The 58,294-nt window shown below is 36.7% G+C and overlaps 4 protein-coding genes across 4 annotated transcripts; 3 read left to right on the top strand and 1 right to left on the bottom strand.

The window, feature by feature from the left end:
• The first annotated feature begins 9,656 nt into the window (after window positions 1–9,656).
• On the top strand, window positions 9,657–11,584 carry LOC145820883 (uncharacterized). Its single transcript, XM_082917538.1, has 2 exons — window positions 9,657–9,668; window positions 11,033–11,584. Exons 1-2 carry the CDS (start codon window positions 9,657–9,659, stop codon window positions 11,582–11,584), a joined length of 564 nt encoding a protein of 187 aa, XP_082773664.1.
• A 1-nt stretch (window position 11,585) lies between these two features.
• LOC145820882 (uncharacterized) lies at window positions 11,586–23,151 on the top strand. The gene is made up of 4 exons (XM_082917534.1): window positions 11,586–11,961; window positions 12,605–12,921; window positions 13,075–13,224; window positions 22,942–23,151. The coding sequence occupies exons 1-4, from the start codon at window positions 11,586–11,588 to the stop codon at window positions 23,149–23,151; spliced, it is 1,053 nt and encodes a 350-aa protein (XP_082773660.1).
• Window positions 23,152–28,918: 5,767 nt separating this feature from the next.
• Window positions 28,919–29,796, top strand: LOC114320217 (uncharacterized). The gene is made up of 2 exons (XM_028267330.1): window positions 28,919–29,156; window positions 29,297–29,796. The coding sequence occupies exons 1-2, from the start codon at window positions 28,919–28,921 to the stop codon at window positions 29,794–29,796; spliced, it is 738 nt and encodes a 245-aa protein (XP_028123131.1).
• Window positions 29,797–37,504: 7,708 nt separating this feature from the next.
• LOC114320189 (chaperone protein dnaJ 20, chloroplastic-like) lies at window positions 37,505–38,246 on the bottom strand. Its single transcript, XM_028267307.2, has one exon. It carries the CDS (start codon window positions 38,218–38,220, stop codon window positions 37,732–37,734), a length of 489 nt encoding a protein of 162 aa, XP_028123108.1. The 5' UTR covers window positions 38,221–38,246; the 3' UTR covers window positions 37,505–37,731.
• Window positions 38,247–58,294: the final 20,048 nt, after the last annotated feature.

Raw genomic sequence — 58,294 nt, 5'->3', positions numbered from 1 at the left:
CTGACACAGCTCTATCTCAGTCCTATATGCCTGGACTTTCCATTATAGACATGGCTATAGGCCCGTGATAGAGTTGCTTCACTATCACAATGCAAAGATATTGGTGGCATAGGTTTTGGCCATATCTGAATCTTTAACAAGAGATTCCTTAGCCACTTTGCCTCTTTGCTACAAGAAGCCAATGCTACAAACTCTGACGCCATGGTTGAGCCTGTTATGCATGTTTGCTTCTTAGAATCCCAGGAGATAGCTCCTCCTCCAAGAGTAAAAATCCAACCACTCGTGGATGAGTGATCTTTACGGTCAGCTATCCAATTAGGATTCGTGAATCCTTCCAGCACTGCTGGATAGCCATTATAGACTATTCCATAATTTATTGTTTTCCTCAAGTACCTAAGTACTCGGTTAACAGCATGCCAATGCATATTACTAGGATTACTAATGTATCTACTAAGTTTTCCCACTGCAAAAGCAATATCAGGTCTAGTGCAAGTCATGGCATACATCAGGCTACCTATTACTCTTGAGTATTCTAGCTGATCAACAGCTCTTCCAGTATTAGGATAAAATTTCAAATTTGAATCAAAGGTATAGACATGGGTGTACAATTATATTGATTAAATTTCTGAAGAATTTTCTCAATATATTGCGACTGGGTTAGAATCAAATTATTGTCCTCTCATTTGATCTTAATACCCAAAATTACATCAGCCAAGCCTATGTCTTTCATACTAAAGCTAGACGACAAGAAACTTTTAGTACTTTCAATGACATCATTGTTAGTACCAAAAATAAGCATGTCATCTACATACAGACATATGATTACACCTCTATTTCCAGTAAACTTACTATACACACACTTATCAGATTCATGTATCCTAAAGCCATTTGACACTGTTACTTTGTCAAATTTCTCATGCCACTGTTTTGGAGCTTGTTTCAGTCCATATAGTTAGGGCTGTGCAAAATACCGCCCAATCTGCTAAAATCGCACCGATCCGCATCAATCCGCACAGCTCTAACCGCTAACCGCGGTTTAAACTTTAAAATTTATAATCCGCCAACCGAACCGCTCCGCTCCGCTATAGTTAATACATATATATTTTTTAACTTCTAATGAAATATCAATGTAAAAATGAGTGTGAGAGAGATTTAAGATATGAAATTTATTACAAATTAGTGGTTATATATATGAAACATATTATGTAAAATTACTTTGTGTTATATATCTAAAAAAATATTATACAAATTAGTGTTATATATTATGCAAATGTATGATAATTAGTTAAAATGTTATTCAATCAGCCAATCCGCCAAAAATCGCCCAAACCATAATTTGTCAATTCGCTAATCCGCTAACCCGCTATTCGATTTGTAATTTTACTCTCCAACCGCCTGAACCGCACCGCGTATTTAGATGTCCCCGAACGTCCTGGGAGGGAAATCCCCCCCCCCCCCGGTTTTGTTCATTGGGCTCACTACAGTTCAGGACTCAATGTCACGGTCCTGTATCTAATCTTGCAGAGTGCAATGCAAGACCGATGAATCATCAAAGAGTCCAAATCCGGCAAATCGTTTTTGAAAACAGATTTTTTTGAAAGAAGTGCCAAACATGGACTGCTTTGCCAGATACAGAGTCACCACCTAAATATTTTATTTTGAGAAATTTAGGAAACCCTGACTCGTTGCCTAAGGCCACGTGTCCGTCATCACCAAAGTTGCCTCGGCTCGGGAACTTGGGTACGATTGGGGAAGGTCACTTTGTGAGCACCCTCACTCGCCCGATCAAAGATCGGCCTCTACTAACCATGATATCTAGTTTTGAAAACGTTATGTGCTCTAATTCCGGTTATTAGCCTAGATTTACTATGTGATGCGCACAGCATACAAATATAGACCGGATCGCCTGAATTGGAACAACACATCTCATGTTTGTTTTGAAAATGGTTTGCTACTCGCAAGTAGGCTTAAAATGCAAATTTTGCCACCCTCGGGTGGGCTTAGAAAACAAGATGATTTGCCACTCTCAAGTGGGCTTAAAACTCACAATTGATGAATTGTTCCAATCTAAATAACCCAACCTTCACCCACAGGCATTCAGGCAGGTATACTATGTAAGCACGTAGCCTCATGGTAAGCATGCTATCATGGCAGTCACTCACACGCATGTAAGGATGCTAAAGCATAAACACTTATCGAGTACTCCAAGCCAAAACAGAAGCTATGTTAGAAATCCATGCATGATCCTAACTATATAGAAATGCCTAATGCAACACATGCAGGAATGCAATTACAATAGGCTCGGCTATTCTAAAGATGGCATGTGATGATGCTACAACTAACACGTATTCAATTTGGAATTGAAATACAAATGTAGTTAGTATGATGTGCCGAGCCCGGTGCATGCAAGACAGATGAATGACGTAAACATGCAAGCATAAGTATGCTAATTGAAACATGCCCTAATCTAACCATCATAAGCTGGTAAATAAAAGGGAGAAAGACGTGGGGTTGGAAGACATACATCACACGCAGGCACACGTATTACAATTGTGCCCTCACTCGGAGGGTCCGAATAAATAATACAGTCCGAATAATAATTACAGTCCGAATAAGTACAAAACCCTAATTAATTAACAATTTAACTAGGAAAGCAAGTAAATTAGCATGCAAATCCATGGACCGCCTCAGCTTTGTTCCGAATGATGAAAGATGCATGCTCGAGTTGCCTTGTGCGGAAATCTATTGTAATGCCCCGATTCGCCTCTGTTTGCAATTAATCCCGGAATGCTGTGCAAGGCTTTAGAAAGCTGCTGATTTCTGATTTGCTGTAACAGAGAGCAAGAAAGGGGCACAACAAAGTATTTTTACATATGTATGCATGACTACTCTTCAGGGAGTGTAGTCCTCAATCCTCGTGCCACCAATCACGCATCTCGATGCATGATGGCCGAGGAGTCGAATTGCACGACTCGATGTGAAATGAATGCACATATAAACACAACAAGACCTAAACTCCATCATGGGTAATCCGGAGTGTCGGCGACCGGGAATTGAGACACGTTCCGTCACTCGGAGTACGAAACGTCCCTTGTTTCCCATGCTTGGGCTAACTCATATCCCAAACACAATGCAAATGAGATGGCATACACAATATGACTAACACACAACCTAGCATACGCAATGCTATGAAATGGCATACACAATGCTCGATGTAACATGGCATACACAATGCTCTAACATGCAACTCAGCATACACAATGCTATGGACCGAAATGGCATACGCAATGCACGATGGACTTACACCAACATGAGTGGACCTCAGCCACACTCACATCAGTGGCCATTAGATGAAAATGAGACAACTGAAATGCGTGCACACATGCACAAATACCAAGGACCGAACCTAAGGCATCAAATGCCACTCTACCAAAGCACGGCAAGGTATGAAAGATGGCATATAAACATGCAATTTCCAACACTGAAATATGATGCGCAATGGTCCCGAATCATGGAAATATGGCACCCAATGCATGAAAGAGGCCCCGAAACTCAAAACTAGGCAAATGTATTGAACTATAATCATGCAAAGCAAGCATTATTTGATCACGAAGTATGAAAACAGAGCCAAGGCAGTCCCAAAATATGCACAATATTAGTTCAAAGCATGGCCAAAAAGTGCTAACATGAGGGGCTAAAACAACACACAAACTAGGCTAGTAAGCATGGTTTACATGGCATGTACATGAAGCATAAGAGAGGTCACCAAACCAGCTAAAAATAGGAACATGATATGCTAAAATATGCCCAAATAACCACTGAAATGCATCTAGTGCATGCAAAAATGATGAGCTCCTTTGGAGGGCCATGCAAGGGGTTACTCAACACATGCATCAAGGACACTTAGCATAGTAAAACCAGCTCTGGAACTCAATTATGACAGCCTTAAAACTCACCAAAAAGGGCCTGAAATGGCTCAAGGAAGTATGCAATGAAAGGTCCCCTTGAAAGGCCTTAAGGAGGATTGCTCCACACATGCATGATAGACATAAAATATGGCCAAAAGGGCTCCGAACAGAGCTAAGGCAGACCTCAAAACTCACATAATAGAGCCTGAAACAAGACTTCAAAGCATGCAAAATGGGGGTCCTTTGGAAGGTCAATAAAGCTAGTAAAGAGAATGAGGGGTGAGAAGGTCACCCCTCTATGATTTTGAAGTTCAAAGACACATCTAAACCACTGAAAATCCACTAGATTTCAGTGGCTAAAAGGCCAAACCAAGGCCAATGCAAATGCTCACATGCATAGCTCAAAACATGAGGAAATAAAGCATGAAAGGGGGTAGGTGATCCCCAACATGGAAATGACCTTAAGGAAACATGTTTATAAGCTCAAAATAAAACTCTTTTTAGTTCATGACAAATCTCGAAAATGCTCACAAATAGGACTAAGATATGATGCAAAATAAGCCTACAAAGAGGGATAGAGCATACAAGGAGGTAGATGGCCTCAAACAGAAAAGTATCCTTAATCAAACTTCAAGAGGAGTTCAAAATAAGACACTTTTCAGTTTATGAAAAAGTCCAGAAATGCTTACAAATAAGGCTATTCAATGGAGCAAAATAATGCAAGAAAAGGGGAAATAGAGACTCACCCTTGAAGAGCAGATTTCCAGCAACTTCTGGACCAAGATGGGAGTTCACCTCTGAAAATCAGCTCCAAGATGCTTGGATGGATGGTGGAGGTGTTGTACTAAGGGTTGGTGTGCAAATGGCCAAGACTATTAGGGTTTTTGGAGCTCAAGTGTAAAGATATAGGGAGAGAGAGAGGTGTATAAGCCTTCAAAATTGTTGAACCCCTGCAAATGAAGACAAGCCTCTCCTTTATAGAGGAGAGGCTCTAAAGCTTCTCTTAGAAGCTTCAAATATCCTCCATATGGAGGATGGTCCGAATGCCTCCCAGCTGGCACAATTGTGATGCATTTAGAGAGAGCAAAAAGCAAGAAGCAGGCCAACCAGTTCAAGTGGTCGGCCGGCCACTCCTCCTGGTCGGCCGACCAAGGGTCAAAAGGTTCAAGGAGAAATACTGGTCGGCCACCCCAGAAAGGTGGCCTCCCAGATGAGTGCAACACAGTTGTATGGTAGAAAACCAGAAAATGTGACCCAGGAGAGAGAAAAATCAGCTTTTTAGCAAGGTTCAAAAGGGTCAAGAAGAATTACTGGTCGGCCTACCCATATTGGTGGCCTCCCAGATGAGCACAACACAATGGTGGTATGAAAAACCAGAAATTGTGGCTCAAAAGTGAGAAAAATCAGCTTTTTGTCAGAAAAACCGGCTGGAGGAGAGAGAAAATGAGAAAGCTGGTTTCCAAGGAAAAAAGGTGGCCTCCCACCATACTACCACCTCCCTAGCAATGAAAATAGGGTCCCTACCAAAAATGGACCAAGACGGATGCAAAACAAAGGTTTGGGGGCCAAAACGTGCAGTCTAGGGCCCCGAAAACAGGCTGTTAGGCACCGGAAGTGGCGTATGACCACGAAGGTGGTCTACCGGGCCACAGTGTCCCTCTAAAGGGAGGAAACAAGGTGTGTGCCAAAAATCGGAGCAAACGGAGGTAGTTAAGCGGTCCCGAACCGAGGCACACGACCGACGGCTCCAAAAATCGAAAACTGGGCTCCAAACGGGAAAAATGGCCTACGACCACGAAACATAGCCTACGGCCACTGAGAGATTATCTACGAGACCTCTCCCTCCCTTCGACAAGAGAAAACAGAGAAAACAGGACCTGGTTCGCAAACCGAGGCAAAGCACAAAAGAGCCCCGAAGTCCGGGGGCAAGGCTCGCAACCGAGACTCCGCAACCTCAGAACGAGCACAATATGCAACATCACCGAGTGCTCAGTTAGTGACGTCTGAGTCTTAAGGTCAGTCAAAAATGGGGTGTCTACAGCATACACCCCTACATATAGTGACTTCACGAGTTTACACACTTTGTGTTCTTGACCCTGTACAATAAATCCTTCTGGTTGTTGCATGTAGATTTCCTCATCTAACTCTCCATTTAGGAAAGTGGTCTTAACATCCATTTGATGGATTTCAAGCTTATAGATTGAGGCTAAGGTAATCAACACTCGAATGGAGGCGATTCTAGCCACCGGAGCATATGTATCAAAATAATCGATACCTTCCTTTTGAGTAAGACCCTTAGCAACTAATCTTACTTTGAACTTGTCAATTGTGCCATCAACTTTCATTTTCCTTTTGAAAATCCATTTACAACCAATGGGTTTGGATCCAGTTGGCAAATCAGCAAGTATCTAGGTATTGTTACCCATGATAGAATCCATCTCATCGTTTATTGCTTCTTTCCAGAATGCAACATCTTGAGACTTCATAGCTTCCTCAAAGGTTAATGGATCTGAATCCATATTCAAAGAAATCATTGTTTGCTTATAATAAGCTTTTCTAGTTCCTTCTACAAGGTAAATAATGAAATCAGGGCCAAATGACTTCTCAGTCCTAGCCCTTTTACTCCTCCTTAGTTCAATAGGCTCATTAGGTTCATTAGGCTCATAGGTTCATGTCGTTCACTTTCCTCTGTAGACATCAAAAGAGTTGATTCATTTTCTTGATTAGAATCCAACCTTGGAATGGTTTTGAAACGATTCTCATAAAATACCGCATCACGTGATTCAATGATGGTATTTGTTTCCATTGAACCATTGGGCTCTACTACCAGAAACCTATATGCTTTGCTATGTATAGCATAGCCAAGGAATATGCATTCAATTCATTTTTCACCTAATTTCTTCTTTTTAGGTTCAGGCAATTTGACTATTGCTCTACAACCCCATGTTTTCAAGCAACCAAGATTAGGTTTTTTGTTTTTTCAAAGTTCATAAGGAGTAATATTTCTTCCCTTGAGAGGAATTCTGTTGAGTATGTGACAGGCAGTGAGTAAGGTTTCACCCCAAAAACCAGAACTTAAACTGGAGTAAGAAAGCATAGCATTAATAATTTCTGTTAATATCCTATTCTTTCTTTCAGCTACTCCATTTTGTTGTGGTGTGTAGGCTGCAGACTTCTCGTGAATAATACCAACATTTTCACAATATTCTGAAAAATGGTATTCACCGCCATTATCAGACCTAAGTCTCTTTATTTTGACATTACTTTGATTTTCTACTTCTGTCTTAAAAATCTTGAATTTATCAAGCACCTCATCTTTTGAATACAAAAGATAGATATGACAGTACTTAGAAAAAGCATCAATAATTGTTACAAAATATTTCTTACCATCTTTAGTGGGGGTACTATGCATGTCACATACATCACTATGCACAAGTTCAAGCAGAGACGTGGTTTTATCTATTTTAGGAAATGGAATGCGAGTAATTTTAGATTGTGCACAAAATTTGCATTTTCCAAACATATCAATATTATACTTAAGAATTAAATCTAAATTAACCATATCATGCATTTTCCTAGCATTAAAATGACCTAAACGAGCATGCCATAAAGAAAGAGAATCAACAATATAAGCAGAAATAGATGTATTATTGATAACGTTAAGTTTGAACATTCCTTGATACATGTAGCCATTTCCAACAAAAATCCCACTCTTAGACAAGACAAATTTGTCCGACTCAAATACTAACTTGAAACAATGCTTATTAAGTAGGCTTCCAGATACAAGGTTTTTCTTGACATCAGGTACATGAGAAACATCATTAAGACTTAGGACTTTTCCCGATGTAAACTCTAGATCCACCGTCCCTTTGCCTTTGATAGTACAGTTGAAGAGTTGCCCGTGATCACTCACTTGTTCATAAGTAGTGAAACGGCTCTTATCGTTGTAGACGTGCCTTGTTGCTCCTGAGTCAATCCACCAGTCACCAGCATCTTCGATCATGTTCACCTCGGATACAACAGCCACGAACTTGTTCTTGGTATTTGATGCTTCTGGCTTCTTCTTGTATGACCGACATTCATTTCTGAAGTGCCCTGGCTTGCCACAGTGCCAGCAAGCACCTTTCGGCTTCTTAGCGTTTTTCTCAGATTGGGGTTCATGCTTACGCTTCTTTTTGTTAAACCTCTTATCATCATCCACTATGTGGATCTTGGACGTCTGAGCCAATTGGTTATCTTTACTTTCAAGTAACCTTGACTCTTCTTTAACTCGGACGTGTTGAGCCAAGTCCTCTAAAGTAAGATCTTCCTTTTTGTGTTTTAGAGTTTTCTTAAAATCCTTCCAAGAAGATGGTAGTTTCTCTATTATAGATGAAACTACAATAGATTCATCTATGTTCATATTCTTTTGTCGAAATTGACTCAGAATGTGTTGGATCTCATGGAATTGTTCCATAATGGGCTTTGTATCAATCATTGTAAAATGCATAAAATTACTAACAAGAAATTTCTTATTGGTGGCATTCTCAGTGAGGTACTTTGACTGTAATAAGTCACTGAGTTGCTTTGCCATTTCCAGATGTTGATACACATCGAATAGAGAGACTGACAGTGCATTCAAAATGTGTCCTCGGCAAATGTAGTCGTCATTCTCCCATTTGATTCTGGCACGGGTTTGCTCCACGGTCTCGTTTTCTTGCTCCGTCAAATAGGGGGTAGTTAGCACGTAGATCACTTTGAGAGTGGTGAGCAAAAATGCATCTTCTTTTGCCAGCGTCAGAAATTTCCTCCATCAAAACGATCAAGCTTCATGAAATCTTGAGTCATTTTCTAAATAGACATCGGCATATCCAAATATTTTCTTTAGATTGTTGGAACAAAGGGTCTTGAATTCTGCAAGTGGTGGTCTTTGGGTCTTCAAAATTTGGCAATGACCTTGTCTATATAGAATAGAAAATTAGTGCTTCAAGTCGCGTTACTAGGTCGTTTTCCTAAAGACAATATTTGTACCCACCAAAATGTATGCAGGAGGTTACAACAAATTTGCCTCCAGGATACAATGAAGCCTGATTTAAAGATCTAGTCTATCGGCATCTGCACTGACGACAATAGATCAGAACACTCTTGATATAATCAAGAAACCAAGACACTAATAATCAAATCTGCAGAACTTGATTATCAGTAAGAAAAACAGAAATTTTCTTAAGAAACTCTTGATCGAAAATTCAAAATCAAGAGGGAGAGAGAGGGAGAATTGCAGGAATGCTTTTTAGGATTTTGGATGGAATGAAATGGCAGATTTCGTAGCCTATTTATAGGCCTTAATGGATCTAATCGAATGGTCATGTCCCTTGATCGCATCCGATCAGATCTGACCGTTGGATCGACGATCTATGGTGCAGATCATTCTGACACCGAATAGATGCCTTGACTAATCACACTTGATCACGATTGGGTGCCATCTTATCCGTACGATCGCGTGCATCTCCAATCAACAGCTATGATCAACTTGCTCTAGATCGGACACACAACTGTTTGATCGGTTGGTTGACTCATCGCCAACGGATGACACGTCACGGCCACGTGGAGTTGACTGTATTCCACATCACTCATGCCACGTCGGATCCAAGTCATCGCTCCAAATAGGAAAGCGCCGCGCCTTGCACCGATGCGTTCGTGCTAAGTGCAAAGTGCGCCATCAAACGCTACACAGTCCACTGCCTACGCCACGCGCACCTGCGTATGCAGATGGTGCTTGCGGTGTGGGTGCCTGCACACTAGTTTTCATCCCATAATTCCATATTCAAAAGAATATTCCATGTAGCACTTTATTAAGTGCTGCATGTTTTGCTCTCTTTCGAATGTGAGACAAAGTCCCCAAGCTTAATTAATGCCTTCCAAAGAAAAACAAGAAAGGTTTTGAAAATACCCAAAAATTAAACTATAAATTTAAAAAACCATTTTGAAAATTTCCCAACAACTATCACTCGTTTTTCACGTGCACCCCCATACTTGTGTTTATTTCAATTTAGTATGGGGGTACGCATGAAAAATGAGTGATAGTTTGGGGGGAAAAATGATATTTACTCAAATATATATAAGCCATTTCAAAAAATCACGTAACTTAATACAAATTTGCATAAGTTGACCCATAAAATGTGTCGTAAAAATATGTAACTTGAGTCACAAAAATGCATAAGTAATGGCATACCATATGCTTTGTACACTCAATAATTTTCCCTTAATTTTAGAGGTGCGAAGGCCAAATCTTATTTCTTTTGTTATTACGTACTCAATCTAACAAGACAAGATGACACATGAAAAAAACATATAAAAAGTTATAAAAATAAATACTTTTTGGGCATTATTTAACATCGTAATTTGTGTAAAAAAATTGAAATCAAGAAAAAGTGTGTTGTGATGTTCATTTTCATTTTTTATTTCATAAACACATTACCACTTTTTGGGAATTTTTTTTATTTTTTATTTTTGGACTTCTGTATTGAAATAGGTCAAAAATATTATATTCGGACAGTGGTACCAAGGCCGACCCTAGGCATAGGCCCATCAGGCCATGACTTAGGACCCCTCAAAGTAGACCAAAAAAATGAGCCCCCTTCTATTATAATTTAGTGTAATATATTAGGTATGTTTGAAGTCCAAAAAAATTAAAGAAGGTCCAAACTAACTTAAAATAAATTGACCTATTAAAAAATTAAAAGGCCCATTCAAAATTAAAAGGGCCCATTCTCTCTTCCTATCTAATTCCTAACCCTAACTGCTCTTAATCCAATTTTCCCAACAGTTTGACAGCAGCAAGCTGCCCAACAAAGCAACGGAGTAGCAACAAACAGTTTGACAGCAACAAGTAGCCCAACGAAGCAACGGAGCAGCAGCAGCACATCAAGCACATGTAGCCTCTTTTTTTTTTTCTTCTGTTCAATTAATTAAATATTTGTCTTGTCTTTTTCTCAATTGCTATTATAATATTGGTATTTACATCATCGAGAAGAATTTGTTTAAGTTTAATAGTTCACATCACATAATTTAAAAGTTTTGTGTTTTGTTAATTGGCGGTGGTGCTCTTGTTTTGAATTTTGATCTAAAAAGTGTTTTGATCTTAGCTCATCATAACTCTTAAAAGAAATTATCTGTCTGGATTCGCAAAAAGGAAAAAGAAACAAAGAGTCAAAAAATTAGTTGAGTGTCAAAGAGGAGCTATTGATAAGTTCTTTACGAGTGACAAAGAAGCAGAACAATCAGTTGAAGACTTGAATAATGAAGAATTTGAAACTTTGGTGAATAATGAGAATGCAAATTTGGTGGATAATGAGAATGAAAATTTGGTTGATGAAGAAGGAAATGGGAAATTTGGGAGTGTAGAAGCCAATCAAGATGATGAGATGAATGTGAAATGTGAGCATTCAAATATTGATGATCTGGGGACTTGGAAAATAATTGATCAGAATTTACAAGATTTTTTAGTCGAAAGAGGTCCTGTGAGAAGAAATTGTGAGTTCAACTTCCCTAAGGATGATTCTTCTAGGCATAGGCATTTCTCACCTGTTCATTACATTCGGCATTTACCAAATGGAGAAAAATTTGATAGGACATGGCTAATATACTTGAAACTTTTGGACAGAGTATTTTGCTTTTGTTGTAAGTTGTTTAAGTAAGATGGGAAAAAAAACTCAATTGGCTACCGAAGGATTTAAAGACTGGAGAAATATTGGTGAGAGACTTAAAGGCCATGAAAGTGGTAATGAGCACATTACTTGCATGAGAAAATGGATTGAGTTGGAGGAAAGATTAGGAAAGCATCAAACAATAGATAAAAGTATACAAGAACAAGTTAACAAAGAAAGAGAGCACTTGAGATGGGTTTTATTGATGATAATTGCAGTTGTGAAAACACTTGCCAAGAATAATTTGCCTTTTCGTGGAAGCCATAGGAAGATTTATGAAGAGAGCAATGGACTTTTTTTAAGCATAATTGAAATGATTGGCGAGTTTGATCCAACGAAGGAACAACACTTGCAGCGGATAGAAAATGGTAAGATTCATTACCATTACTTGAGTCACAAAATTCAAAACGAGGTGATACAAATGTTGGCTGGGGAAGTCAAAAGTGTAATTTTGTCGATAATCAAACTAGCAAAATACTTTTCAATCATACTTGATTGTACTCTGGATATAAGCCATTAAGAACAAATGTCTCTTGTTGTATGATGCGTGGATGTTTCAATAAGTCCAATTACGGTGAAATAGTTTTTTTTTTTTGAATTCTTGAATGTGGATGATACATCGGGGATGAGATTTTTTGATAAACTTCAAGAAACATTAGTTAACCTTCAACTTGATATTGGTGACTCTTTTGCAAGGATATGACAATGGCTTTAACATGAAAGGCAAAAACAAAGGTGTTCAAATAAGAGTACTTCAAGCAAATCCTAGAGCATTCTATATGCCATGTGGTTGTCATAATCAAAAACTCTTTTTGGTTGTCATTTATGTATTGTTTTCATCATCTGTTCAACGTTGGGCAATTTTAAAAGATAATCTAAAGGAAGGCCTCACGATTAAGTTGTCGTCGCAAATGCATTGGGAAAGTCACATTGAAAGTATCAAACCACTAAGAAACCATGCTTAAAAAATAAGAGATGCTTTAGTTGACTTGTACAACAATCTTACCACAGATTCGATTGCAAAAAGTGAAGCTAAATCCCTGATAACTCATGAACTTGAGACTTTTGAGTTCTTGTTTAGTATTGTAATTTGGTACAATTTGTTGTTTCATGTGAACTCTGTTAGCAAGCTTTTTCAAAGTGAAGATATGAATATAGTAGTTGTTGTAAAGCAGCTAGATGAGCTTGTTAAGTATGTTGCAATATATAGAGAAGTTGGTTTCATGAAGGCTATGGTTGAAGCTAAAGAAATGACAAATGAATTGGGAATTGAATCAACATTTGTTGAAAAGCGCATCATTTCTAGAAAGAAACAATTTGATGAGAATGTTAGCGAATAGGTGACCCAGTCGGCTGATGAATCATTTAGAGTTGGTTGTTTCTTCTATTTTGTTGATCAAGCCTTTTGTTCACTCAAAAATAGGTTTGAACAATTCAAAGTATATGGGACAAACTTTGGCTTTTTGTTTGACTTGAAAAAGTGCAGCGATGAATCATTGATGGTGGAGTGTGTGAACCTTGAAGAATTTTTGAAACATGGTGAGATTTCCGATATTGATAGAAGAGATTTATTGATGGAACTAAAAGTCTTGAAAGAGAGATTGCCAAAAGAAGTCAATAAACCAATTGAAGTACTCAATCATCTGTAGCTGATGGCAAATTATTTTCCAAATTCATGGGTTGCTTATAGGACACTTTTGACTATTTCGGTTACAGTTGTATCAAGGGAAAGAAGCTTTTCAAAGTTGAAAATGATAAAAAATTACTTTCGATCAACCATGTCACAAGAAAAATTGAATGGATTAATATTGTTATCCATTGAAAATGATTTTGAAAGAAAATTAGATTATGCAAGTATGATTGATTTATTTACTTTTAAAAATGCAAGAAGAGCGAGAATCAAGTGATACTTATTAGTTGTTATAAAGTAATGCTAAGAATTTTTTGTGATTTTGACACAAATCTTTTGTCCTTTACCTTCAATTCTTTTTTTTTTTTTTTTTTCATTCAATGAAAAAAAAAAAAAAGTGAAGCGTTACAGAAATTTATTAATTGATTATTGACTTTGGATCCTAGAAATCTTGGGGCCAGGCCTGGGTGGTACATCTGAGATTACACTCTTTGTAGGCTTTAACTAGAAAAGATGTGTACAGAAAAATATTAAAAAAGTTATTATGTAGTCTAAATTTAATTCATATATTATAATGCTTATATCTAAATAAATTTGAATCACATAATAATTTTCATAATATATTTGTATGTAAATGAATCATGTGTAACATTGTCTGGATTTAAATCGAACACTGTACGAAGTGAGTTCACGAGAACCATGAACCACACAAGAAAAAAAGAAATTTCCTAAGAATTCAATCATTATTTATCTGATTGTAAAATGTTGGAGAGACACAATGGGCCAAAGATTGTGAAATTTGTTATTTGTTGTCAACCACTAGCTTACATATTCACAAAGAATCTTATGCTCGGTTTATTGGAGTGAGCTAAAATAAAATAAAATGGTGGTTTGAATATTTATTTTTATGTGGAGAAGGATCCTCTCTAGTCTAGATTTTGGATTGGAGGGTGTTGTTTGGGCCTGTGGAGTCAACCACGAGTTTCATTTCGATGATCCGAACTGTTCATTTTGTTGGGCACTTTGTGTATTTTGTCCACAAAAAAAATTAGATTGATCCGATAACTATAATTTGTTCAATTTATTACGTTTGTCATTAAAAAAATGTATGATTTATTTTTTAAAAACACAATTGTTGTTTATTGTTTAGTAAAAAATTAAACAAGTTACAGTTATCAAATCGATCTAATTTTTTATGTGGATGAAATACATAGAGTGTCCAACAAAATGACCCGTCCAGATTATTGAAACGGGCCTTGTGGTGAACCCCAAGGGCCCAAATAGCGCCTTCCAGTCCAAAATTTGGCCTGGAGGGGATCCTTCCTTTTATATTTAGTTCATTAAAAAAAAATGAAAAATATTTTGAATCATTGTTTATTATGGTAAATTAATAATTATTTTATAAAAAACACTAAAAAATGACTATTCTATTTCAATTCACATTAATTTCAGTAAACCAAACACTCCTTTAGAGATTCATAAACATCTTTCGAGTTTTATCTTTTTCCCTACTTTGTCATGACTGAGTTGATCATATAGTGAGCTATTTTACACTATGCTTATCAAAACTTATTTATGTTTTTCATTCTATTTACTTTTAGGTTGTGTTCAAATTATGTATTTGAATAGAGAATTGAAAAAAAAAGAAGAAAATATTAATAAAATGTAGGTAACCTGACTCGCCTGGACAATAGAATGAGAGACAAGATTCTTTACATCTATCATCTCCTTTTGCGCAACTCTATAGGTCAAAGAATGTCACGTGAGAAATGCGATCTATCATCTGTTTTTGTGCGACCTCATTGATTTGATAGTCATGTCGACAAAGTAAGATGAAAATTTTAAATAATTTTCTAATAATATATTTATAAAGCTGATGATATAATGTTCCATTACTTTATCTCTCCTCATCATGTCTAAATATGTTGTTGGGAAATTCTTCAATCCTCTTGAAGCATTGTTAAGTTATGCTCCAAATTAATAATTATTGATTTAAATTATGAGACTCACTATCTAATCTGTAAATAAAAAGAAGCAATGTTCCAAGCGCATTGAATAATTTTTACTTTTCATTAGTCAATCATCAAATCGATCTACTGGGACTTAGATGAAGTGTCACTTTCCACCCAATTGTTGCAGAAAATTGCAATACATACTGAAAGTAGCCAAAAAAATAAAAATAAAAATAAAATGATAGTAACAAGTGCAAAAAAATAGAATTTACTTTGTGCAACAAAATGTTTGTTCAGGGAAGATGGTAGTATTATGTTTATATTCACTAATAACAATAAAGTTTACACTCATTATTAGAAACCACACTCCACCTTTCAACTCTCACATTAGGTGAAAATAATTTTCTTTATTTACAAGCCCCATCGAAAATTTGCATGGTTGATATTGAGTATGTAAAATACCACCAATATTTCATTACTAAGTAATGATTTTATTTCACATTAAAAGTTTGTATAAGTGATATTGAAAGTACAACTAACTTACTATTAAGTAATTTGAGTCAAATCTAAAATTAAAAAAGAAAAAAATTTGAGTGGGCATTTGGGGTTTTATTTTTTGTGACTTTTTAATTTGCTGATTTTTTAGTTAATGCATTTGGAAAGTTGTTAAAAAAAGTATTTTTTTGTGAGTGAAAAAGTTTACGACATTTGACTTTTTTAATTGATAATAAACAATTTAGTAATTTTTTTATTTTTTTAATAAAACTTTGAATTTCTTAATTGTGTCTCCCGACGGCCTTGAGTTTAGGTATTTAAGTCATGTTGGTAGATCTACTTTCTTCGATCTATTTGGGATTAAAATTTTTCTTGTTAATGTGCATCATGAAAGCACATGTACATGGAGCATAGAGGTAAAAGTAATTACTAAATTATTAAAAAATGGTTGAAATTACGAAAACTTATACTACCTCAAATTGGAATACAACTTCCAACAAGGGTAATAAATCCTTGTTCAATAACAGCAAAACTCTTTTTCTTTCTGCCAAAAGATAGATTTCATTGATAATTGAAATATCAAGACAATGCATACACATAATTCCAACTACAAATTTTAGATCTAGTCTATGGAACTTACACATAGGAGACCTTATAACTCATTTTTATCAATTGTTTTCTTCATTTTAATCAGACAACAATAAGTGAAAAACCAGAAATGCAAAATAGGACTACTTACAAGGATACGAAGTGCTAAAAAGTTTGATATGAAAAATGGTATTCGTTTCATTCAAGCAACCGATTCTAACCAATTGAAAGGATCTTCTGATCAATCCAGAGATCTTCTAGACTTGAAAGGATTCAAGGATGGTGGTGATGCAACGGTGGAACCTTGAATGATGATCTTCGGTTGTTGTTTCGTCCAATTCTCAATCTCCTTCACTAGCAACCCTTCGCTCTCCTCCAAATCACTTCTTTTGTTACCACCATTCTTTCCCTTCTTGGGTTTGTATCCCAAATTAAAACACATACTGATCTTGTTTGTAACAACTTTTTTCTTGTACCAACAATGCTCTTCTGTAACTATTAATTAACCAAATCTTCCACCCCTTTAGTGCTTTATAGCATTGCATTTCTTTAATTATTTAAGATTTGGCTCTTAACAAGAAATGGCGATGACTCCAAAGAATTTTGGACCACCCAAACTTGCACAAAAAATTAATTTTTACTAGGATACAAAGTGTGTGAGCATCATATCTCTCTCTCTCTCTCTCACACACACACACACAATATACAGGCCTGGTTTTGGGGGCAAGCCCACAAAAGCAGCTTCTTTGGGCTTCCAAAAAAAGGTTGAAAATAGGGTTTCAAAAAAATTTGTAATCTTATACTAGTTCATTAAAAAAAGACTCAATTTAATATTACAAGTTCAAAATACTATATGAATAAAAGACCCAATCTAAACTAAATGAATAAAAGTCCCAATCTAAAATTTAAATGGGGCAAATTATCCACAAGTTTTTTTTGAAAAGTGTGTGTTTTTATTAATCACAAAACTTTTTAGATAGACTCAAAAGTCCTGTGCCCATTTATCTTCTCCCCTTTTTCTACGCCTTGCTTCTTCTTTTTATCTCTCTTTCTCTAATATTCGGCGACGACCATGACCACACCTTTTTTCTTTTATTTCTCTTTCTAATTTACAATCACCTCGACCGACAATCACCATTATTGATTAAGATTCACCGACAACCACCAAGCACCAACTCATTGTCTCGCGCTCATCGATGATGAAGGAAATGAATTTCTGACAAACAAGTTGAGTAGATCTACGTCAGATCCGACTAGATTTAAACTAAAAATAGTTTACGAAGTATAAACCTCTATCTATATCTGTCTTTTTTCTTTGATCTCTCAGTTTTTTGTTTTTTTGTTTTGTTTTGTTTTGTTTTTTGTTTTTTGTTTTTTGTTTTGTTTTGTTTTTTTAATGTTTTTTGTACGACACATTTCTATTTTCCAATTTTAATGAAGAAAATTTTCAAATTCTGAAAAGTTTTTTTCGAATTTTAGTTACAGGCGGTGAAGATTGTAAAATTTTACAGTTTTAGTTTTTTTGGTATTGAAATGAACCATTCTTTAGAACTATAAAATTTTGCAATTTCATAACATATTTTTCAGTTTGATTAATAAGGATAAACGTTTAATAGAATCATGTTTCAAAACTGCAACATTCTATAATTTCAAAATTTATTTTTCAGTTTGATTAATATTGAAGATTATTAGCTTAAACCCTACAAAAATTGAAAATAATGTACTTTTTTTTTTTCCATTGTTGCTTTTTTTTTTTAAAGTATATTTTGCTATATTTTTTCGCTCTAATTTCTAATTTTTTTTGACAATATTCTGGATATTCCTGTGAGTCTCCTACAATATTCTTAATGTTCAGTTAACATTCTAGACATTCTGATAACTTCCGGTTACGTTTAGAACACTCCGACAATACTTTGACGAATTTCCAGTGGTGCCTTGGCAACTTTCCAATGATGTTCAACATTCCGACGAGTCTCCGGTGACCGTCTGACGGATGTCCGACGATGGTGAGACGTAGCAGCATCTTTAAATTAAAAAAAAAAGAGAGGATTTTTTGATAATAATTAAAAATATGTATGACAAATTGATGGAAGTGCTTTGTTTTGAGATTAGATGGGTTTTAAACTTTTTGTATGAGACCTATTGATAAGTTTTCCAATATAAATTCATTTTTAAAAAAGAAAAAGCCTACTTGAATTTTAAAGATTCAAAATTATGTTTAATACAAAACCCAAATTGAATTTAAAAGGCCCAAAAAGTTGTGACACCAATGTATATTCTAAAAATTTTAACACAGTAATAATGCGGGGGGCGGCGGTTGTTGCCGGCAAAGACTTAGCTCAAAGCCCTTTAATTTGAGGCCCAACCAATCTGCAATATCTCCTTGCATGGCAATCAATTTTTTTTTTTTTTGGGGGGGGGGGGGGGGGGGGGTGGTGGTGGGGGGACTTAGGTCAAAGCCCTAAAGCAAAGTAAGCCACAGTCGGTCACCCAAAGATTAATTGAAGGCCTAACTGAACATTATCTCAACTTTCATCCATCACAAACGGTGAAATTTTCATCTCTATTTTATTTATTTATTGATTTGATAGAACCATTCATCGAATTTACTTGAAATTAATAGAACTATTGTGGTTTTGAACATTATATGTATATTTATTACTTGTCTCATATCATATTTGTTATATAAAATAAGTTTCAAGTTTTTGCTTAATGAAATATGTGTTTGATGATGATCATAAATTGTTTTCCAATTATGCTTATATGATTTTTTATTTTATTTTATGTTTATTGATTTTTGGATTTCTTATGATTGAGGATCAAGTTAACTATTAGAATTATGATGATGATGATGATGCTAGTAATTTTTGGTAAATTATGTCAAACAAGTCAATCATGATTCCTAGAAAGTAAATTATTGTAAAATTTATTATATATTTAAGCAAAGGGTTGATTACACTTTTACCCCTTAAACTATACACATTTTGTCTATTTGGTCCATTAACAATTGATTGTGTTTCTGTAGCTCCTAAACTTTAAGAAAGTATGTCTGTCAAGTCCAATTTGTGTCTGCTGTCAAAATCATTAACGGAATAGTATTAGTGGAGGGCAAAAGGGACATTTTACAGACAAATAAAACTGGAGGGAATGTTCTCGCCAGTCCTCTAATATATACCTACATATATATACAAGAACAACCACGTCTATGGGGAAAAAAAAAAAAACAGAGCATAAAGATCACAAAGAAGAGAAAAAGGAAGGAGAGGAGAAAGAGGAAGAACAATGTACCGGATGGATGCAACGTATTGCTCTTGTGGCAGAGCTGCTGTAATGAAGACATCTTGGACAAACTTGAACCCAGGAAGACAATTCTTATGTTGTGAAGGATATGGGGTCAATGGGGGAGGATGTGGATTTTTCTAGTGGTTTGATGTATCTATGTGTGGCCGGTCAAAGCAAGTTATACCAGGACTCCTACGAAGGATTACTAAGATGGAGGAGAAAATATTAGAGATGAAAAGGAAAGAGAAAATACTCTGGGCTTGTTTGGTTGTGTCTTGGCTTATCACCTTGGTATTGTTCTTGTAGAATAAGATATTGATGGCTGACAAGTTGTGTATCATGCAATGAGGGTTATGTGAGTGGAATGAAAATGGTTGGTTATTTCCTATGTAATATATTTTTTATGTAAGTTGTTGGATATGTAATGAATGGAAGGTTTTGTATGGAAAAATTGTGTGTCCAAATATTCTATAATGGTTGATTGTGTTTACCAACAACAAAAAAAAAAAAAATCAGCCTCCCTCCCCCCATTTAAAGAAAAACATCATCATCATTTCCATTCATAAAATTTTTAAGTTCATTTTCATTACAAACACAAAAAACAATGCTACATTACTAAATAGTTGACATGAAGTTCATTGCAAACACCAAAAACAATCCCACATTATTACTGTGTTCACCCTCTCTTCTTGGATGTGCCTCCCTTGGCTGGTGCTGCCCTTTTCAGTCTTGAGGCTTGAGTGATAGAGGTTGCATCAGCAGGTGGTGTTGGTCTTATAGGCATTGGAGCCCGACTTGCAAAAGTTGTACCAGCAGGTAGCCTTTTTAGCATTGGCCTTTGACTTCCAAAAGTTGCAGCAGCATGTGGTGGCCTCCTTGGCATTGGCTCTTGACTTGCAAAAGTCCCAGCACCATTTTTGTTACCCCAATTTGCCTCACGTGTATGGAACGTGCGGTTGAGGATGAAATGTCCATTTTAACCTTCGTAGAAGCCTTTCGTATCTCGTGGAATGAACGTGCAATGCTATTTCGTTAATGATTTGGATGGCATACACAAATTGGACTTGATAGACATACTTTCTTAAAGTTTAGGGACTATAGAAACACAAGCAATAGTTAAGGGACCAAATAGACAAAACGCATATAATTTAGGGAGTAAAAGTGTAATTAACAAAATTTAGTAAACTTTTTGTGAGTATAATTTTTTTTAAATATGTATGAAATGCCCCATATTTATTGTTGGCTTTGGACCCAAAAAAACTCAAAGTTAGCACTAATAATATATAATTTGAATCTTATTAGTAGGGGTGTAAAATCAGCCTATTGGTCCGCGACTCACCTGATGTTCGCTTGCAGGCCGTCCAAGCCCAACCAGGCCTAAGCTCGAGCCTAGCCTGTGACCCTAGGCGTGGGCCATGTGTTTTGGGGCTTGACCTAACTCGAATCTCAGTCCACCAACTTGCTCAAGGCCCGGTCCACTCGAGGCCCAATGTCATTTTCAAGCTATTTTGATGGAAAAATAAAATAAAACAATAGCTAGGCTTAATCCAAGCCTGAACCCAGGCTCAGGCTTAGCCTACCAACTTGCCTGACACTTGAGTATCCCCTGGGCCTGGGCTTGGACCTAGGCTGAGATTTTGAGTAAGTGGATCGGCCTAGCCCAATCTTTTGCAGGAGCCCACTATGCCCGATGGCAGGTCAGGCTGGGCCATTTTACACCCTTACTTATTAGTGGTTAAAATGAGCTGAGCTGGACTAGTCTGAGTCCATCTTAAAGAGAGAACAAGAAAATATCTATTTCATTGATTTACTAAATGAATCTACATTATACAGAGGATATAGTATATATACAAGATTGATACACTTAACCTAACCATAACTGTCTAACTAAACTATAGTTAAACTCTAACAAACTAACTACCTAGCCTTGATAATACACACGTGACTGCTGGAGCTATTGCTTTGAAGCTGTTGAGCTGTTGTGGCTGCTGTTCTGCTTTTGAAGCTACTGTGGCTGAGCTGCTGCTGCTGTAGCTGTGCTCTGCTGAAGCTGACTGTGGCTGTGCTCTACTGAAGCTGAGCTGCTGTGAGCTGCTGTCTTATCATCTCCCTTCAAACTCATAGGACTGGAAAGAACTAAGAGTTTTCTTTGAAGATATTGAAACCTAGCCACAGACAAAGGTTTGGTGAAAATGTCTGCTATTTGATCAGTGGTAGAAATATGACAAATGTGAAGCTCCTTGGCTGCAATTCTTTCTCAAACAAAATGATAGTCTACTTCAATATGCTTAGTTCGAGCACGAAACATAGGATTGTGAGGCATAGCAATAGCAGATAAGTTGTCACACCACAGAGTAAGAACAGGCACAAGACAGTGAAGTTTTGCCAACAACATACCAAGCCAACTAAGTTCAGCTGAGGTCTAAGCTAAGGCTCTATACTCAGCCTCTGAGGAAGACTGAGGCATAGTTGGTTGCTTTTTGGCAAACCAAGAGATTAAGTTGGGACCAAGGTAAACACAATACCCAGTGGTGGACCTTCTATCAAGCACATTGCCAATCGAGTCCGAGTCAAAGTAAGCATTAAGAATAAGAGGACCACCAGAGAAATGAAAACTATGGCCTAATATGCCTTTAAGATATCTGAGCAACCTTTTGACAGAGGCAAAATGACTATTCAAGGGGGCTTGCATGAATTGGCAGGCATGATTAACCACAAAGGCAAGCTGATCTGATATCAGTTTGAAATGATCCCTCTCTCTCTCTCTCTCTCTCTCTCTCTCTCTCTTCTATTTTATTTTTTATTTTTCTTCTTCAATTTTTTTTTTGGCTTTTCTATCTTATTTATTATATATATATGTATATATATTTTGATGCTTAGTTTATAAGAACAATTTTTTTTTTTATTAATTTTAATGATATGTGTTTATTAATTTTATGTGGATGATCATTGTACATAAAATTTTTGGTGGATGTGAATGTGATACTTTATACCTTTTGTTGGATATTATATTTTTAATATACTACATATATTTGTTATGTTAAAACTCTTTCATTGTGGATCCTTTCTTAACAATTTGATTTAGTTTATTCTTTAGTTGATAGATGTGAGATTTGGAAAAAGAAGTAAATCTCTTGGCAAGAACACTCCAGACTTCTTGACTAGTTTGATAATGAATCACAGTGGTGAAGATAGATGGAGAAAGAGTTGCAGTAATGCAGCTTAGTAAGTGTGCATCAATGGTGCACCATACAGTGTAATTTGAATTCAAGACTTCAAGATTGTTTGAATCTAACACAACTGATGGAGGATATACCTCAGATCCATCCACATAACCAAGAAGCTTTGTTGCTTGCAAGATGTTCCGCAATTGACTTTTCCAAACTATGTAATTTGAGGAGTCAAGCTTTGTAGTGACAAAGGCAGTAAGATTGGAGATTAATAATGTGAGATTTGAAGGCAATGTGATAGGTGAAGACATAGAAGTCGAAGAAGATGGTGCTGAAGGAGAAAAGAAGGATGGTGCTGCAGCTATGGTATTTGGAGAAGTCATTGATGAACTGCTACTGAAGGATCAAGGCTCGCAAGAGCTTGATGCTCTGATACCATAAAGAGAAAACAAGAAAATATTTATTTCATTGATTTACTGAATGAATCTACATTATACAGAGGACATAGTATATATACAAGATTGATACCTTAACCTAACCATAACCATCTAACTAAACTATAGTTAAACTCTAACAAACTAACTACCTAGCCTTGATAATACACATGTGATTGCTGGAGCTATTGCTTTGAAGCTGTTGAGCTGCTGTGACTGCTGTTATGCTTTTGAAGCTGCTATGGCTGAGCTACTGTTGCTATAGCTGTGCTCTGCTGAAGTTGACTGTGGCTGTGCTCTGCTGAAGCTGAGTTGCCGTCTTATCATATCTAAGCTGCACTCCAATTCAAGCCCAACATTCACACACACTCCAATTGAGTTGTATGTGTGGTTATCTACTTACTGGGTTCTAGACTTAAAAAAAAAAAAAAAGAAGCTGTTCTATCAACTCGAACTTCTAACCTTTCTTTCACCATACCTTAAGGTATAGCTACAAGACTATTGAACCAAACCCAAAGTTTAGTTACTGGATTCGAATGTTGGTTTTCTGGATCAAATCAAAAAAACAAATGATTTAATAGCATGTCTTTCATACATTCATTTTGGCTGTGTTTGGTTTGCCTATGGAATCATGATTCCAAATACAAAATTTTCAAATCACTTTTCAAAGTTCATAACCAAACACACTATTCAAAATTACTCAAAACTCAATTAAAAAAATTAATTTTAAAACTCAAAACCAAACTCTTTTCAAAACTTTATTTTAAAAGAAAAAATTCAAAAAAGTATTTTTTTTATTTTGTTTTTTAAAATTATTTTTAGAATCATGATTTGAGTGTGGAGTCGTATTTTGAATTATGAGTTTTGCATTGAGTTTTGAAAATAGAAAATTTGTTTGGTTATGAGTTTTGAAAAAAGTTTTGAGTTGTATTCTAAAATTTTTTGGATTTATTTTTTAAAAATATTTAAAAATTTTCTTAATTTTATTTGAGTTTTGAAAAAAGTTTTGAGTTGTATTCTAAAATTTTTTGGATTTATTTTTTAAAAATATTTAAAAATTTTCTTAATTTTATTTTTAGGGTAAATATTTTATGTTTTAAATATTTATTTATTTATTTTAATGTGCACTATATTTCATACATTTATGTGCTGTATTTTTTTAATATTAAAAAAATTTTATTTTTTATTTTAAATATATAATTTTTTTCTTTTTATTTTATATATTTTATTTTTTATTTTATATATTTTATTTTATTTTATAAATATATTTTTAAATATTTTAATTTTTTTATGTGTTGGTTATGATTTGAGTGTAAAGTTTTGAAAATGGTGTGGAGTTTTGAGTTATGTGTTTAGTTATGAGTTTTAAAAATAATTTTTGAATTGAGTTTTGAATTATGTGTTTGGTTATGATTTGAGTGTGAAATTGTGTTTTGAGTTTAAAATATTAAAATTAAAAATTAAAATATTTAAAAAATAAAATTAAATGTTTAAAACAAATTTGTTTAATAAGAATTATATATTTAAAATTAAAAAAAAAACAAAACTTTCTTAAACATTTTTTAATGTTTAAAAAAAATAAATCCAAAAACTCAAAACTCAAAATATAACTCAAAACTTTTTTCAAAACTCAAGACTCTTTTCAAAATTCAAAATTCAAAACTCATTTCAAAACTCTTTTGAAAACTTATAACCAAACAATTTTTTTTTTCCAAAAGTCAGCTCACAATCCCACAATCAAATCACAACTCCAAAAAGAGAATCACAATTCTAAAACTAAACCAGACGCAACGTTTGATCTTTGTTAGGATTCTTTCAAACTCTTCTAGAATTTGCTTCAATCTCAATTCCCAAAAAAAAGAAAAAAGAAAAAAAAAGAGAGTATATTAATAATTAACGTATACAAAATAATATAATGTCAGGAAAATATGCATTTACAAATTAATGAAAAACTAAGAGTTTACTATGTAGACTAGAGTATACTATTGGGCCTGTGGGGCCCACTACGGATCCCGTTTCGATGATCCAAATCGTTTAATATGTAAAGTTCGTCGAGTACTTTATACTTGCAAAAAAGTCACGTTGATCAGATATCGATATCCCCTTGATCGGACCATATTTTTGTTAATAATTTATTTTTAAAATCATATTTACTATTAATAAAAATGTGTTTCAACAAAGGGGTTACTGATATCCAATCAACGTGATTTTTTACAGGCATGAAATACTCAACGAGCTCTATACATTGAACGCTTCGAATTATCGAAACGAGACCCGTGGTAGGCCTTATGAACCTAATAGTACGTTCCATTTCATGCAGTAGACTGGAGAGAAGTGTCTTCGTTACAAATTAATGAAAAACTTTATTACATTAAAAGTCAAACTCAAAGTTTTCATGAGATTAATATTTATTTTTGAAGTTGTCACTGATTTGTTATTTCTCTAAAACTAAACTCTACAACAAGGTTTTGGAGTGATCTATTTGCATCCCAAAAATCATTAAGTACGTCCACTTTCTCGGTACTATTTATTAAATTATTTAGTGTTATAATTTACTCTCAATACACCCTATGTTTTTTCCCAAATTATCTTTCAAGACAAAATCATAATATGTGGTACATCCAAATAATAAACAAATCACGTAAAAAAAGACTTTCTCCATCTCTTCCTCACTTCTCAGCTATGATAATCAATTCAATTTCTGATCTTCACTCTCACCTCCTCTACTATACACCACCTCCACGGCCACCGTCATCACCGTCATCGCCATCCCACCATCACCTCTATCTCCACCTTTGTCCCATCACCACTACCACCAAATGAAGAAGAATATTTTTTGAAGAAAAAAAAATTCATAAAAGATGTTTTCAGTTAAAAAGTATTGGGTTCGAATTGGTGGCTGATTAAGGTTGGGATTGTGAAATTCTAAATAGAAACGGCTCGTCTCAATACTTCATAGAAAGAAAACAAAAACAAAAACAAAAAAAAAAAAAAAAGAAAAAGAGAAAGAAAAGCAAAATGGTTTTTGATTTTGCGGAAGCAAAGGGTTCATATACAACAAACCTCGAGGATGCATATGATGAACAAAAACTCTTCTATTTTGTTACATCAATCTGTCCCTTGACAAAAACTTTTACTTGAGTTTCAAATATTTTTTTTTTTCTTCAGAGGATTGTTCTGTTCATGTTTTGTGGGGGTGGATTGAAGTTTTGGAGTGAGAAAAATGATGACGAGAAAACAATCGAAACTTGGGAAGAAGATGAAAAGTCTTGAATATGAACAATACGTATAAATGATTAGGGTGCATTACGAGAAATATATATATATATATATATATATATATTTTATTTTGGGGTTTAATATATATTGTCCTTATTAATAAATTTATATTAGAGTATAATAGGAACTAAAATTTTAAAATTTTATTTGGACGTACTGAGTTACTACTTGAGTGCAAATAGAATCACCCAAGGTTTTGCGAGAGGTATGGGTTTAGAAATGTCTATACCTGCGAACTTGGGCTTTTTAATAAGATTCCAATAACTCTGGCCTGGTTCGGCCAAATTTCATGATATCTATATATAAGAATGGGATTTTTGGTGAAACCTCCCTTTTTGGGCCTTTTTATTAGGGTAAAGGATAACCCAATCAATTTTCTTTCAAAAAGCCCTTGAGTAGGAAATGCCTACCTTAATAAGGACATTTTATAATTTTTATTTTTTTTGTCACAATATTTCCCTTATATATATAGTATCATACGTTTGAAAAATTTGCAATCTGAGCTAAAGATCTCCCAGCCGATGAAGACGATCTCGAAATCGATCATACTTCACAAAATCGATGAAGACGATCTCCAAATCTGAAGATCTTGCAGTCGAACATCTCTCACTTGTTCAACAATAGACGATCTCGCAGCCGAACATCTCTCACTTGTTCAATAATAGACGATCTCGCAGCCGAACATCTCTCACTTGGTGGCCGATGATCAACACTCTCAATTAAACGAAAGTTTCATTGAGATTTGTGATTGTTGATCGAGTTGTAAAGGTTTTTCTTCTCAATTAGGTATGTTGATTTGTTAATTAATTTTTTTTTATTTTTGTTTGTTTTTTTTTTGATTTATTTTTGTTGTGTTTGATCTGATTTCGTTTGACAGAATCAGAGTAAAATTTTACTCCGGTTCTATTGCTGTGCCTTTTGTTTCAGAGAATAAGAGTAAAATTTTACTCTGATTCGATTGCTCTGTCTTTTGTTTCAAAGAATGAGAGTAAAATTGTACTCTGGTTCTATTGTTCTGTTTACAATGAAAGTAAAATTTACTCTGGTGTTAGAATGACAGTAAAATTTTGATTATTGAGAAGATAGGGGAGATATGTTCTTTTAGCTTATGCGTTTTAGTTATCAATTTTTAACTAGCAAAAACGTTGCACCAAACAAGTTCATTATCTGCAAAAATTTTACTTTTGTGCAGAGTAACATTTTACTTTTATATTCAGAGTCTAACATTTTACTCGTTTTTCAGAGTAAAATTTTACTTTTATACAGAGTAAAATTTTACTTTTAAATTCAGGGCGTAACATTTTACTCTTAGATTCAGAGTAAAATTTTACTCCTATGTAGAGTAAAATTTTACTTGTAGATTTGTTTTGTAACATTTTACTCCTATATCAGAGTAAAATTTAATTTTTATGCAGAGTAAAATTTTACTTTTAGATTCATGTTTCAAGTTGTGTTGGTGACACACTATATGAGTTGTCAATCTTTGGCAAACTAAATAGTAAAAATTAACTCTAAAATATAGTACAATGTTACACTAAATCACAATAAAATTTTATCAATTCAAACTAAACACAAATTGTAGTGACAGTAAAATTTTACTTTGATAGTGACAGTAAAATTTTACTGTTAATTAATTGCAGATTTGTAAAATGGTTCCACCTCTGATGTTGTTATGCAAGTATGGTGATCGTACCATTGTGTTCAAGGTTGTGTCAAACTGCACGTTGAAGGATTTAACTGATTTCTTAAGTTGTAAATTGAAGAAGTTTGACAATAGTGGTTGCATACTGTTATCGTACTGTTTGCCTGGACATTCGCAATGCATGATTGATGATGATTCTGATTTTCAGAATATGTTGTCGCTTGTTTATCCCCTTGGTGTTGACCGGGTTGATGTGACTATTACTAAAATGGGCATTTCAAATGAAAAACATGGAGTTGGAGAATTAGAGGACGCTTCTGGATCCAACATTACTGATGATGAAATGGATTTACTCCCTATGTTTTGTCAATATGAAGAAAGGACTTTGTTGTCTTGTGGACGGGTGAATGGAATTACTCATGTAGGTCAAAGATTTATTGAAGGTGCAAAGGATTTCCGGACTGCATTATGTAAATATGCCATTGAGATAGGATTTGAGTTTGTGTATGTGAAGAATGAGAAGTGTCGGGTCACTACTGTGTGTTCAATGCAGGAATCGAAAGCTTGTTTATGGCGAGTACATGCATCTCTAGAAAGTGCTAATAATTTTTTCTACATTAGGACTCTACATGATGAGTATACTTGTGGAGCTGCAGTTCGTACTTCTAAAAACTCAAGGATGAGTTCAAATTTGGTTGCAAGTTTGGTTGTTAATGAAGTTCGTAGGAATCCCCAAACTCGTCCAATTGATGTTGTGCGTTAATTTACAGATCAATACGGGTTCACCATTACGTACAATCACGCATGGTTGGGAGTTGAGAAAGCTAGGACTACTACTTTTGGAGATTTCTCTATGTCTTATGATGAGATTCGATGGTATATGGATATTGTGATGAGCACAAATCCTGGTAGCTATTTGCGTCTTGACTATAGCCATCAAAGTGGACGGTTCAAGAGGTTTTTTGTTGCATTTAATCCTTCCATTGAAGGGTTTAGGCATTGCCGTCCTTTATTGTTTATCGATGGAACTTTTTTGAAGGGGAAATATAAGGGCACCTTGTTAACAGCTGCAGCGAAGGATGGGGATCAAGGTAGATATTACTATAGTTTATTCAAAAGTAATAAGTTACTTATTCTCAGATTAACATGTTACTGTTATTCTGCGTAAAAATCTACTATATTTGTCCTTTTCGTTTAATATAGTTACTAATTGTAAAATGTTATTTTTCAGGTTTTTTCCCTCTTGCAATGGCAATTGTCGATACGGAGACTACAGACAGTTGGGAATGGTTTGTTATGCATTTGTCGAATATATTTTTGGATGAAAGACCAATTACCTTCATATTTGATTGGAACACTGGACTTTTGGAGGCTTTACCCAAGGTTTTACCTACTGCTTACCACTATTTTTGTCTCCAACACTTGAAGGCCAATTTGAGGGATAGGTTCTCTGGTCCAAGTTTCAGCAATACTTTCAAGAGTAGAATAGTTTTTTTGTTTTCTTCATATGCTTACGCTCTAACAGTGGGATGTTTTAATCAGTGCTTGAAAGAATTACAAGATGAGGGAAAATGGATCGTTTGTGGGTTTCTATCCAATTTGCCCTATGACAAGTGGACTAATGCATATTTTAAAGGAAAAAAATACAGTGAAATGCACTCGAATGTGGCACAGTCTTTCATCCAACAATATACAGTTGGGAATGGTTTCTTGAATGGCTGTCTGTTCTAGTTTTTGATTTGTTTTGTGGTTGAACGGTTGTCTATGGGTGTGATGAGCCTGTAGTTTCACAGTAAAATTTTACTATGTTCAGAGTAAAATGTTACTTTTAGATTAAAATTTTACCTTATTTCAGAGTAAAATTTTACTTTTATAGAGGGTAAAATTTTACTTTAGTGCAGAGTAACATTTTACTTTTAGATTTAGAGTCCAAATTTTACTTGCCCTTCAGAGTAAAATTTTACTTTCATACAGAGTAAAATTTTACTTTTGTCCAGAGTAAAATTTTATTTTTATACATAGTAAAATTTTACTTATTCAGGCTGTAACACTTTGCTCTTAGATTCAGAGTGTAACATTTTATTCTTATTTCAGAGTAAAATTTTACTTTTAGATTTAGAGTGCAACAATTTACTCATCTTTCAGAATATAAAGTAAAATTTTACTTTTATGCAGAGTAAAATTTTACTTCATTTCAGAGTAAAATTTTACTTCATTTCAGAGTAAAATTTTACTTCATTTCAGAAAATATGTTAGTCCCCTTAGAAAAACATTTCCAACCTGCACCAAAATTTACCACAACACACAGACTCCCCTGATGATCATCATGCAATCTTTGTGCAAAAAAAATCTAACAACACAACTACATATATCATCAACATTCATTCCCAGTCAAAACGATATTCATAGCAACATTCATTCCACTTACATTCCCAATCAAAACAAAATTCATAGCAACATTCATTCCAACATTCGTAGCAATATTCATAGCAACATTCAGTCAAAAAAAATTTAAGCCTCTACTTGTATCATTGTCTTCTATCCATAATAACATTCATTCCTAGTCAAAATAATATCATTCTATAATATGTATTAATCACCAAACCACAGTAAAATTCACTAGAACAATAGACAGAGCATGCACTATTTAATACTCTTTTAGTATTCTTTCACTTACAATTACTTTTTCACCGTTCTTTCATTTACAAAAATCGAAATTACATACATCATTTACAGTAGTTCCCCAAAACTTGTCCACATTGTCATCCTTGAGGTCTTAGCTCTTGCCTGCTTTTTTTTTGAGGTTGAAGTGTTCCTCAGTCCATGCTTTTGGATAATCATTCAAAAATTGATGCAATATTGATGCAATAGGCTCATCTCTTATGATTTGGCACATGATATAACATACAATAATTCCACAATCAACACTGTTAATAAAAATTAATATCTTGTTAGATTTAGTCAAATTTGAATACTACCAATTCAAGCATGTAATAGTAGCGTGAAATACTTACGATGTTGGGCGTTGTTGTGGACTATCTTTCACCGAAACCAAGTTTGCAAACTTTCTTCTACCTCTCTTCGTTTTATTGGCCAACTTGCTATCCACATATGTTATCTAACATCATTGCATAATTGTTTGGTCATGATTAAATTCAATAATAAAACAAAGCAAAAAATTACTGTTAATATGATGCAAAGCACTTACAATCTTTTTTGCATCCTTAAGGTAAGGATCTTCTCTGTTGTCTCTTGTCCTTAAAGAATTGTAATGTCTCCATTCATCAAGTTCAGTGTCAAATACAAGAAGTGTCTAGTGGTAGGGATTTTCTTCTTTTTTGTTCCCATTGGAATTCATGCAAAAATGAAAGGTATCTATATCCACTCAAATCTTGTTCAAGGACTTTATCAATTAAATGAATTCTTAGCTCTCCATAACCCCATTTCACTAAAGACTGCATTTAATCATATAAGAGTGTCATGTCTCAAGTTGTGTTGGTGACACACTGTATGAGTTGTCAATCTTTGGCAAACCAAATAGTGAAAATTAACTCCAAAATATAGTACAATGTTACACTAACCCACAGTAAAAATTTATCAATTCAAACTAAATACAAATTGATGGCTTACCCAACAAAGTCTTGAGAAAAAGAATGATTTATTCTTTTTTGGCTTTTTTGCTTGTTGCTCAATCTCAAGCATTTCTACGAAGCTGTCAATGACCTACAAAAACAAAAATCAATTAAATATATTTTAGTTATTAAAGTGAACACTAGTCATTGAAACTTGTATGACCACTTACATTATTTGCAGTATCACCATCTCTCAGAATTGCATCCACATCATGCAATGTAACATATACTCCATTTCCTGTGCCGGACCATATGATTGCACTAGTCATAAAGTAAAAAAAATGTTGATTAACACGTTGCAGTTTGATAACAGTAAAAATCTGTTGTTTGATAAAATTTAAACGGTCTTACTCTGTGGTTTCCAAATTGTAAATCTTGTTCAGTATACACTTGTCATTCTCATCAAGCAATTTGCATATTGCAGCCTTATCTGGAAACAAAACCCTTTCAACTGGCTTTGGTTGGCATAGAGGCAAGTTGTCAACACAAATCACTTCTTTTGATATTACTTCAATTGCTTGTTTTGTGGCCTTTTTTTTTTCTTTGCCTCTCTTGGCTCACATTCAAAATCAGACATCTCTTTTTTCTTCCTCGCCTTGATTTTGATTTTCTTGACCATGGATGTTTGCAATGGCTCTACGACTATAGGTATTTCTTTCAATGTAGTTTGAATCCCAAAGTTTTACTCTTGTTCTACTTCTTTAGCATGTGGCATTTCTTTAGAAGCAAAACCTTGGGTAGCCGCATGAACTGCATTTTCTTCAATCTGTTCAACCAACTGTTTATTTTCAAATTCGAGTACTTCAAACTCCTTTCTCAGTTTGTCCATTTCTTTCTCTGTGTTGCTCATCTTTTCCATCATTTCTTTTGTTTTTGCCTCTTGATCCTCTTCTATTTTTTGCATTGTTTCTCTCATTTCCTGCAGTTATTCAACCAACGCCATATTCTCACTTTTCAGCCTCTTGTTTTCCTGTTGAAGATCAATGAAGTCCTTAAAAGGTTGATCATCTCCTAAAGCTTCAGCTCCATGATCTTCATCTTCTTCAGTCTCTAAATTTTCCTCTATGTTTAATGTATCTTCTTTAGTCTCCAAATTTTCGTCTATGTCCAATGCATATTCTTCATCATCATTGCAAATGAGTTCCATTTCTTCTCTGGAAATGAGCTTCAGTTCATTGTGACTTACCTACATTTGAAAATTAGAAAAAGAAAAGAAGACAGCAATTAAGCAAACTTTAACCACAAGAGTAAAATTTTACTCTGTTTCAAAGTAAAAGTTTACTCTGATTGTAAGTAAACTTTTACTCTAATTTTAAGTAAACATTTACTCTGTACAAGAGTAAGTAAAAGTTTACTCTGACTGTAAGTAAAAGTTTACTCTGATTTAAAGTGAACTTTTACTCTGACTTAAAGTAAACTTTTACTCTGTTCAAGAGTAAGTAAAATTTTACTTTGACTGTTAAGTAAAATTTTACTCTGATTTAAAGTAAACTTTTACTTTGATCTAAAGTAAACTTTTAATTTGTTCAAGAGTAAGTAAAATTTTACTCTGACTGTAAGTAAAATTTTACTCTGATTTAAAGTAAACTTTTACTCTGATCTAAAGTAAACTTTTACTCTGTTCAAGAGTAAGTAAAATTTTACTCTGACTGTAAGTAAAAGTTTACTCTGATTTAAAGTAAAATTTTACTCTGATTTAAAGTAAACTTTACTCTATTCAAGAGTAAGTAAAATTTACTCTGACTGTAAGTAGACTTTTACTCTGTTCAAGAGTAAGTAAAATTTTACTCTGTTTCAAAGTAAAAGTTTACTCTGATTGTAAGTAAACTTTTACTCTGTTCAAGAGTAAGTAAAATTTTACTATGTTTCAAAGTAAAAGTTTACTCTGACTGTAAGTAAACTTTTACTCAGTTCAAGAGTAAGATTTTATTATGTAAGTATAATTTTAAGCAAAGTGAACCAGTAAGGCTGAGTTTAGAAAGATGATACCCTTTCGGGCTTTAGTGTTTGCAATGACCTCTTCATTAGCTTTTTCCTCAATGTTGATAAGTCCCATCGAAGGAGCCTTGGACACAAATTTTTTCCTTGAGGTTGAATGAGGGTAGTATGCTCGCATAACCAATACTATAAAATAAAAAATCGAAATTAGTTAATTCTCTAAAGATAGATTGCATAATATTTCAAGTAGTTCAATTTACTTACCAAAAGAACTACACATCCAGTGATATTTTTAGGACCTCCTAATGAAGAATGGATTGAAGTAGTCAACGTGGATGCAACTGCAGTCGACCATGCATACGAATTCATCATTTTCAAATCTTCTAAAAGGGCGACAAAGGCCCATCCAACTGTTAGACCAGTTGTTGGTAATAGCAAAGTCGCCACAACAAATAAACACATTATTCGTGCAACATCCTCAACATCAACTCTCGTTGTGCCTTCCAACGCATCTCCTAATGCCTCTCGCAAACTCTTTACAGATATTCTTGACATATTACGAAGCCTTCTCTACACAAAAGGTGATTCTTGTTTCTTCCTATATGACACATCTACTTTTTTCGTTCTCGATTTTATCCCAAAAATCAAAGTAACGTCACTGTCCCGTATATCACATGTTTTCCCCCCAAGCTTAAATCCCTTTGCATGAAAGTCATAAGATTTGATCATATTCATGACATTATCATCAACTTTCTTGAACTTCTTTAACACCACATCATCTTTCTTCCAAAAACATTTAAACAACATCCCAAAAGGTGTTCTCTCAAGGGCAGTAATGTGTCTTTTAGTGAACCTTGTGTCTCGCATTAGGTTTATCAATGAAACAATATTTGACCTATATTGTTTCATATAGTTCTCCCTCTTCCATACTCCATGTACAATATTCAACTTCGAAGGACTTTCATTACTATTTTTGCTCTTTTTTTAGGGACTTTCTTCTTTTGTATAACCGTTGGTGGAACTTCAAAATCATCATCATCATTATCACCACATTTCCTTCTTGTAACAACCATTTTAAAACACTAAAAAGTTTCCCTATATCAACAGTGTAACATTTTACTTTAAACAACAATGTGACAAAACAAATAAGCACTAAACAAAATGGACAAGCATTGTAATGAGACAGTAAAATTTTACTCTGTTTGGCAGTAAAATTTTACTCTAAAAAATTCATGAAGCAAGTGAATTTGAAAGTATTGAAATGACAGGACCAAAACACTACAGAAATTAAAGTGTAATGTGTAAATGCTAGAGTTAAAGTAAAATTTTACTTTGTAATAAGTAAAATTTTACTCTCGTTATAAGCAAGTGAATTTGAAAGCATTGAAATGACAGGACCAAAACACTACATAAATTAAAGCGTAATGAGCAAAGGCTAGAGTTAAAGTAAAATTTTACGTTGTAATAAGTAAAATTTTACTCTCATTATAAGTAAAATTTTACTCTGATTGGAAGTAAAATTTTACTCTGAAAAATTCATGAAGCAAGTGAATTTCAAACCATTGAACTTGTAGGACCAAAACACTACATAAATCAAAGCGTAATGAGCAAAGGCTAGAGTTAAAGTAAAATTTTACTCTGTAATTCCGAAATACCTAAATTAGTTTTCAAAATTTTTAAACTTAACATTCTCACATGATTTAGTAATTTAAAGTATTTTAAGATAGTGATAAAATTTTTAGAACAGAAGATCCTTAGTATAACCAAAAATCCCAAATTCTACTCACCCAACGTAATCTTATACACCCCTCCCAAAATGAAAACAAACCCAGACAGAGTTCACAATATCGAAAAACTAGCAGAAAGAGAAAAAAATCGCCTATAAAATGTGTGTCCAAGAGAGAGAGTAAAGCGTAATGCCGAGTTTGATTCGAGCACAAGCGACGAACCTGTAACGTTGCTAGGGTTTCAACCAACGAAACTGTAACCAAGTAGCTCCAGAAAGTGATAGTAATGAGACTCAGAGAAGGGTTTAAGAGAGAGAGTAAAGTGTAATGCCGAGTTCGATTCGAGCGCAAGCGACGAACCTGTAACGTTGCTAGGGTTTCAATCGACGAAACTGTAACGAAGTAGCACCAGAGAGCGAGAGTAATGAGACTCAGAGAAGGGTTTCAATCATTGCTAAGGTTTTCGAATGATGATATTCAGAGGAGATAAGGGTTTTCAATCGATGAAACAGAGGGAGAGGAGAGAAACGATGCAATTGTTTCATATTTCCCCACTTATATGGGTGGGCATTTCAGTTAATTCATGCTATTTTTTTAATTGAGGGGCTTTTGGGGCCATTGTTTTCATCCGTGGGTTTCACACAAAATAGGCCCCATGGAAGGGGCTTTTCACAAAAAATCCCTATAAGAACCTCTTTCATTTTGTTGGCTTTTTACTTCTTTTTTTATTATTTTTATTTTGCTCTTAGCTTGTATTTCTATTTTTTGTTTGGTCCTTTATTAGTTTGTGGAATGACCTTGAGTGAAGGATTTTTAGAAATTATGCAAGGTTTTTGGGTCAATTATGTAAGGGTTTCGAATTTCCTATTTTGTCCATGGCTTGTTTTTTAATTCTCCATTTTGCCATTTTTTGGTTTCTTTCTTTCTTTTTTTATTTTATTTTATTTTATTTTTAATTTTTTTTTGTTTTGTTTTGGTGGAGTTTTGACGATTATTTTGGAAAAATCAGCTTTCACAGAGGTATCACTTTTGGGTAATTATATTTACATATCATACAAACTCTCAGTACACATCACAAATGGTGTTTGGATATAAACTTTTAAAAATTAATAGTTTTGTTCTATTTCACTAAGTTTAATGATATTCGGCATTTATTTCAATTAATTCAATATTATTTGAGATTATTATCCCAAAATAAGATTTTTCTTCTCGGAATTGAATAGACTACAAGATTAAACAAATCAAATGTTCATATTGTAGAATTTGTTGAGCATATCATCTATAAAAAATTTCAAATTAATCGGATATGTTTTGAATTGTTTAAAAGAACTTTATGCTATTTTTTAAAAATAAAAGGCCTTTTTATCCAATAATTGGAGAAAAAAAGGAAAAAATATGAGAAATTTTATTTACACATGACATCATACAAACTCTCAGAGGTGGAAAAAAACATATTAGGAAAAAAATGACAAAGTAAAAAAAATTTAATTTTCCAAAACTACCCCTTTTGAGTAATTATAAATATAATAAATTTTGAAAAAATAAGGACATTAGGGGAAAAATATTTTGGAATTTAAATTTAAGTGTAATGATTGTATATGCCCCTTTACAAAGTTGGAATCTCTAAAAGGGATTAATAAATTGAGACGGGGGAAGATAAATGTATACATATGGATAATGCTATAGTACACACCAAATAATCGTTCTTCTTTAACCTCTATCATTGAATTAAAATAAAATTATTTTTCTTTAAATCTCTACCAAATGATTATTCCATTATATTTTTCTTCCATCAAACAAACACTACTTTAAAATAAAATCAAAAACAATTTTTTTTTAAAAAAATAAAAAAATGGCCAACGCGCCCATGCCTTGCATGTGCCTACCTACCCAGTATATATATATATTGGTTCAAATTGTTTTAGACATGAGCCCAATCCAGTCCGGCCGACTCCCTAATGACACTAGGAGACCCAATCTAGTTACCAGTGCACTTATAGGCCAGTTCTAATAACTAAAATTATTTATTTATAAGTCCTTCTTTTTTATATTCTTAAAAAAGTGTGGCAGAGAAAAATAAACATTTATTACTTATTATTGTATTAAAAAAGTATACAAAAAGTCTGTCATAAAAATTCGTAAAATCAAATTTATTATAAACCTTGTCACCAACACTTGCCCAAAAATGAGCAAAAGGGAAATTATAATTTCCTACAATGAAATTAAACAGCTTATTTTACTAATTGCCCAAAAATATTAGAAACATTAAAACAGGAGAAATACTAAACGTCACCAATTTTTAGTTCATGGCCCAATCTTGACATGGACTATCAACAATTGAAATAATGAAATATAAAATTACAATAATATCAATCTCTCTTCCTACCCTTCATCCGATCACCGGACCGCTCTCTTAATCCACTGAGCTGCCTCTCCCATACCTCCTTAGGAAAACTTGATCTTCTCTCTTGCATACAAAAGCCACTCCACCCTAATGAATCAACCAAACCCAACTCATAATCGTGATTTCTGCGTGAAATAGGATCTGACAGAGTCTCATAGGCCTCTCTGAGCTCGATAAACCGCCTCGTGGACTCTTGTTTGGTTGAGGGTGGACAGACATCAGGGTGGTATTGAAGTGCCATGGTTCTATAAGCCTTCTTGATTTCGTCAAACCCTACATTCTCAGAGCCAAGAGAAAGAACTTCATAAAAGTTTGTTTTTGGTTTGTGCATGGCCAACTTTTGAGCACTGCATGATATAATTTTGACCTTATTAATCTTTTGCCCACTCCTGCCTTTGTAAACCAATGGAACCGTTGCGCCTATCTTGGGATTCATCTGCAAGTGAATCTCCATTGAGAGAGAGAGAGAGAGAGAGAGAGAGAGAGAGGATTCTTGGGATATGAATATGGAAGAGTAATGCACACAAATAGATATATATCGTAGGTTATTATGTTAATTTGCTTCTAATTATTAACATAGTTTAAGAGTATATTAAAGGGCCAATTATAAAAATAAAGAAAGAGACTATATTATAAATGGGAATCATTGAATGTAGTATTGGCATAAAGTCTGTCTTTGTTGTAGTTGTTTGGTGTTTCCTAACAATTGTCGTGTTTTGCATCATATAAAGCTTTGTCAACTATTTAAATTGAAATGTGAGCTGTACTAGTTATTGTATACGAATTTAACAGAAAGAATACAACACAGAACAGCTCATATTTGAAATATTTTTCTGTTTTACTTTTGTGCAAGTAGTCTTTTGGTAATCATGTAGCTTATCTCATTCTTTGAACTTTAAAAATATTGATTTCTAATGTTAATATGGAAAATTACATCCGTATTCTTTGTAATTTGTTTCTAATGTCAATTTAGTTCTTATAATTTTAATTGTTTTAAGTTTGCACTTAAATTTTATATATTATGTTAATTTGATTCAATTAATAATATCTTTTTAAAAATTAGATTGAAATTAGGAGGCAAAATGGTCTATCCATTATTCTTGAAGACATTGAGAAGTTGATGTTCAATTTGAAATAAACCATTTTGCTTTTATTTTTGTCCAATTTTGAAAGATTTATTAGTCTTTTGATGCATTTTGCCCAAATTATAAGTTGATAATCAGAATCATAAGTTAAAAGCACTCATTTTTCAAATTTTAAATTTTTTAAAACTTATTTAAATTATTTTTGTGTCTTACGATTACAAAAAAATAGTACCAAGTACTATTGCACGGACTCCAAAAATAAAGTATTTAAAAAAATAAAAAAATAAAGCTATATATGCAACATTATAAGTTGCACCAAACCTTATCAATTGAATTAATTAAATTAACACAATTGACGAAATTAAAATTATAAGAATTAATTTGACATAAAAAGCAAATTACAAAGATCATGAGTATAATTTGCCTACAATAATAATAGCACTAAAAATATCAATGGAAATATAATTTTATCAGCAATAAGGAAATAGACATGACAAACAGAAAATTTTAAGTGCGTTCAAAAAAATAAAAACAAAGAAAAAAAAAGAAAAAAAGAAGAAGATAATTTTAAGGGAAAATAATCAATCAGTGTCTGTATGGTTGAAAAATAAAAATAAAAATCAGATTCATGATAAAATTTATAAATTTTGATTATTAAAATTATAAAAAAAATTTCATGAATATGTAATTATTTTTTAAAACTAAACCTGATTTATAATTTTTCCTAATTTTAATTGCTTTCTATTTACAGTGATTTTGCTTAAGAATTGTAATATGGGTATGAATTTAATCTCGATTAAGTACACATTACTAAACCAGTTGATCATTTAACAAATTCCTTATGAATTGATTATCTAATTAAAATTTGAATTGGTAGTACAGATTTGTAAAAATTGTTCAAGTGTTAATTTCAGCCGGCCAATTAATTTTGTTTTTAAGCTTATCCTAATCATAATTAATGCTACAAGTGTGCTCCAGGAAGCTTCGATCTTGTAGATTTTATTCTTACGAAGATTCATCTGAATTATATATCATTGAATTATACATTGCGACATTTGAAAAGTATTACATTGTTTGTTTGTTAATTTTTTTTCCTTAATTAAAACATTATCTTGGTTGAGCTCACAATGTTCCATGACAGAACATAATAGCTTGGATTTTTTTGGTCCAGTTTGGACGACCTAGTCAGGCCTGCCATTGAATAATATATTTTTTTTTTTGGTGAATTACACTAACGGTCCCTATGGTTTGGGACTTGTATCATTTTGGTTCTTGATTTTTCAATTGTGACACATTTGACCATGAATTTTGAATATTGATCCAAATAAGGACAATCAATGATACCATTGGATTTTTCAAGGACAAAAATGTCAATTTGATAAAATATAAACTAATTTAACAAAAATAAATTTCAAAAAAATATTTTTGAATTTTTAAAAATTATTTCTACCCACTAAAGATAAAATTATGTAAAATTGATAAATATTTTAGACATTTATTTATTTATTTTTACTAAATTAATTTTTATTATGTGTTTGGATGATAATCATGTAATGGTGGTTGTTTTTGTTTTCATTAAATTAGCTTTTATTTTTCTAAAAGTCAAACATGACAACAACTTTGATATCATTATTAAACCAATCCATTAAATCAAAAAATCCAAAACTAAAAACATTTCATATATTAAATATATATAGATTGCCTATTACATGATCATCATCCAAACATATAATAAGAATTAATTTGGTAAAATAAATAAATGTTTAAAAGATTTATCAATTTTACATAATTTTATCTTTGGTGAGTAAAAATAATTTAAAAAATATTTTTTTGACATTTATTTTTGTCAAATTAGTTTATATTTATCAAATTGATAATTTTACCCTTAAAATTAAGCAATGGTATTTTCAATTGTCCTTATTTAGAATAAAATTCAAAATTCAAAATTAAATGTATCACAATTAAAAAGTTAAAAACCAAAGTGACACGAATCTCAAACTACAAAGACTATTAATATAATTCCCCTTAACTTTTTTTTAATACGTCTGGAAAGACAATTTATATTCTAGTCTACTATAACAGCTTTATTTTTGGACTCCACTAAAATATTTGAAAATTTCTTCTCCTATTATTATTATTATTATTATTATTTTTTTAACATCTATTTTAAGTCCAACTTTACCTTCATCCTTTCAATCTAAAAAAAGGAAAACTATGCCTTCATCCTAAATTTTTGAAACCTTAACCATCATCTTTTACACCTCTAATTGCTGCAACTATTACCTCAGGTAGCTCCTCTCTGCCTTTCACGCCATTCTCAGCCCTTCTCCAATCTTCTCTGCCACCCCCAATTCCTCTTTGTCCCAAATACCGCCTATAACCCCTTCTCCCCAGATGGTCCCCACCCCCAAATACCGCCTATCGCGCCTCACCAATACACTCTCTCTCGTAGCCCCCTTGCGGTGATGATTCAACGTATAGGCAAGTAAAGTGGAACCCCTGCACAAATGAGGGCATCATCTTGTATAGTTTTAAAATGTTAGACATATGATCAAGTTTACACACACAAAAAAAAAAAAAAAAAAAAAAACTAGAATATAGATATCAATACCATGAAACCTGACTACAATGTAAATGTCAATACCATGAAACCTAACTGCAAAAACCTCTCCTTTAGAATGTAAATGTCAATAGCATGAAACCATGAAACCTAACTTTTTGTAGTCCGTAAAATGTATCCACAAAAATGTACTAAAAATGTGTATATGGCTATATTTTCACAGGTTTTTTAAAAAAATAAAAATAAAAATAGCAAGCAAAATCAAAATTTTCTAATTTTAACAGATTAAATTTGTTTTTAGAATTATTATTATTATTTTTTAAATTGCAAATTGGTGCAACTGGTATCATCATCAACCAATAAAGACAATAAATGAGATATTAATTATTTGTTTCCTACTAATCTAACCATGTAGTTTTGTTAGTTTTGTAGGGAAGGTTCGATGTGAGTAGTGATTAGAGAGACAAAATTATGCTAATGGTCCAATAATGGTGGAATGACTATATGGTGAGTAGTTAGGTGAGGGTGAAACAAGTAGCTCAAGAATAAATGAATGACAGTGCACAAATGGGCAGCATCTCTCCAAAATTTCCAATAATCTTCTTCTGGACCTTGAGAAGTTGTCATATTTATAGGCTTTTCCTTAGTACCAAGAGGACACCAAGTGGCCAAATAGAGAGAAGACATGTGTCCTTAAGGATCACATGGAATATTCTGCCATGAGTCACCAGGCTGAAGGTGCCATGAGTCCCTCCGCATATATTGTGTACTATCTGTTTGGCACAGATGTCTCAGCAAACGCACTTGTAGCGGGAGTGTTTGGCGTTGCAACTACCTTTTGAGTCTCAACAAGTGCACTTACAGCGGTAGTGTTTACCTTGCACTTGCCTTCTCAGCTCGAACCTCAGCAAGTGTACTTGTAGTGGTAAACCTTACTGTTATACTTGCATTTTTAGTTCTATTTAGTCAGTACATGCATTTTCAGGGCTTCATAACCTACTATCGATTATGTTTATGTTCACCTCAGTGAAACCTCCACCCTTAGCCATCTAACCACAAACTCCCTCTCATCCCAGGGCGAAGGCCACAGTTAAGCCTGCTATCAGCCATGATGTGCCTTAGTGCCAAGCCTAAGGGGGCTTTCTTAATCCTGTCTATGCGACTAAGACAAGTCTTTAGCCTAGGTAATGGAAAAGAAGTCCCTTACACTCGTGCTACTTTGCTCCCATCTTCGCAGGATCACTGCAGTATACTTGTATCTCTAGGCTTGCTATCGGCTCCAACCGGTAAGCCTTGGGGCCTGTTATCAGTGCCAAGTATTAGCCTCTACTTGTTGGGAGGGGGAAAGCTTCTCCTAAATGTTGCTATCACCTTGGCTGGATGTGCCCTTCGTAAGTTAGTTGTAGCGACTGCAGTTGATGCGACATTCATTTCCCACAGCAAGTTCAATTGACAGTCCTGACAATATTAGAGATGGTGGCGCCGAAAAAACACCTCAGCGACTTGGCCGCTGCAAGTGATGCCTCTGCAACTTAGTTGCTCCGGTTTTCTCTTTCCTTTAGCAACTTTAAATGGCGGTGGAACCGACAATACTGAAATTGACGGCGCTGAGGAAAAATGCCTTAGCAACTTGACCATGGCAAGTAATACCTCTGCAACTTCACTTGGACACTTTTCCTCGTGGAGTGTGTTCAGATCTTTGGCGAGTCAGACCTGTTTCGGCCAACTGTTGGCCCACTTCCCTTAGGCTTCAGTCCGTGCTTCTTTAGTAATTCTTGGTCACCTAAAAGGGGTGATCTTGGCACTTAGGCCCATACATTTAGACCTTAATTTTTGACCCTCTACAAGTTTCTACCATCACAATGTGAGATTTTTCATTAACTGATAATACTACTAAGACATATCATGGTTATAAATATTTATTTTATTTTTAAGGAGAAATTTCAAGTATGTGTGTATTTTAATTTTTTTTTTTTTTTATAAATTAATGAAAAACTTTACAAGTATTAAAGTGTAAAATGATATATATTTTTTATTAATTAATAATTAATTTTTTAAAAAACCATTGAAAAGTAGTTTTTCCTATTTTCAAAGGCGAGGTTTTATGTGCGCATTTATGTTTGTTGTGTAGATCTCCATAAAAGGTGAACAAATCAATAATATTTGTCTAGTAATGTGTTCTCAAATTAGAAATCAATTATTCAATTTGAATATAATTTTTTTCATATAGAATATTTTATTAATTTCTTCTTCTATGTGAGAGATTATATATATATATATATGTATATATTCCCATTTATATATGTCTGTGGTCCATGCTCATGGATTCTTGATTGAAGGGGCTAAATAAGAAATAGGTTGGACCCAAGCCTTGGGCCGGTCCAATCTCCCAAGCCCAAATCCAAATGGGTCAGATGAGCATGTGGACAACCCAACTAAGCCCAGTTCCATTACTAACAGTCCACCCAAGTCCTTAAGCACTTAGGCCCAACTTGCAGTGGAAAGGCCTGCCTAGCGGCAATACTGGGCTAGGGCCGAGCTAATGGGTCGAATCGATCATCAAAGCCAAAGTAGGCCGAGTCCGTACACAATTATCCGAATGGGCCAGCCCATCCCAACAGTAGCCTTGCAAAGGGCCGAGCCGGGCACAACGGTGTTGAGCTGAGGGAACCTCTCAGGGAAACGTGGTAGCCATGAATATATGCATGTGCAAGTTGCCACCTCAGCTGGTCCCCTACACCTAGAATCACGAGAACAGTTAAACCAGAAGAATGTGATATGTTATTAGCATGATTAAAACGAGTGTGTGCATCCATTATCAACAACTTAATGGTCCCCTACCTTGAGCAATGTTAAAGGAAGCTTGGCAGCACCAAAGCTCCATGAAACCATCTTGGAAAACAAGCAAGGAACTCCATAAATACTACATGAACTTCACATTGAAGGTAACTTATCTAAGCTGAACCCCACTTACAACAAACTCAACTCTCTACACTTCTTCTCCGATCACTGATTCCCACACCGGAGGGGTTATCCGGCCAACCCCGGCCGGGTAGCTCTTACGGTGCTTTTTGCCACAGGAACCTCAATCCTTGGATAGTCCAATTGAGTGTGGAGCCCCGATCCACTTTTATCTAGTGCGGAATTTGATACGCACAATTGGTGCGGTGAGCGTGGAACACTTTGTCTCTAAGCTTTGCACTCAGCTCCGACGATGGGGGTTGAGGACATCCCACCTTCGACGCATACTCCATAGACGGAGAAGACAAAGGACAAAGGCTTGGCACTCCCAACAGTCTTAGAAGAACAAACGGGAAACAATAACTGGACCCCCGAATCCGTCAAGCATCGATTGCCATTCACCGAACGTTCCTCTCATCACTTTCTTCTGGAAAAGGATTATAGAGATCGAATCATAGACTCCATGGGGATGGAGATACAAGAGCTGAAAGTGCAACTCAAAAAGGTGCTGGGTGATCCAACAAAAAAGAAGACTGAAGCAGAGCCCTCACGCTTACGACGAAGGAGCTTATCCAGAGAGCCACCAGTAAAGAAATTCCCCAAGAATGAGTCTGGGCAGCAAAACCAGCCAATTCTGGTACAAAGTGAAGCCGGAAGCAGCCACACTCATGGGTCACACCGGAGAAGGACTAAGAGGCAGAAGACAGTTAGCCAACAGACTGAATGCCCTCCTCAAGACCTTCGTACTTGGCTGATTGGCAACAGGCAGAACGAACAACGTCGGGATCATCTGGACCGTACCATTCACCAGAGAGAGCACTGAGCACTAGATAGGCTTGTCTTCTCACCATTCTTCTCAGAAATCGAGGCTATGAGACCTCCAAAGAAATTCACCCCGCCAAAGTTTACTTCGTATGATGGGAAGTCGGACCCACTGAAGCATATTAGCCATTATAGACAGATGATGTCTCTATGGAGCTGAGACGAGGCACTGATGTGCAAAGTCTTTCCATCCAGCTTGGGAGAAACTAGACTCCGATGGTTTGATTGACTCCCCGCTGGATCAATTCATGGCTGGAAGCAGCTCCCCGAAGAGTTCTTAGCCAAGTTTGTCTCCAACACCAAGATCCCGAAAGTGCCAGATACACTGTTCAGTCTCCGAAAGGAGCATGAAGAAACGCTGCGCAATTATGCCAGGAGGTATTAAGAAGAGTACAATGGCCTGGAGGAAAATGTGTGCAGTGAGCAGATGGACGTTATGTTTTTTAAACATAGTCTGCGCCCGGAAAGTAAGTTGAGACAATTACTTACCAAGCGCCCGGCTACAACATTGAAAGATTTACGTGCCAGGATTGAGCAGTACGCTCGCCTCGAAGATGATCAGATCCCTATCGAGGAAGCGTCAACAGAACAAACAGCTCAGCAAAAGAAGAGAATGAACCGAGGAGAACACCGAGGGCTCACGGTGAATGAAGTGGATAAGTCCAAATCTCACAAAGCAGTCGTGACCGTATTCAAGGAACCAATCTATCGAATTTTGAAAAAGATCAAGAGAGAGCCCTTCTTTGTTTGGCCGCCAAAAATGTTGGGAGATCTGGCTCAGCATAATTAGAAGCTCAGATGCATCTATCACCAAGACATGGGGCATATGACACAGAACTGCAGAGCACTGAAGCAACACTTGGAAGACCTAGTAGCAGCTGGGCATCTCTAGGATTACATAGATCAGGATAAAGAAGTGACCGAACCATGGAACCCACCACCAGAACCAAACATTGAACACCCACCTCGGTTGATAATAAATGTGATCCATGGAACAGCAACCCAGGAACCTGAAGAGGCACTGAGAGAAGAGATTGCTAAGGCTGTGCAAATTCAGCAGGTCATGTCGGTAGAGCCCGCATAAAAAAAGGTACGCTTGGCAACCAAACCCCCTTTATGCACTGTTTCGTTTACTAGAAAGGACCTAGAAGGCATACAACACCCACATACTGACGCACTGATTATAATTGTGGGAATTGGGAAGCAGTTTGATGTAAAACGAGTTCTGGTAGATCAAGGCAGTGCCGTAGACATATTGTATTATGACTTGTTCAGAAAGCTTGGTCTCTTCGAGCAGCACCTTACCCCAGCAGCAGCTCCACTGGTCGACTTCAATTCACAGCCAGAGTAGCCACTGGGCAGAATAGTGTTACCAGTTGTGGCAAGAACGAAGACCCTCCAGATAGAGTTTCTAGTTATTAATACACCTTCCCTTTACAACACCATACTTGGCTGTCCATGGATTCACCAGATGGAAACGGTCCATTCAACCTACCACCAGCTTATCCGTTTCCCAACGGAACACGGAGTAGAGCAGATCTCAGGGGATCAAGTTGCGTCCAAACATTGCTTCATGGCAGCATTGAAGGCCAAGCAACTTTGTAACCGGGTACAGATAGTGAAAGTGACCGAACAACCAGTTTTGGAAGATGTAAGGGGGGCCCCGGAGGAAAAGATGGTTGAGGATTTTGAAAAAGTCCTGGTAAAGGAGGATGATCAAGAAAAGTACTTTCTTATCGGTACCTCACTAGGCGCTGATGAGAAACTTCAGCTGCTTGAACTGTTGAGGGAAAATATAGAGGTATTCGCATGGTCAGCATACGATACTCTAGGGTTGAACCCAGAATTTGCTTGCCACAAACTCAACATCAACCCTTAAACCCGGCCTGTTGTACAGAAAAGTCGGAGGTCCTCGATTGAGCACACTGAAGCAGTAATTGCCGAAGTCGAAAAACTCCTGTCATCGGGAGCGATTAGAGAAGTTCAGTACCCACAATGGCTGTCCAACACAGTTGTAGTTAGAAAGAAGAACGGAAAATGGAGAGTCTGTGTTGACTTTACTTGCCTAAACAAAGCTTGTCCCAAAGACAACTTTCCCCTGTCTCGCATCGATCAATTGGTAGACTCAATAGCAGGGCACGAGCGCATGAGCTTTCTGGACGCTTATAGCGGTTATAACCAGATACCACTGTTCGGTCCGAATCAAGAGAAGACAACATTTATCACTCTAAGGGGAACTTACTGCTACAAAGTAATGCCGTTCGGCCTCAAGAATACCGGAGCAACCTACTAGCGAATGATCACTCGAATGTTCAAGGACCAACTCAGAAAGACCATGGAAGCTTATATAGATGATATGGTAGTAAAAAGCAAGCTCGCTATAAACCACCTCGCAGACTTAAGAGAAGTCTTTGCTATCCTAAAGCACCACCAGCTTCGCCTTAATGCCTCAAAATGTGCTTTTGGGGTAGGAACAAGGAAGTTCTTGGGGTATATGGTTACTCACAGAGGAATCGAGGCAAATGCGGATCAAATCAGAGCAATACAAGAGCTTGAAGTACCAACGAAGGCTAAAGAGCTACAGAAGCTGGCCGGAATGGCGGCCGCCCTGAATTGGTTCATCAGCAAGTCTTCAGATCGGATGAAGCCTTTCTTCCAGCTATTGAGGAAAAAGGCAGCATTTGACTGGAGTCCTGAATGTACTGAAGCATTGCAAAGTCTCAAAAGATACCTCAGTACACCACCTCTTCTATCCACTCTAGAACCAGGGGAGGAGCTGTACCTATATCTAGCAATCTCAGATCACGCCGTAAGCGTGGTATTAATTCGAGAAGTTAACAAGGAACAGAGGCCAGTATACTATGTTAGCAAGACATTACTAGATGCCGAGACGTGGTACCTACCCTTAGAAAAGTTAGCTTACGTGGCTTATCGCCTCAAGAAAATTGCAACATCACTTCTAGGGGCATACCATTAATGTCCTTACTGAGTTCCCTCTCAGATCTGTATTCAGCCGAGCTGATTTATCTGGCCGAACAACAAAATGGGCAGTAGAACTTGGTAAGTTTGATATTCAGTACCAACCCAGGATAGCCATCAAGGCCCAGGTCTTAGCAGATTTCATCGCAGAATTTGCACCCACCCAGAGTACCGAGCCAGGGAGTCCAAGCTCGACACAGGTGCCACGCACCACCGAGCAGGGAAAACACTGCGCTTTGGAACATGGAAACTCTTTATTGGAGACATATGGCAGATTTATGTTGACGGATCATCTAATAACCGAGGCTCGGGGGCAGGAGTAGTACTTATCTCACCAGAAGGATTTATTTGGGAGTAGGCTCTCAGGCTCGGTTAGAAGACTTCTAATAATGAGGCGGAATACGATGCATTGTTGGCTGACTTACGCAGTGCCGAACACTTTAGTGCAGAACAACTTCTTGTTTTCAGCGACTCACAACTGGTGGTGAACCAGCTTTCTGGGGTCTATGAAACACGAGACGAAAGAATGGCCATGTACGCAGGTAAGGCCAAAGATCTATTCCAAAAATTTCAATCCATACAAGTGGAACAAATCAGTCGGGACAAGAACAGCCATGCTGATTCTCTGGCTTGCCTCGGCTCATCAGTAGATACCAAAGACGCTAGAAAAATTTGGGTTGAGTTCGTGTCAAAACCAAGTATTGCCTCTCCAGTCTTTTGTAGCAACTTAGAGCCAAGCTGGATGGATCTGATACTTGCTTTTCTAAAAATTGGCACCCTCCCTGATATAAAAAGGAAGCCAACAAAATCAGACATAGGTCATCTCGGTTTTGGATCTCACCATCTGGAAAGCTATATAGACGCTCATATCTCGGTCCTTATCTTTTGTGTGTGCATCCAAATCTGGTCGAAAATGTCCTCTACGAAATTCATGACGGGATTTATGGATGCCACGTTGAAGGAAGGTCACTAGTGCACCGAGCCCTCACCCCAAGGGTACTGGTGGCCATGGATGTAACAAGATGCACGGCAGTATGTTCAGAAGTGCGATAGATGCCAGAGGTTTGCCCCACTAATTCATCAGCTGGCCAAAACTCTCACTCCACTCACCAGCCCGTGGCCCTTTGCCCAATGGGGTCTGGATATTGTCGGACCATTGGCACGTGGCACTGGGAACAGACGGTTTTTCATCGCTGCAACCGACTATTTCACTAAGTGGGTTGAAGTCAAAGCACTAGCAAGTATCAAAGAAGCGGACACAAAGCTGTTCGTCATGCGAAACGTAGTGGTGTGTTTCGGCATCCCGCGGATACTGATCGCAGAGAATGGAACACAGTTCAATGGAAAGATCTTCAGAAAATTTTATGCCGACCTCAGAATCGAATATCGGAACTTCTCTCCGGGGTACCCACAAAGTAATGGGCAGGCAGAAGCCTCAAACAAAACCATCATCAACGGAGTAAAGAAACGACTTGAAAATGTAAAAGGAAAATGGGTTGAAGAGTTGCCCCACGTACTATGGATGTACCGAACCACAGCATGGCGCTCAACGAGAGAAACACCTTACTCCTTGACTTATGGAATGGAGGCCGTCATCCCACTCGAAGTAGGTCTCCCAACCCTCCAGTCTGAATTGTATGAAAGCACCAGCAACGAGGAGGCCATTGCACAAGCGCTGGATATGGTAGAAGGCCAAAGAGAAGCAGCACTGATCAGACTGGTAGCATATCAGCAGCAACTCATTAAAAATTTCAACCAAAAGGTCTTCCCAAGACAATTCATGCCTGGAGAACTGGTTTTGAGGAAAGTTATGGATCACAAAAGGGTGCCCAAAGAAGGAAAACTTGGGCCTAACTGGGAGGGTCCCTACAAAGTCACAGTTGTTGCTGGAAATGGAGCATACTACCTAGAGGACCTTAAAGGCCGAGCATACCACGGCCCTGGAATGTAGCAAATCTCAAGAAATATTATCAATAGAATTAAGTCCTAACTTCTCTATCAAGATGTAAAGACATTTTTCTTTCGGCCAATACAAATGTCTTCACACTTCTCTTGAGACTGTCAAATTTTTGTAATTAGCTTTGGTACATACCAAACGGAAATAGCTTTGATGTTTATCAAACGGAATTAGCCTTGGTACATACCAAATGGAAATAGCTTTGATGTTTATCAAATGGAATTAGCTTTGATGTTTATCAAACGAAATTAGCTTTGGTATATACCAAACGAAAATAGCTTTGATGTTTATCAAACGGAATTAGCTTTGGTCTTAACCCAAATGGACTTAGTTTTAGTACGACTGAACGTAATTAAAATTTAGTTAGCACTCAAACATGCCAAGTGGGATTGCTTGGTGGAATTATGTTTGGCAACTAAATTGGACTTTAGCCATGTGGAATTGCTTGGTGGAAACTGCACTAACACATCTTAAGTAAACATCTCTGAATCTACAAAATCTCTTAAGTATCGTTACATTAACACTTCAGTACTACTGCATATAGAGTTGTAACAGACTAAGCTAAACTCTATCAGGAATAAATTTCCAGCACTGGTCTTACTCAACTCCAGCTGGGGGCAAACAATTGTTTTTCAAACCAACCTAGACCAGAGTAAGACACCTCTTCATATCTTTATCCCATTCAAGTACATTCATGATATCAAAGTTGCAACAGACTTAAGCAACTCTGCTTAGAGAGCACAGTCTCCAGCACAGATCTTACTTAGCTCCAGGCGGGGGCAAACAATTGTTTTTTAGAATCAACCTAGGCCTAAGTAAGACCCTCTTCTTTTCATTACAAAACCAAGTATAGACCGAGAACATGTTCGGCCCAGAGGTCCCAACAGAGCTTGGATGGGAGCAAACAGAACAGAACCAGACCGATCAAACGTTTGGCCCCGAGGCCCCAACAATGTTCGGCCGGGGGCAATAGCATAGAAAACATTCAGATATAGAAGCCAGACAGCATCAGATTGCAAATTCAAAAGGAAAATTCCATCATCCAACAAAGGCACATATGGCCTCTTAGCCAGCAGAAAAAAAAAAGAAGGAAAAAAAAAATTATCTTGGCAAGTATAGAGAAAGAACTCGTCAAGAGGACCAAGCCACATTACATCAAAACAAAAGAAAGTCCAAAAAGCAAAAACTTCAAATCTTTCCAGAGAAAACTTTAGCTTTCATCAACAGAGGGAACCTTAGGAGCACTATCCACAATCTTGTCCAGGCCGTCTTGGGGAGGAAAAGTAGAGGCAACTCCGACTTCCTGAGAAGTGGAAGCTTTCTTAACCACGTCTCTCGCGGCTTCAGTCTCTAGGGCTCCACCTCCTTCAACGTTCACTGTCTCGATGGCAACATCATGTAGACACCCCATTTTTGACCGACCTTAAGACTCAGATGTCACCATTTGAGCGATCGGTGATGATGCATATAGTGCTCGTTCTGAGGTTTCAGAGTTTCGACTGCGAACCTTGCCTCCGAACTTCGGGGCCCTTTTGTTCTTTATCTCGGTTTGCGAACCAGGTCCTGTTTTCTCCATTTTCTTTTCCCGAAGGGAGGGAGAGGTCTCATAGACCATCTCTTAGTGGCCGTAGGCTACGTTTCGTGGTCGTAGGCCATTTTTCTTGTTTGGAGACCAGTTATCGATTTTCGGAGCCGTCGGCCGTGTGCCTCGGTTCGGGATAGCTTAACTACCTCCATTTGCTCCGGTTTTTGGCACACACCTTGTTTCCTCTCCCTAGAGGAACACTGTGGCCCGAGAGACCACCTTTGTGGTCATGCGTCACCTCCGGTGCCTAACAGCTTGTTTTCGGGGCTCCATGCCGCGTGTTTTGGCTCTCGAACCCTCGTTTTGCATTGGTTAGGGTTCACTTTTGGTATGGACCCTATTTTCATTGTTTGGAAGGTAGTAGGATGGTGGGAGACCAGCAATTCTTTTGAAAACCATTTTCTCTCTCCTCCAGCCGGTTTTCTTGACAGAAAGTTGGTTTTTCTCACTTTTGGACCTTAATTTCTGGTCTCCCATACCACCATTGTGTTGTACTCATCTGGGAGGCCACCAATATGGGTAGGCCGACCAGCTTTTCTTCCTTACCCTTTTGAACCTTGCTAGAAAGCTGGTTTTCCTCTCTCTTGGGCCACAATTTCTAGTCTCCCACCATATAGCTGTGTTGTACTCATTTGGGAGGCCACCTTTTTGGTATGGTCGACCATCATTTCACCTTGATCCTTTTGAACCCTGGGCGGCCGACCAGGGTAAGTGGTCGGCCGACCACTTGAATTGGTCGAGCTACCTTCTGCTTTTTGGCCCTCCTGAGTGCAACACAGCTGTGCCAGCTGTGAAGCACTTGACCCTTCCTCCGAGATTTTGAGCCTTTTGTTTGTCTTCTTAAGGAAGATTTGATCCTTTTGCTTAGCTTCAAGGAGAAGCTTGACACTTTTTTCAAGCTTCTTGAGGAAGCTTGACCCCTTTGGTCTAGCTTTCTCAAGAAGCTTGACCCTTTTGGTTAAGCTTCTTTGAGAAGCTTTAACCCTCTCTTGAGGCTTCTCCAAGAAGCCTTGTCTCTCTTCCTCTATAAAACAAACCTTCCCCCTCCATTTGCAAAGGTTAGAAACATTTGGCTAAGATAGATACACCCCACCCTCCATAGCTCTCTTCTTCAAGCTCCAAACCCTAATATTCTTGGCCATTTACACTACAACTCATAGCCTACCACCACCACCATCCATTCAATCACCCCAGAGCTGTTTTTTAGAGGTTGAAGGCTCACCTTCTTGGTCTAGAACTTGCTGCTTTACTGTGCTACAAGGGTAAGTCATCATTTTTCCCATTTTTGCATTATCTTGCTTCATTACTTAGCCCTATTTGCAAGCATTTTTGGGTTTTGTCTTAAAATAAAAAGTGTCTTATTTTGAGCTCCTCTTGAAGTTTGATTAAGGACACTTTTCTGTTTGAGGTCCTCTACCAACTTGTATGCTCCATCCCTCTTTATAGGCTTATTTTGCTTCGTATCTTAGCCCTATTTGCAAGCATTTTTGGGTTTCGACATAAACTGAAAAAAGTTTTATTTTGAGCTTATAAACATGTTTTATTAAGGTCACTTTTCTGTTTGGGGTCACCTTTCCCTTTTCATGCTTCATTTCCTCATGTTTAGGGCTATGCATTAGTGCATTTGTGTTGGCCTTGATTTGGCCTTTTAGCTACTAAAATCCAGTGGATTTTCAATGGCTTAGATGTATTTTTGAGCCCTAAAATCAAAGAGGGGTGACCCTCTCACCCCTTGTTCTTTTTACTAGCTTTGTTGGTCTTCCAAAGGACCCCCATTTTGCATGCTTTGAAGTCTCATTTCAAGCCCCATTTGGTGAGTTTTAAGGTCTTCCTTGACTCTATCCAGAGCCCTTTTGGTCATATTTTATGTCCCTCATGCATGTGTAGAGCAATCCTCCTCAAGGCCTTTCAAAGGGACCTTTCATTGCATGCTTCATTGACCCATTTCAGGCCCTTTTTAGTGAGTTTTAGGGCTTTCATAACTGATTTCCAAATGTGGTTTTGCCATGTTGCATGTCTATCTTGTATGTGTTGAACAACCCTCTTATTGGCCTCTCAAAGGAGCACCTCATTCTAGCATGTGTTGACTAAATTTACATGGGTTTTTGGGATTTATTTGACATGCCATATTTCTGTTTTTGGCTGGTTTGGTGACCTCTCTTGTGCTTCATATACATGTAGTGAAAACTATGCTTACTAGCCTATGTTGCATGTTGTTTTTGGCCCTTCATATTAGCACTTTTTGGCCATGCCTTAAACTGATCTTAGGCATATTTTGGACTGCTTTAGCTCTATTTTTGGGTTTCATGGTTGAATGGTGTTTGTTTTGCATGCTTGTGGTTCAATACACTTGCTTAGCTTTGAGTTTCGGGGTCCAATACATGCATATACTAAGGTATTTCCTTGTTTTGGGGCCATTATATATCATATTTCAGAGCTTGTTTGAATGTCATATTGTCATGTTGTATACTCTTTAAATGCGTTTGAGAGTCGGGCTTGTATGCCTCATTTACCGACCATTGAGTGAGCTCCATTTCGTTGCATTCCGAGCCATCATTTTAGGCCATTTCCCCACTGTTTCAGACCTGCCTAGGGTCTGTTTGGGGTTGGTTTTGCCATTAGTGCATTGCTTTGGGTACCTCTAGTGTAACGCACTTCACTAGTTTCAGTACCCGGGCCCCCTAGCTTGCATTGTGTGCCATGTTTGCATGATTCGGAACCATTGCACATCATGTTTCAGAGCTGGAAATTGCATGTTTGTAGGCCATCTTTCATCCCTTGCCATGTTTTGGTAGAGTGGCATTTGATGCCTTAGGGTCGATCCTTTGCATCCGTGTATGTTTGCATGTATTTGGTTGTCTCATTTTCATTACATGGCCACTGATGTGAGTGTGGTTGAGGTCCACTCATATTGGTGTAAGTCCATCTTGCATTGTGTATGCCATTTCAGTCCGTAGCATTGCGTATGCTAGGTTGCATGTTAGAGCATTGTGCATGCCATGTTACATCACGAGCATTGTGTATGCCATTTTAGTCCATAGCATTGCGTATGCTAGGTTGCATGTTAGTCGCATTGCGTATGCCATCTTATTTGCATTGTGTTTGGGATAGGAGTTAGCCTAAACACGGGAAATGAGAGACGTTTTGTACTCAAAGTGACGAAATGTGTCTCAATTCCCGGTCGCTGACACTCCGGATTAACCATGATGGAGTCTAAGCCTTGTTGTGTTTATACTTGCATTCATTCCATTGAGTCGTACAATTCGACTTCTCGGCCATCATGCATCGAGATGCGTGATTGGTGGCACGAGGATCAAGGTCTACACTCCCTTGAGCTTATGCAAGGACGGGGAGAGTGGTCTTGCACACATATGTTGAAAATACCTTGCTTTCTCTCCCTCTTGCCTTTGTTGCAGAAAAACCAGGATCCAGGGGCAGAAAGTGGTCGGCTGACCAAGTTTTCTGGCAGGCCGACCACCTTTTTTGGTTTCCACCACAAAGGGTGGTCAGCAGGTGTCTCCCTAGCCAATACCTGGTCCGCAGCCTTCCCAAGGTGGAGTTTCAGCCTTCTGGAGCTTTGTGCAAGTTTCTAAAATCAGTTGCAAACAAAGGCAAGACGAGGCATCGCGATGGAATTTCCCGACGAGGCGACTCGAGCATGCATGCATCTTTCATCATTCAGAACAGAGTTGAGGTGGTCCATGAATTTGCATGCTAGTTTATTTTCTTTCCTAGTTAATTTGTTAATTAATTAGGGTTTTGTAATATCTAATCATTCATTCAGACTGTAATTATTTATTCGGACTGTATTATTTATTCGGACCCTCTGAGCGAGGGCAATGTTGTAATAAGTGTGCGTGAGTGTGATGTATGTCTTCCAACTCCACGTCTTTCTCCATTTTATTTATCAGCTTATGATGGTTAGATTAGGGCATGTTTCAATTAGCATACTTATGCTCGCATGTTTGCATCCATTCATCTATCTTGCATGCACCGGACTCGGCGCATCATACTAATTGCATTGTATTTCAATTCCGAGTTGAATACTTGTTAGTTGTAGCATTTCACATGCCATCTGTAGAATAGCTGAGCCTATTTTAGTTGCATTTTGCATGTGTTGCATTAGGCATTTATGTATAGCTAAGATCATGCATGGATTTCTAACATAACTTCTGTTTTGGCTTGGAGTACTCGGTAAGTGTTTATGCTTTAGCACCCTTACATGTGTGTGAGTGACTGCCATGATAGCATGCTTACCCTGAGGCTATGTGCTTATGTGATATACTTGCCTGAATGCCTGTGGGTGAAGGCTGAATTATCTGAATTGGAATAATGCATTGACTGTGAGTTTTAAGACCACTTGAGAGTGGCAAACAATCACGTTTTCTAAGCCTACCCGAGGGTGGCAAATCCATGTCTTAGCCTACTTGCGGGTAGCATCATCAAACCATTTTCAAAATAAACAAACATGAGATGTGTTGTTCCAATTCAGGCGATCCAGTCTATACTTGTATGCTGTGCGCATCACATAGTAAATCTAGCCTAATAACCGGAATAAGAACGCGTAATGTTTTCAAAACTAGATATCATGGTTAGTAGAGGCTGATCTTTGATCGGGCGAGCGGGGGTACTCACGAAGTGACCTTCCCTAATCGTACCCAAGTTCCCGAGCCGAGGCAACTTTGGTGATGACGGACATGTGGCCTTAGGCAAACGAGTCAGGGTTTCCTAAATTTTCCAAAATAAAATATTTAGGTGGTGACTTTGTATCTGGCAAAGCAGTCCATGTTTGGCACTTCTTTCAAAAAAATATGTTTTCAAAAACGATTTGCCAGATTTGGACTCTTTGATGATTCATCGGTCTTGCATTGCACTCTGCGAGATTAGATACAGGACCGTGACATTTGAGTCCTGAATTGTAGTGAGCCCAAATGAACAAAACGAGATTCATCCTCCCGGGACGTTCGAGGACGTCTACACATCACCCTCTTGAATCTTGTTTGCAGAATCAATTTTTGGGAAAACCTCAGCTGGAAGAACTGCAGGGGTAGAAACAACCTTTGAACCCAGGGACCTTGAGGGAACTGGGACATCTTGAAACAGGGGAGAGCCTTCAGGAACTAGGGCAGCGGCTAGGGCACTCGACCAATCCTTCAGAAAGAGCTTGTCTCGCAGCACCAGCACCTCATCTTTATAAGCTGCCCCAGCCTCATCCCAACCTTGTTGCCAGTACTTGGCCTCCAACACAGAACGCTCGGCAGCCATCACCGCGATAACAACCTCCAGCTTTGCCACTTTTCCTTCAAGTTGAGCCCGCTCCCCAACAGCAACCTCCTTTGACTTTTCAGCTGAAGTAACAACCTTGTTCAGACAGAAAGCTTCCCTTTTGACAATTCTGCGTCCTTCATTCTTGGCCTCTAGGCTCACTGTCAGTCTCTCAGCGTTCATAGCGGCCTCCAGTACAGCTTTTTCTAGTTCCTCCGCTTGGGTGATGGACAGATGCATCCTCTGAATACACTACAACGGATTACAAAGTATTAAAAGAAAGAAAGTAGTAGCATAACACCAAAAACTAGCAAAGCAAGAATGCACTTATAGTAGTCATCATCTGCAGGGTCCCCTTCAAAATAGGAATATCGCGGGGCCCATTATGGTCAGCTATGTCAACCGGCATCAACAGAGTCTTAGTCAAGTCAAAAGCAAAGTCTTGGGAAGCAACAACCGAATCAGAAATAGAAATGGGCCTGCCTTGATGCAGCATTGTCGGTTCCCATTTCTCAAGTGCTTCATCCTCAATAGGATCTTCAGAAGCTTCCCCTACCACTGCCTTGCCGGTCTCTCTCCTCCTCTTTTTTTCCCTCGTAGCAACCGAAACGGAGGGCCCAACAGTAGTAGTGTGAGTTCCAAAAGCCCTCACTTCCAATTTTACATCCATGAGGCTCTTCACCTCGGCCTTCAACAAAGGGGTCTCCAATGCATCAGAGGCGCCAAAAGCCTCAGCCTCCAAATCCACTAGCACTCTTCTCTTCGACACAGACCCACCCCCTGCGAAACTCGGGGCAGGAGAGGGTGTCCTTTCAAACAGGGCACCCTGACTCCGGCGACGATTCGTAACCAGAGAGGTGAGGGATGTATCAGTCTCAGTATTGGAATCTAGAAGGGATGCCGCAAGCCTCGCCTTCTTCGGAATGACGGAACGGTAAGTTGCTTGGTAATCCAACAACTCTGGTGCGGACCTCTTCGTGTACCTTAGAACGGCTTTGATAGCCTCAGCGTTCTCCTGGTTCGGTCTACGCTAAAAACGGGAAGCCTCTGTAAGAAAAAGAAAGGGTACCACATTAAGGCAACATCCAAAACAAAGGCAAGAAATACAAAAGATACTAGAGGAAAGATTCGAACCTGGGTAGCCATCCTTTAGGGACATCCATTCGGACTGGAATTCGGTCCCAGCAGGGAACTTCCAGTTGCCACCAACTTGCAGAAAATCATCATTGTGCTTGTCTGAATCAGGCAAACCAGTCAGCAGATGACAGTCGATCGAACGAACACGCAGGTAGTACGTGCTGTGATCCTTGTTGT

The sequence above is a fragment of the Camellia sinensis genome, chromosome 1, assembly GCF_055761805.1.
Source record: "Camellia sinensis isolate YWXY chromosome 1, ASM5576180v1, whole genome shotgun sequence".
NCBI classification, from domain to species: Eukaryota; Viridiplantae; Streptophyta; class Magnoliopsida; order Ericales; family Theaceae; genus Camellia; species Camellia sinensis.
The sequence above is the reverse complement of the archived record's forward strand: the minus strand, read 5'-3'. Positions and strand labels throughout refer to the sequence as shown.

Excerpts from the sequence above, each read along its gene's own strand:
- LOC114320217 (XM_028267330.1), top strand. The coding sequence starts at position 28,919 with ATGTCTTATGATGAGATTCGATGGTATATGGATATTGTGATGAGCACA. Across the intron at positions 29,157-29,296 it reads AGCGAAGGATGGGGATCAAG|GTTTTTTCCCTCTTGCAATG; the intron begins GTAGATATTACT and ends GTTATTTTTCAG.
- LOC114320189 (XM_028267307.2), bottom strand. The coding sequence starts at position 38,220 with ATGGAGATTCACTTGCAGATGAATCCCAAGATAGGCGCAACGGTTCCA.
- LOC145820882 (XM_082917534.1), top strand. The coding sequence starts at position 11,586 with ATGGGAAAAAAAACTCAATTGGCTACCGAAGGATTTAAAGACTGGAGA. Across the intron at positions 12,922-13,074 it reads AGAAACAATTTGATGAGAAT|TGCAGCGATGAATCATTGAT; the intron begins GTTAGCGAATAG and ends GACTTGAAAAAG. Across the intron at positions 13,225-22,941 it reads AAGTCAATAAACCAATTGAA|TCAAGCTTTGTAGTGACAAA; the intron begins GTACTCAATCAT and ends TAATTTGAGGAG.